Source organism: Medicago sativa, chromosome 1 (assembly GCF_051527215.1).
Source record: "Medicago sativa cultivar Bolivia chromosome 1, Bolivia_mono, whole genome shotgun sequence".
Classification (NCBI taxonomy): domain Eukaryota; kingdom Viridiplantae; phylum Streptophyta; class Magnoliopsida; order Fabales; family Fabaceae; genus Medicago; species Medicago sativa.
The window spans coordinates 86,947,664-87,019,752 of NC_140749.1; the positions used below are offsets into that span (position 1 = coordinate 86,947,664).

A 72,089-nucleotide genomic window follows, 5' to 3' on the forward strand; every position below is an offset into this window, starting at 1 on the left:
CGAAGAACAACATTCCCTTCCACAACAAGGTAATCCAAGTTGGTTTTTCTTTCAAGTTATAAATTACTCTTTTTGTTGATCTGCATAATACTTTTCATCCTTTGAATCTGATAATGAGAAGTTAGTAACTACAAGAATCCCAGAAGTTGAAAATAAAACTATTATTTCATATAAAGTCAAATCTTTAATATCACTTATGTATTGTCAAATAATGGCTATCTATAGCGGCTCTATAATCTAATAGAACTGAACAAATTGATATTGCTCCCCGATATGCTATTTAGTATACAATGTGGTCAAGTAGCGGTGGCGTAGCATAGCGAAATTTGAACAAATCTCTATATTTCACTATCCGTGATTGACAGTACTGAAATCAAGATTTTTTTATTTATTTTAATTATAGATGTTTCAAACATGGACACAACTCATTTTTATTAATTAAATTATTTTGTTGCAATACCACTTTAAAGAAACTCAGAAATTCATTGCATGAAGGAAACTAAAGAATGTTGAAGTTATGAAAGAAGCTAATCAATTCACATCCACAATGGAAAATCCTCATTTCATTATCAATTCGAGATCAAGTTATTGAGATGTTTAGAAACCGGTAAGGAATATACATAAAAATAATGTGTTGTCGAAAAAAGGCTATATACAGACGTTATTGCGTATCTTAATTTCAACAAATCACTATTGTTACGTGAGTGATACGTCGTTATTTAAGATAAAGTGTTGTCAAACAGCGGAGTTTGAACAAACAATTATTTTCCACAATGTGCTACCAACAACACTGACATTTATTGATATACTTTGATTAACTGTAAAAATAATAATCAATGCAGCGTATACAAAAGTCATTCTCGACTACTCGTGTCACACAAGGAAGATTGTGATATTACAGTTTGAGAAAAAGTTGTGGCCTGTAAAATTGGCGGGTTGTTCATCTGAAGCATCAAGCAGGTTGGAGCCTATTCCCGAAGAAAATAAACTGCAGGTTGGAGATGCATGTGTATTTGAGCTCATCAACAAGGATGATGGTGTGCTCCCTCAAAAAAAAAAAGGATGATGGTGTGCTGGATTTTCATAGTTTTAGAGGTTGCAACTAGGCATCCATTCATTCCGGAGGATGTCACTACTGTTGTTATGCAATGATTAATCCATCCTCGTGTAACGATGAATCATATTGAATTAAAATTTTGTTGCAGTTATTAGTCCTAAATTTAGAATGTAGTTATTAGGCTTGCAATACCCAAAACCTAAATTGAAATAAAGTAATTAATATTGTATTGAAAAGTGAAATATGTCAGTTATTTTAGGACAATATTTTATTGCAAATGACTCTTTTATTTATTTTGAAAAGTAGGGAGTATTAAACATAAGAGGCAAAATTGAAAAAACAAAACAAAAGTATGAAAGAGAAATGTGATATCCAAAAGAAATCTAAACTCAGGATTTACAAGATTTTGAACTCAGCAATTACGGCACTAGAGACTTCACCAGTTAAAAGATATAGAGACAATTGGCCATGGATGTGGGCAAAAATATCTCTAGCAACAATCTGAGTCAGAAACATTTTTGCCCCCACCTCAAGTCACCATCTCCATCTCCAAAACTGGCAATGTCTCCAAAGCCAGCAGCCGCCAGATAAGACAGCATACCAATTCAGACGGGTTAGAAGTGTAGAAAGTAGCTAGAATATGGCATGGTTAAAGGCAGTTATATAAACCATGTTGATGCATGCAATGTTTCTTTGGAACGATGTGGGACTACAAGGCATTATTTATTTCTACCATGTACTCTCCGGTTAAAGGCATTATTTAGTTGCAGTTCTACTATCGAACTGTACCGTGTGTCTGTCCTTTTAACCTTTTTGTTTAAGCATGACCAAAATCATCATTGATACAACAATTTTCCATTAAAAGTTCCACTGTTAACTTCCTTATTTTCAATTATTTTCTTCCTCAACCTCTACATATTGTTGTTTTCCCATAACAACGTATAAGACTTGACAATTTAAACTTATGCCATCTAAAGCTACTTTATTATAATGTTCCTAAAGAGAGATGAATGTTCTTAAATCATACTATCATTTTACTTGATAAATTGCTTCTGTTTGCAGCAAGAAAAAGGGGTATGAACGTTACAAGATTTGCTTTAATTCCTCCAGGTGCGTATGGTGTGTTTTCTGCTGTTTTGGTGTAAAAGTATAATTAAGCCTAAAAAAATTGAATGCTAAAAAACTTAAAAACATGAATGCCTTTTAATTCTTAAAATCATAAAGACCAGACAGTTTAGTTCTCCAAAATTTATATAACAAAAAATTATTCATTTAATTGAAAAATGTCAACCAATTTAGGTAGCTAATCTGTCATCGATAATGGAATCCAAAGAAAATTCACGACCTCTTTTTAGTTCATGTTTGTACTCTAACCCTGCTAATCTTGAAATTCAAAGAACAAAATTGACCAATATTTTTACAATGACTTTTCCATTTTGTAAATTTTGAGAATTAAACTGTTTGATCCTTCCCCTAAAAAAAACTGTTGGATCCTTACGATTTTGAGTATCAAAAGATTACTTCATTTGAGGAGGAAATTTGAGACTATAGGAGTAAAAGAAAAAAGGGGAAATATGAAGTTTTGTTGTGTAACAAAATTTGATAAGATTTATTTCCCTCAAAAAAAAAATTGATAATATTTATATAAATGCTTTTATACATTCATATTTAAAAAAAATATATAATCAACTGCTCTCTAGTCTACACTTGTCCAGCTGGCTACTTTTATTTTTTAATATAAAAAACCCGGCTCACAATTTTGAGACAAAGGACTTCTTTCAAAAAAAAAAAAATTTGAGACAAAGGACTGGGTGCTTGGTGTATGCGAATATTATTAATATACAATAATGGTCGTTAAACAACATAATAAGCACCTTTGGAGATAATGGTCGTTAAACAACATGACAAGCACCTTTGGAGGTGGTCTAAGAATTTGATTTATCTTTACTATTTTGGTCCCAACTATTCATAAAGTTGTTCAGATTTCATATCAGTAAAGGGGACATCTTCCTAGAGATTACAATCATTACATTTTCATCGTTTACTCATTGAGAAACTATGTCGTTCTCAGTATATAAACCAACCTACGAGTGGGAAATATAAGGTCAACTACATCCCAGCAAAGAAGTAGGATCTTCATCTTGTACATATGTTATTTATTGGGTACCCTTCAAAAATCGCTTTCTCCATAATCTTTTCCTGATGAAAACAAATAGCAATTTTGGCAGTATAATTGCAATGTTAGGAAATATGACTTGGTGCCTGTTTGTTTGGTGGTGGATGTGTACTGAACGTGCGTTTGGACAGATGCTACAATTTGTAGCTTCTGTATTTTCACTTTCCAAAGCGCTCTTAAAAGCACGTTCATGGTGGTCAAGCGCCAAAACAAACACATAATTAGAAACAAGAAAAATCTTGATTAAGTCAAAGCTTTGAAGATTTTTTTTTATCTCCATGAGTGTGATTAGTTTATTCAGAATAAAGTTTAAAGACCACAAACTTTGTAAATGGATACATATATAGTGGAAGATGAGTGTTATTTTTCTTTCCCTCCCCCAATCCCAATTCAAAATGTGAAAGTAATGCATAAATTTACCTGGATTAATGTTGTGATAATCCCAGGTCCACCCTGCATTTACTCAAATTGAGAAAATCTTAACATAAAATTAATATAAACGAAGGAACATTAAAAATTTACCACCTGAAATTGCTTTTTTGTCCATGATATATCCTTCCACGTTTTAGAATGGGCTGATTGCCATTCTGTTGGAACCTGAATACTATCAACATGTTGCAAAAGCCTCAAGCTACCTGGAATGACATTAGATCCCAAGTGAGTTTTAGAGAAAACCAAAAACGGAGGACTGAAATCTTGCAAGTTTGTGTAGAATAATAGTTTAAGATTGCAAAAAGGCTTGATATTTTGAACTCACAATACAATGTCATTGTAAATTAAATTACCAAACTCGTAGATAAGCTAGTAAATGCTAAGCAACTAGCATCTACAAGTCAGTACAAAATAGTTTTCTCGTGAGGAAAAGTAATTACAGCTTATTAATGTAGAATAATTACTTTTCTAGACCACAGTCTGGTGGTGACTTAATCAAAACCCTCAGCCATTGATTTAGATCTAGGAGTCATTTTAGTGTAAAGCTTTTATGAGGCTTCGTCAGCCAGTCACATTTTCAAAAGAACTTTTTTGCAAAGTTGGGCTCTATTCGATCCTCAATAACACTTGTGATGAATAAATGAAAAGACAAAAAAAATACTTGTGATGAATGCTTCCTCCCAAATTTCATGTTCTGACCATGATGGAGAAACTTCTCGAAATGGGATTCCTTCATCCCTGCATACCCTGCACAAGTGTAAATCATGTCCAGTCACATGAGAAAAACCTGTTTGTGCTTGCTATTTTCTATCCTATATAAATATGACATTGGTCTAATTTATTTCTATAATTTTTGGACTTACTCATTCCCATCTTCCTGACAAAGAAAAACATTACTAGTTTCATTTTGCTTTTGAAATGAACATTTCTACGGCCAAGACAAATTCCAAATATTAGTGAAAGCAAGGCTCTCTTATGGACCTACCCGGATTTGACAAATAGATTTATATCTATAACAGAATAGTTTTAAGAATTCCATCGTAGGAAACAAAATTTAAAACTTGTATTGATTGGGCAGAGGATTGAAAAAAATGAGTTCATCCACATTTACACAAACAAGACCATAAACAATCAGCAGACAATTCAAACACAACAAAAACAAAAGAGCATTGTTCTCAGTCTTATTGTTAGCAATATGAGATATTGAGATAAAGTCCTGGTTTTATAATATTTTTGCGCTATAGTTCACAGTAAGTAACATAAATTCTGCTAAAAATTTCAAGAAAGGGCATAGTTCCTTTGTGGTTGAAGAAAAACAAAGTAGTAAAAGAATTAGATTTATAAACAAACCATACTCAAGCACTAGTTGACGTATTATCCCTGGAAGAACACCATCACTTATAGGAGCTGTCTGCACTTCAAAAGAGTTTTTATTTCCATGATCACATGGAGCCTTCTCATCATCTGAATCCCAATCCTAATATGAAATAAAAAATGAACAATAAAATTTGTATGTGCATGTTTGCCACATGAAGAAATATAAAATAAAGTCCATAACACATAAGCTTATTTCATATAATGTCTCAACAAACAGACACATAAAAAGCAGGAGAATCAAAACCATTTTGCCTTGTGAAATCTTGAGAAAGTGAGCATCAAATGGTCAGGAAAGCAATAATATCTTAATATTTTAAACAGAATATAAAACCAATAAAGTCTAGAAATGGAATGAGAAGATAAATATTGATTTATTCATCAACGTGACAAACAAATAATAGGAATTCACTATGACATTTATCATAATCCAAAGCAAATCGAAGATAAAGGTTTTCAATAAAAAGGTATGGTTGTTAATCTCTACCAAAGTTCAGTGCATAAACTTTAGCATTAAAACAATTCAAAGTTCAGAAGTCCCGTTGCTTTTAGAAATTAAAGCATGGACAATCCAACCACGTTTAGGTGTTAGGCAACAGATTTTTGTTCAAATCTCAGGAGATAATACAAACATATAGTTACTAACAAAAAGGGCACAGAAAATTCTAGCATCAAATAAGCTTGTCAACGATAAGCTTATAAGTTGTGCTGAGAGATAAAATAATCTCACCTTGCGGCAAATAATGAAAAAGTTTGTCACACAACCTTCGAGTATTTGATCACCATTATAAGACAGCAACAGTTCTGTTACTGATGGAGGTCTAAGCTTTTCCAGAGTCTTCCTAATCCTGCATTGAAGAAAAAAGTTATACCTAGTAATCTGAATGAACATCAGCACTACAAGCAGCAGGAAAAATTATTACTGAAATTTTATATTGTCAAAGGCCATTACTAAAGTCAAGACAACTCATTAAATCACTCTAAGCAAATAATAATGGAGAAGAAAAACAGACTTTCTGATATTGTACCTTAACTCACCAATATCCTGTTTTTTCTTATATGGGATTTAAGGAAAAGCATAGAAGAGTTCAGTAATACTTGTATTCTAATTCAGACTCAGGTAGCATAATAAACTGACCTTACCCAATCCGAATATTTGGCAGCTGCAACGTTCCTCCCATAGCCCGCAACAGCCAAATGTGCACCATTTCCTCGAATACCAAACTGAGGAGGAACATAAGTCTCAATATGCACATGCACATCAAAAAATTTGCTCATATTTTCCTCACTCATAGTCTCATCATACATATTCAGTTCCTCCAGATTAACAAGAGTTGTAATGGCCAGCTCCTTGGAATCGACCCTCTCTTTCAATGCGATGGGCAAGACCTTCCCCACTGAATCATTAACAAGCATCTGCAATGCAGGTTGCGAAACTTGAAAATTTGGTGCCAGTGGCAGCACACTTGCAGCATTATTAGATTTAAACAAAAGTTGTGGAGCCAAATTTGATAGAATTTGTATAGATTCTGAAAGTCTTTTCACATGTCTTTCCCAGAATAACAAGCATGAGGCATTATTGTGAGTACGTGATGTCGTGTAAGCACCTGGACCAGAAACAAACCAGGAAAAGATTTGACAAAGTATTTTGTAGGAGTTATTTTACTAAATGTTTGAATGTATCTAAAGTACCTGGATTAGCTTCAAGAAAGAGTTTGACGGGAGGAACATCTACAGTTTGTGAAAGGATGCCATTACTGAAGAGAAACCTTGAACCTGACATTAGTTTTATCTTTGAGGATTTGAACCAATAGCTGTCCAAAGGATCAATGTTTTCTAGACCGACCGTTCCCCCCAAAAATTTGTCCTGGCTAACTCTCTTCAACGACAGGAAAATTCCATTTTGCACTGCAAAAATTTTGATATAAGCAAACTGTATCACATGAGGTTCTCATTCTCCCATTATTGGTTACCTACAAGCTTGATCCCCCCATTTAGGCTCTGTTTGGTAAAAATAGTGGATAACCGATAAGCTAGCTTACTGGTCTTGCCAAACAGACCCTTGATGACCCCATTCGAAGCATGTTCTTATGCACATGACAACATACAAAATCTGGCACTGTAACACACAATTTGGAATCCAAAATACTTGTCGAAATACGCATGAACGACATGAATTTATCCATCCCATGAACCACTTTGAAACCAGAAAATTATTCTCAAATGTAGAATTTTAGCATTTGACAGCAGCTATAAAATCCAGTTAATTTTGGGACATATCATAAACCAATTAAAGTTGGGGCAAAATAAAATTAAAACTAGTAATTTTGATGAATTCAAAAAAAAAAAAAAAAAAAAAGTAGATATAGCAGAAGCTAAGTAACCATAGAGAGAGTTTAAGTATGTCCAAAAAAGTTAAAAATAAACGCACAGACCTTTGTATAAGAAGCATGAAAACCAGTGAAGCAACTAAACCAGGTTTATAATTTATATTGTTTAGTAGCAAATATCATCTAAATAAACTAACAAGGTTTATAATTGGCTCTAATATGTTGTCAATCGCGGCGCTTTAGCACCCAATTGGGGAATATTGGTCCAGAGTGGCGTTTGAGATGCGAGATTGTGGAGCTTTAACGCTAAAGTGCCTCGGTCGTGCATCTTCATCGCCACTTTGGACTTTCTAAATAATTCGCGGTGGAAAAAGAAGAAAGGAAAACCTGGACGCGTTTCTAGCTGTGTTTCTGCCGGCCGACGAGAAACTCCGATCTCGTTTCCCGGGGAGCTTTAGCTGAGTTACTCCGATCTATCCAACTTGTTTCTGATTCAACTCCAAAGCCTGGAAGTGGATTCAGCTTTGGGTAGTTTATGTGTTTTGTGAGGGGTATTAAGTAAAATTCTTTTCAGCTTGATATTAGAATTCCAATGTTGTTGCTATTTCGTTTGAGATGAAAAGAAGCATGAAAAGCAATACAAGAATGATGAGCGATGACAAGAACAACGTCTTTGAGGACACTCACGCAGGAGTCACGAGTGACTGGGAAGAGATTACACTTCGCTCCTTTGAGAGCATTCAGTTTGGTAAATTGGGATTTGGGAACATTTGATAATCGAGATTCATTTTATTTTATTTAAAGTTTAATTAATATGCTTTGTATCCTAAAAAACATGAATATGCTTTGTTGGTCAAATAATAAAGTATGATAAATTTCTATGTTAAAATTATTAAATGATTTGACAATGTATCATTATATGAATATGTAAAAAAGTACGAAAAAAAATTATGGAATAACTAATGTAAATCAACTATATTATAAATTAAATATTAATTATTCAAAGAATCTTTTTTATTGAGAAAAATTAATCAATAAATCTATTAGCTATTCAATGAATTTTAAAAAAAAATTATTTATAATAATGATTAGGGGAAATATATAATTATAAACATGTGAATCAATGTACAATAGTGACGTCATGACTAACAAGACTAACATTTTAAAATAAAAATAATTTTTTTTTTAAGAATTAAAAGTTTAAATATCATTCTACGTTAAAATTTATTAATCATTTGAGTTAAACAAATTGCTTTCACTTAGGTCGACAAAATTTTATAATTTAAAAATTGATTGTTCAGTAAATTTTAAGAATCATAGGTAATTTTCTAGTCCTCGTGAGCTTAACTCAGTTGGTATGAACAATGCATAAAATATACAAGGTCCGAGTTCGAACCCCGACCACAAAAATAAAGAAGGTAATTTTCTAGATTATCATTGAAGTAATGAAGTGAAAGAAATTAATTAATTGATGTGAATAATTTTAATTGGTGGAAGGGAATATTACCCACCACCAACATTGTTTAAAAGGTAAAGTAGCTTAAAGATAGCGCCATATTCGTACACTATATATTTCAATTTTCAATTCCTAACTAACTTCCAATCTTTGTCTCTCTATTCATTCATTCCCTTCATCGAAAGGGTAATCCGCATTCAAGCAAAACGGAGGAAGGTAAGAATAACGGAGGAACGATCATGATCACAAACGATGATGGAATCGATGCACCTGGCCTCAGAGCTTTGGTTAAAGCTCTCCTTGACACCAATCTCTACAATCTCCAAATCTGCGCCCCTGATTCGTATGTAACATAATGTTCTCTCTCTCTTTCATTTTATTCTTCACTTTCATTTTCATCAACCGTACGTACATAATAAACGAGTGGTTAGTTACTCTCATCCATGCATTTCACTGAGTGGACCCTATTTTACGAGAATCAGTTAATTAAGTGTACGTTTGGTTCCGCTTTTAAATAGACCAAAATTGATTCCGGAGATGCACAATTATTCTGTTGTTTTTTAGTAGAATTGATTTTGCCTCCAGAATTGATTCTATTTGAAGATAGGATTTTCAACTTTTGATTCTAGAATTGAATTTTACACTCATTTATAGTTTAACTCACTTTTACATGAATGTATCCAAATTCCAAACACCATTCACTTTACCTCCAACTCACTATTAGTCAGAATCAATTTTACAGAATCAATTTACTCAAAATCAATGCTAGCAAGCAACACTTGTGATTTGTACTGTTACTTAACTATTTCAAAATTGGATAATTTCCAGTGAGAAATCAGCTGTGAGTCACAGTATTACATGGCTTCACCCTATAGCTGCCAAGAAAGTTCACATTGATGGAACTACAGCCTATGCAGTTTCTGGTTTGTTTTCTGTTTTTTCCCCTTCCTTGGTATAATTTATGTTTTTCTGCGTTTTTCCACATTCATGCTACTTCAGTGTTTTCTGATGAAGCTGTTGATACATTATTTGATATATCTTTGTAAAACTGTTTTTCATCGGATGAAGTTTTGGCAGATCCCTTTCATTAACTTGTATTAAAAACTGTTTAACTCTACTTTTTAATTTTTTTACAAGTTACTTTCAAATGCATTAGTACTACATATTTTCTTGTCTTACAGAATGTCCTTCCTTATGCAAATTCTTTACAGGAACTCCAGCTGATTGCACTTCTCTGGGAGTTTCCAAAGCACTCTTTCCTACAGTTGCTGATCTGGTATGATAGCCCTTCCCTTGCTCCTGCAGTTCGAGTTTTAGTTTTTCTTTGAGTAATTACATTGTTGGAATGGGCTCTTTTCTTTTCCTTACTCTATCCGCTTCTTGTCACCAAATGCAAACCATTTTATTTATTTATTTTGGTAGGCCTTGAAAGGTGTTCGTAAAATTCTTCAGCATTGAGATTTTGTCCCTTATTTGCACTACTTCTGGTTTTTCACTTTCATTATTTTGTTGAGATTTTATTTTTCTGAGAAATTTCTCACATCAAATCTTTTTGACTAAAGCTACGTGAAATGAATAATTTCGTCCAGCTGGTTTCTAATGTGCCATGCATATTTACAGGTAATAAGTGGCATAAACATGGGTAACAACTGTGGTTATCACATGTAAGTAGTGTCTCTTTTCCCTCATCTTTAGTCATCTTAATACTTTTCTACTCAGAACTGCAAATTATTCCTTTACAACTAAAAAAAGCATGTTTGTGAAGAGAGAAGGTAGGAGGAAATGGGATTTTAAGGCCTTTTTATTTAACCAAAAGAGTAGTGGTATAGCTCAAATTCTGTATCATTAATTCACAACATTTTTGTGCTCATAACTGTAATGGATTGAGCTAAGGGGTGATGAGTTGAAGTTCCCGAGTTAAAACCCGGACGAAGGAGAAAAATTATCTAACCACTAACATTTGCCATTAAAAAAAATATTTGTACTGATTAGGTTCCCTTTTATGCAGTGTTTACTCGGGCACAGTTGCTGGAGCTCGAGAGGCATTCTTCTATGATATACCTTCTATCTCAATTTCATATGACTGGTATATTTGAAATGCTTTTGTGGCTATATTGCTGGATTATCTTAAATGTCTGTTTTGAATTGAATATTTTAAGAGCTTTTATTAATATATATGGCTCATAGATTAATATCTGACCATTTGGGGATACTATCAATCCAGGGTCAAAGGAACGAGTAACCTAAATGACTTCACCCTTGCCGCGCAAGCATGCTTACCTATCATAAGTGCTTTACTGGTTGATATAAAGAACCAAAGATATCCTCAAAAGTGCTTTTTGAATATAGATGTTCCAAGCAACGTTGCAAATCAGAAGGTATGTTGGTTTTTTTTTTTTTTTTTTTTTGTTTAGTTTAATAAATGTATAACAAAAATGAAATAGCCAGATAGCACTTGTTTTATATTTGAAGAAGCAGATAGCACTTGTTAATTTGTTATGATTCAAAGGTTTATGATTAATTTGTTATTCTTCTGTGTCTCCCAAAAGGGGTACAAGCTAACTAAGCAGGGTAAGAGTTTAATCAAGATGGGATGGAAGCAAATCACCTCTGAGACGGAAGGACGAAAAATGTTATCAGATATGACCAATGCAGAAACAGCAGCACATGCAGATGTTAACGTGTCATCTACATCACCTGAAAGTCTTTTATTTGCAAGAGAAGTAGGTTGATTTTGCTTATTTCCACCATTTTTTGACAAATTCGTCTTGTTTTAAACAGTGATACACAGCTTAGACTTTTTCTTGAGTATGATGCAGTATACAATTTTAATTTTGTAGGTAAGAGGTTCCCAACTTGATCATGATGATAGCGGTGATCATAAATCTCTGCAGGAAGGATATGTGAGTATATATAAATAAAAATTATTGGACAGTAAACAGACATAATACAGAGTGTGGCTAACATGATCTCGCTTTTTGTTTAGATTACTGTCACCCCTCTTGCTGCTATCTCTCAGGCAGAGGTAGATTGTCAAAACTATTTTAAGGATTGGCTACAAAATGTCTCAGAATCTCCCTCTTCATCGGCTCTATAATACTGTAAGACATTTCATGTTTATAATTTGCAAAAATTCACCAACTGATGAAAAACACCTTGGAATCTGGCAAATTTACTTAATTCTAATTTCTAACACTCCTCAAGCTGGGGTCATATGCACCAAGCTTGTAAAAAATAGATTCAACCCGAGGTCCTCTAAGGGACTAAGCTAATATGTCAACCCATTGATCATTTGAACCATTGACCATTGGAACGCTTTGATTCACATTCTTAAGTATATAAAGAGTGCGCCGGGTAAAATATTACTTTATGAAAACAAGGGTATCACACAAGTTGTGGGCTATTCTAATACTGACTGGGCAGGTTCACCATCAGATAAACCAATACTATATTTCTATAAGAAATGTCATGAAAATTATAGCACCAAGTATCTAGAATGTGCTTTTCTATAAATAGGCAACCATGGCTCATTTGTAAACAAACTATATAGTAGGTTCACTTCGGAGCATTGTGTCTTCATTGAAGGATTTGATCTCATTTTGGAGTAAGAAATTGAACATAGTTGCAAGGTCTAGTTCAGAAGCAGAATATCGTATTATGGCAGCATCGACTTGTGAACTCACGTGATTAAGACAATTACTCCTACAGCTAAAATTAGGAGACGTCAAGGCATTGAAACTAATATGTGACAACCAAGCTACACTACATTTTGCATCCAACCTAGTCTTTCATGAAAGAACTAAATGATAGAGATGGACTGAGACTTTGTAAGGGATAAGTTTCTTTCAGGAGAAATCATAACTGATTTTGTCATTTCAAATTATCAATTGCTTGGGATATCCTAAGCCTCTTAGATGACATCGGGTTGAATCTATTTGTAACTTGCTGTGTATGACATGTACGCTCCAACTTGAGGAGGAGTGTTAAGAGTTACGTAAATCTATCCACACTCTTTTAATTGTACAACTTCCTATTATGCTTGTTAATATTCCTAGAGTTTACAACTTCCTAGGTTGGGCTATCAATTAGGAATTCAATGTATTTATTGTATTACCATTATTAAGTACAAGTTGCGTGATTTGAGAATACACACAGAATATACATTTATAGTACTATAAATTACATATGAAAACCTCAATTTCAAAATTTTGCTATATTTTTATATCCTGCTCAGTTAAGAAAAAAAATAGCACCTCTAAGATGACTAAAATTTGAACCAAGCCTGCACATAATTTTAAGGACATTACTAAAATTTTAATGATATCTTTGGTAGTTAGTACATTATCAAAAATGTCATTTACATTGTGCGCGAAGTATTTGGCTGATATCCTATGAAGTGTGAACCTTATATCTCAATCCATACACTGATGACATGCTTGAGAAGGTTTCATGTCATTCTTTACTGGTTGTAAATATTTATCAACAAAGACACATTGTTTATCCATGAAAAAAATTCAGTAATGAAATCTGAAGCGCATCATGAGCATCCATCTGTCATCTATGAACATGTTTTCATTGTTGGTAGTGTAACTCTCATGAGTTAATTTTTTACTTGTGTTACAAACATATCACAAATTGTGTCGCAGCAGGTGTCTACGGATGGAACCGAACTAGTAAAGTTTTAACCATGCAGAATGTGAGCACCCAGTTATTCTTTAGGATAAAATTATTAAGTAACAAGTATTCTTGCAATGAAAGTTTCAAAAGTATAAAATTTAGAAAATTGACATTTAAATTTTTTATGATAGGAACACCTAAAATAAGTGGATAAAATTGAAGCATAACTCTGTTTTGTCAGGGGGAGAGAGGTGTTGGTTCATGAGGCGAGTCAGAGAGATAATCACACTGGGCTATAAGAGCAACCACACAAGTGAGTTGTATACCACATCTTCACCCAAAACTTTAAGACTTTAGGTACATAGGTCTTCTCACTTATATGTTGTTGAATCTTCACTTTTTCATCTAATTTGGAACTTTCTAACTCACACTTGACATACCAACAAAAGAGTAGTGTGGGGCTTGGAACTCACTTTATGGCTTATCACAGTCATAGATATATCTGTCTTTTCTTAGGGAGCAGCTTTCTCCACCTACCACATTTCTAAACAACAACAAATGTTTTCGGAAGTTTACTTTCAGACAACATAAAATTCACGTCCCGAGTGATATTATGGGGGTGGAAAGTTCCCCTCTTCTCTTATCCCTTCTTCTTGGTGTGAATTGTACACGTAAATCCACACTATCACAAAATCAATAATATTAATATCAGTATTTAATAGTACTTGATTTGAGCTTCTAAAATAGATGCCCAAGTGAATAGGCTTATGAAACATCAAAAGTAGTTATTTTGGCCATCAATTAAATGAGGTTTAGTGTTCATTTTACTAAAATTGGACAAATATACTCTAATGTTATTCTCCCTTCTTTTTTTGCAGGAGTGTTGGGAATGGGGTGCTTCATATTTTTCATCAAGACTACATAGCTTCAAATTGGCAATAAGACTGGGTGGTAAAAAAAATTGCCCAAGTACCTAAAACACTTTGGCTAAGAATCATGAAGAGACGAGAGAGTGAACAATTTTAAACAGATAAATTTTTGAGTGACATTCTACATTTTTATTGAACTGAGAAAAAAGACATGACAGGAAAATCAGAATTATTCAATTAGAATTGAGAAGTTAGTTAAGCTTCCTGGCTGGCTTATGATAGTTTAGCTGCTTCCCATTTAGAGTCAAATGTCATATGAATAATACGATATCACATCAGCTCTTCCCTCTTCATTTTTATCCTCATGTAATGATTTATGAATGTCTATTCTCTTCAGATTACTCTAGTTTTGTTAAAAGTGATTTCTACTCAATCAGGTGCAAAATAAATTATTAAGATTTCTAGTGATTTTGCTAAGGTATGCATGTCAGTGTCGCTGTTCCACGAAAGACTTTTTCTATGAAACTTGCAATGTGATTGAATCATGGGGCTAAATATCTCAAATTTATGTAACTTGAATGATTATTGCTTTTCTGAAAACTAAACTCATTTTCCTTGAATTTAAGCACAAATTTCATTTGATTATAGATTAGTATGTCAAAATGTGCAACAGGTTGGACAAAAAAATACATAAAACTGATTGATGCAGTGTGTAATTCGAATGAATTACACATCATTGTAATTTGAATTGCACCATCCATAATCGCTTAGAATGCTGGAAAGGACTCATAGTTCGAATTAGGCAACCCAAATTTGAATTATGACACAATTGTTTTTATTGTCCTGAATTATGACAATTACTCCTACCCCGGTTTTTTTTTTAAGCCAGCGTTAGTTAACTACCGCTGGGTTTTTTGGGTCATTTTCATGTGTTTCTAAGAAACAATGAACGTGAGAACAACAACACTTGTTGTTCTCACATCCCTTATTTCTTAGAAACACATGAAAAATCTAACAAGACTTGTATGAATTTCAATCAATAAAAAATAATGTGTTGAGATGTGTGTTAAGGGTGTGTTTTAAGCATTATTCTTTTATTATTTTTTTAGATGTTTGAGAGTCAAAATCCATTTTAGTCTTGAAAAACTTGAGTCAATTTAGTCTATGAGAAAAACAAAAACTTATTTTAGTCATTACGAAAAATATATTGGGTTAACTTGTTCATCGATAAATTAGATCTTAAGAATTATTAAAAAGAGACTTTCAGGCCCCTTGACAATCAAGAACAAACGTGCTTTAGAGCTTGTGGGGTTACATGCCTTCACAAAGTTTTTTTTTTTTTTACCCAAAAACTTAAACAACTATGTCGCAAACGCATACCTGAAATGATATTGAACGAATAAAAGAAAATAGAAATTCAGCATCATTGGAAAAACAAGAAATTCACTTACCTATGTAATCATAAAAGATGTTGTGATTTCAATCTCTTATTAAAATTGGTTGCACGTTCACCACTGTTTGCACGTAAGAGGAGGTGAAGGCTCGGAGTGATAATAATGAAGAAAAAAAAGTTATATGGAAAGGGCAAAATTCGGTCTTATAGTAAAATTTTAATTAAATTTGGGTGTAACCAAAATTATTTCTTATTCTACAATTTTTGTTTCTTTACTAGTTGTATCAATTTTGTTTTATTAAAAATACGTCTAAGACAACGACCAGTACCAATTTTTAATATTAAAAAAACTGTATCACCTCTTTTAATAACAAACACATTATTTTTGTTAAATTAAAATTGATGATGGATAGAAGTAAAATGTCCAGATGAATTTTAAACTCAAAATTTAGAACTCAACATTGGATGGCACCAGCTAAAGAGATACAAAAACAAGCTACGCAGGAGGGGAGATATCTCAAGGCAAGATATCTCAAGCCAAAGATATCTCAACCTATCTTGCGCAGCTAGTTCCCCACCTTCAAAACTGGCACCATCTCCACTCCATAGCCAAGGGACACGGAACATTCCGCTAGAGAAGGGACTAGATCAGTTGTAGGCTGATTGATTGTGTCAAAAGCAGTTATATAAGATATCTTCAAGTATGCAATGTTTCTTTGGAACGATGTGGGACTATAAGGCCTTATTTCTACCATCAACTTTTCACTTCCACCCCAACTTGCAGTGGCACTTATAAATTGTAATAATATCACTTCTACTACGTAGAGCCATATATCATCGTATTTGTTTTTGTACTAAGTATTTTCCAATTCCTATTCCTAACTAACTCACAATCAGTATCTCTCTTTACAATTCTTCGGTGGGTAATTAGCATTCCATCAATTATTAATAGTTTCTTTCTTTTCAATTAAAAAAACACTAGCTCGGATTGTTTTCTGCTTTTCTTTCTTCCTCCGTATAATCTATCTTTATCACTGAATGCAGACCATTTTATTTATTTAGGTAGTCTTTAAAAAGTTTTTGTGAAACTTCTACATCTTTGGTCGTCTTAATAATATTTTACTACTTCAAAAAAAGAATGTTGGTTGAGAGACAAAGAAGGAGAGGAGACAAAATTTTAAGCCCTTTTCTTTAACTAAAAGAGTAGTAGTATACCTCAACTTCAGTAGTCCTTAATCCACATCATTCTCATAATTCTACTGATTAGGCTCCCTTTTATGCAATGTTCACTCGGGCATAGTTGCTGGAGCTTGAGAGGCATTCTATTATGATATACCTTCTATTTGAATTTCATATGACTGGTATCTTTGCAATAATTCTGCTCTATATTGCTGGATTATCTTGAATGTTTGTTTTGAATTGAATTTTTAAAGAGTTGTTATTAATATATGGCTCATAGGCATTGTATTGTATCGATCACATATCATCCGGTGCAGAAACTTCAACTATACTAGTATCCAATTTGACCATTTGGGCTACTATCAATTCAGGGTTAAAGGAATAAGTGACCTACACGACTTCACCCTTGCCGCGCAAGCATGTATACCTATCATTAGCGTTTTATCGGTTGATATAAAGAACCAAAGGTACCCCCAAAAGTGTTTTTTGAATATAGATGTGCCAAGCAATGTTGCTAATTATAAGGTATATATGTTGGCTATTCATTGGACGAAGTTTGATCTCAATGCGGAGCAAGAAAGTAAACATAGTATCAAGGTCTAGAGCAGAAACAACTTGTGCACTCACATGACTAAGACAATTTCTTCAATAGCTTAAATTATAACTAATCAGTGACAACTGTCACTTTTTAAGAGATAAGTTCCTTTAAGGAGAAATCATTACTGATTTTGTCGTTTAAAATGATCAATTAGCATATTTACCAATTTCTCGGGTTGAATCTATTTGTAAGAAAGGTGGAGCATATGACATGTATGCTCCAGCTTGAGGAGAAGAGTTGGAATTAAGTAAATTTGTCCATATTTCTTAAGTGTTCAACAGGGCCGTCCCTATGAAACTGGAGGCTAGACTCTCATAGTAAAAATAGACTCCTAATAAAAAAACACACAATTCTTTTAAAAGATTAATCTTCTATTTAAACTGAAAATAACACTCGTATAATTATTATTAGCCACCGAAATCAAAATTAGCAATTATTTTCACTAAAGACGTGTTTTTAACTTAGAAATAGAAACATGGAACGTGATTTTTCACTTTGGAAGGCCCAACTCAGTTGAGCTCTTTGCACTCCCCAAGGAACGGCCCTGGTGTTCAACTCTCTAGTATGCTTGTTAATATTCCTAGAGTTTACAACTTCCTAGGTTAGTGCTAATCAATAGTATCAATATCAGTATTCAATAGTACTTGATTTGAACTCCTTAATTAGATGTCCAAGTGAGTAGTCTTATGAACTCATTACTTATAACTATTACATAATTATGATCCTATAGATTAGTGCTTCATTTTTCCTTTATCACTTTTTGTTTGAAATTTGCGGGGGCCTATTACTCCCTCCATTTCAAAATGAGTGTCGCTTTAGTCAAAAAAATTGTTTTAAAATGAGTGTCGCTTTCAGTTTCCAATGCAATAATAACTTTTTCTTTTCAATTGTACCCTCCAATTAATACTCTGCACACTACTTCCAAAATATTACTTTTAAAACTAATCAGTAGTTAATAAGGATAATTTGGTAAAATAATCATTCTCTTTCTTTTAATCATTGCATTTCTTAATATGTGTGTAAACACTTAAAACGACACTCATTTTGAAACGGAGGGAGTATCTCATTAAACGTAACCTAGTAGTAATTTGAATGATTGATTATTGCTTTTCTGGAAACTTCTCATTTTCCGTCAATTTGAACATTTAATCCTTATTTCACTCCTTACATCTAATTAGAGCCGTCAATTCAGAGAACTTAATTTTCACTCCTTACACCTAAGAATCCTGCTCTTTACCCAAACTGTTTTACTCACTCCCAAAGTAAAATACAAATATACCCCTACGCATGTTAACATGCGTTACGTAAGTTAACTTACGCTAGTTGCAATGTTTACGCAACTTAAGTCACGCTATGTGACTTAAGTTGCGCTACATGATGTTATTAACCCAGACAGAACCTCATTCTGCCTCATTTTCATCAAACAACACACACACTTCTCAATTTTCTCTCAAATTTCCCAACTTCAAAATTCCTTCAACTTCAAATCAAACAACACTACAACAACAAGAACAAGTAAGCTTTCACTTAAATTATGTTGTTATGATAAAAAATTTCACTTAATCTAGAATTTTTTAGGTTTAGTGTTTTATTAAAATTTTAAATTTTTTTGCAAGAAATTATAGAATGCTACATGCAAATGACTTATAGTGTTTAATTCTTATGATGTTTAGATGTTTGCATGATTATGTTAGATTTTTTACACTTAGATTAGATTTTTTTAGATTTAGGGTTTGTTTAATTTTTGGTTATTTTGTTTTTTGCAATATATGATACAATGTTACATGCAAATGAGTAATATTGCTTAATTATTTTGATCTTTGCATGTTTATGTTGTAGTTATCATTTTTAGGGTTTATGTATAATTTGCACTCCAAGTGTTTGATGAAATGTTTGAATGAGTTTTTCATTGATTGTGTTTAATTTGTAATTGTGTATATTTGAAGCAATGGCCGGGTGGATCGACGTTCATGCAAAATTCAACGGCAGAGAAACTCAGAGGTTGAAGGTTCGGTGCCTTGATGTAACGTTAAGAGGTCTCAAGGATCAACTGAATGAATTCTACCAAGGAGTCAACCCCAGAGACACAAGGAGGTTGCAAAATATTCTGTATAAACGTCCAAAGCTCGACGAGGGGAGAGTATCATTCACTTGGGTGGAGTTAAAGAACGACGAAAACGTGACGAGCATGTTTTGGGAGCACACCAAGTTCCAGTGGATCGATATGCGGGTGACGTTGCTGAGATCAACTGAAGATATCATCAACAACTTGATTCCGCCAGAAGATCGTCGTTAGTTAGGGTAAGGTGCATTCCAACTACAACAATTGTCTTACCTCTGAAATGGGGTAATTCAAATTTGCCAAACGGCGAGGACTCAAGCATTTCGCTCGGCATTCATGTTTTTCCTTTGAAAAGATTAAATTCTTGTTAGGCTGGTTTAGATGAAGGTATTAGGTGTCAAGGAATGGACCTCATTTCAGTGGCACTTGAATACCTTAATCTAAATCAAGCCTAACAAAAATTTATTCTTTTCAAAGGAAAGCATGAATGTCGAGCGAAATGCTCGAGTCCATGTTGTTTGGCAAGTTTGAATTTACCCCATTTCAGAGGTAAGATGATTGTTGTAGTTGGATTGCACATTCCAACTGCAACAATTGTCTTACACTGGATGGAGCAATTCAAACTTGAATTCACGCTATCACAATTTTTATTCGAATTCACGCTATCGTACTTTTTATTTTATTCGAATTCACGCTATCGCAATATTTATTCGAATTCACGCTATCGCAATTTTTATTCGAATTCACGCTATCGTACTTTTTATTTTATTCGAATTCACGCTATCGTACTTTTTATTTTATTCGAATTCACGCTATCGCAATTTTTATTCGAATTCACGCTATCTTACTTTTTATTTTATTCGAATTCACGCTATCGCAATATTTATTCGAATTCACGCTATCGCAATTTTTATTCGAATTCACGCTATCGTACTTTTTATTTTATTCGAATTCACGCTATCGCAATTTTTATTCAAATTCACGCTGAATTTATTCTAATTCTTCAATACGCAATCGTAAAATAAATGCAACAATTAACAAAAATAAATAAACAAAAATAATGGATATAAAATATCATTTTATTAATATAATTCTTATTACATTTACAATGGGGTAAATCTAAAACTGCGAAAAAATAAAAACCACCAGAAAACCTATCTTCCTGTGGTAAAACTAAAAATAAACCACAAGAAAACCAACCTTCCTGGGGTAAAACTAAATCTGCACATTTAGTTTTACCCATTGTGGTTTTTTGCCCAAGAAAGCTGCTCACTACTTATATTTTCCCCAGCATACCCACTACTTATCATTCTTTCTCTTTTTACACCAAAATAAAGAAGGAAAAAAAGAAGGAAAGGAAGAAGATTCATAGGGGAGAGAGTGAGAATGAGAGATGGTGTGAGGAAATGGGGAAGTTTAGGAGTGTATTTATAGGGGGAGATTGTAACATAGGTTATATCTACCATAAATAGGGTCAAAAAACGTGTAAAAACTTAACAAAAAACGTGTAAAATCAATTAAATTCCATTGAACAAAGTCAAAAAAACGTGTTCTTGAGTCCAGGATTTACACTAGCGTGAGTTAACTCACGCACAGGTTAACACTAGCGTGAGTTAACCCACGCACAGGTTAACACAAGCGTGAGAACTCACGCTAGTTAGGCCGGTGGTCACAACTCAAGAACACGTTTGTTGGACTTTGGTCGGTTATTCAACCATGGTTTTATTGTGTTTTACACGTTTTTTTTTTTTACTGTTTTTGACTGAATTTAGTGCATATAAAACCTATGCACTAAACAATTTTCAATTAGGCCTTCATTTTTTTTTTGTTACATTTAAGGCCTATATTCTAAATTAATTTATTAACTTTATTCTAAAATATTTTGTTTACATTAATCTAAATTATTTTCTTAACTTTATACGAAATTATTTTATTAACATTATTCTGAAATATTTTCTTAACATTAATGTAAATTAGTTTGTGCACATTAATCTAAATTAATTTATTAACTTTATTCTAAATTATTTTGTTTACATTAATCTAAATTATTTTCTTAACTTTATTCTAAATTATTTTAATAACATTATTCCGAAATTATTTTGTTAACATTATTCTAAATTATTGATTCGATATTATTCTTTAAATAAATACAAATATAAATAAAAGTAAATGGACTAAATTAATAAAAGCAAATGGACTAAATATAAATAAAAGCAAATGGACTAAATATAAATAAAAGCAAATGGAATAACTATAAATAAAAGTAAATATAACAATATCTTATTTTATTAATAATTCGTACATTACAACAATTGTCATACAATAATGTTGAACTTATTCACTAAATCTACTTATTTTCTCCTTTTTGGGGGTAAAAAGTAATCAATCTTCGTGGGGTAAAATAGTGAGCAGCCTTCTTGGGGAAAATACATCATCAACCCTTGGGCTAAATTTAAATCTGGTTTTTTTTTACCACAAGAAGTTCTTTTTATCCACGGTAAAAAGTTTCTGCGGTTAAAAAAACAGATTTAAAATTATCCCAACGGTCGATCACTTCCCCAAGTCGGCTACTCACTATTTTTCCCGATGAATTTTGATCCCTTTTTACCCCAAAGAGAATATTGAAAAAAAAAAAAAACAAAGAAAGAAGAGAATTAGAGGGAGAGAGTGGGAGGAGATAATGTGAGGAATATGGGAAGTATGTGAGGGTATTTATAGGTAGAAATGTGAACCTAGGTTGTATCTAACATAAATGTGGTAAAAAAAAAACGTGTGAAAGTGGTAAAAAACGTGTAGATTGAATGTTGAAAAGCTGACCAAAGTTGGAAAAACGTTTGTTCTTCACCGGCCAACTAGCGTGAGTTAACTTGCGCTAGTGCTAAGTGGTACGTGACTTAAGTCACGTTCATATTACACTAACGTATGTTGAGTCACGTAGCGTGACTTAACATGCGTACAAAATACACTAGCGCAAGTTAAGTTGCGTAGGGGCATTTTGGACTTTTACTTTGGGAATGAGCAGAACCGTTTGGGTAAAGAGCAGGTTTCTACACCTAATAGTGAGCTCCTTTTTAATAAGCCCAAAATTGCAAGCCCCGCGTATGAAGGGGGTTTATAGTTGACCCCCATTTTTTTTTTTTATAGCTTTTTGTTTAAAATATATTTTTAACATAATTTCTTTTTGGCTATTACATTTTCTAACTTATGCTTTTTTCTGCGCACCCTTTTTATACAAAAATGCCAATGTCATTTTTGAATTGTATAATCCAAAAATTACAAGGACATTTTTTAAAGAAAAATAAAAGACACACAAGAAAGATGTAAGTTAAGAAAAGTAAAAGCTTTTTTTATTTCTTTTAGTGAATTTAGCCTAAATAAATCTTATTTATAAAATTCAATACTGTTTTTTTTTTCTATTTTTAATGGACTCGGTCCAAAGTCATTTTATTTTAAGACCCAACAATTTTTTTTAGCCCAATTAATAACATTCATAATTCTGATATATTAATAATTAAATAGTAATAAATGTGGTGGTGGCAGCGGTGATCAACAGCCGGCCACCGACATTGACCACGGTGGAGCTCCGGTAACTCTGCAACGACGAACAACGGAGTTCCAATCATTTTTCGACGACTCTGCAAAGAGATCCAACAACCCACAACGGCCGGTTGCAGCGCGGTGGCTCATCGATGGCTAGCTTTTTTTATTTATTCCTTTCTACAATTTATAAATTATTTATTTTTAATGATATTATGATAGCAAAAAATTATCTAAAAAATAATATTTTATAAAATTTAAAAATTTTAGTTGGGTCAAGAGTTAACCCTTAATTGGGTCCATCAATAAAACAACAAAAATGAGGTTTTAAAAAAAATCTAATAGTTTTGTCAAAAAAAAAAAATCTAATAGTGAGGCCTTTATAATTTGGTGATTTTGGACAGCTCTATTTTTTTTTCTTTCTATTTATTTATTTATTTTATATATATAGACCATTATTTACCTTTTGAACTCTATGTAGAAGACCTACCCCTAATTATGTTTTTCAATTTTCCAACCACTACCTATTTGTTTGTTAAAAAAAATAGGAAAAACTTAGGTACAATTCTCTACGTGCTTTTGGATATAACAAACTTAAAGAAAATTATGGATTTAAGAAAATTTTGGTGAATTTAATTAAGAATCATACAAAAAACACCTAAGGAATTGTACCTAAGTTTTTTCCAAAAAAAAAATACTCCAATAAGTGAAAGAAATTTAAACTCAGCATTTGACAACACCTATTGAAAATCAAAAGAAGACTAAAACAAAATCAGAGATTCTAAGCTAAAACATCTCTGGCCTTGTTTAAGTCCATCTCGACCTTCAAATATGTTGCTGCACTAGTATACCCCGTAACAGCGTCAAAGGCAGTTATATAAAGTATGTTGATGTATGGAATGTTTATTTGCAGCAATGTGGGACTACAAGGCGTTATTTCCAGTATCAACTCTCCAATTCCACTTACACACTCAACTTGGAACTTTTTTGTAATAATATCAGTTCTACTTAGAGCCATATATCATCATCGTATTCCTATTGTATTTTCCAATTCATAACAAACTCACAATCCGTATCTCTCTCTCTCTCTCTCTCTCTCTCTCTCTCTCTCTCTCTCTCTCTCTCTCTCTCTCTCTCTCTCTCTCTACAATTAGCATTCCATCAATTACTAATAGTTTCTCTCTTCTCAATAAAAAAAGCACTACCTCGGATTATATCGTATACAATGTCGGTTTCTTGTGTCAAAATAACAGCTATATTGGATACTTTCCGGTGAGAATAAGAAGTTAGTCACAGTATATCTTAGAACCACAGGCTTTGAAATTTCTGGTTTGTTATAATCTATGATTTTCAGTGCTCTTAATGTTGCATTCTGAGTAATTACATTGCTGGTTGGAATGGATTTTTTTTTTTTTTTTTCTGTTCCTAACTCTGCCTGCTTCTTGGCTATTTTCTTTATCACCAAATGTGAGCCATTTTATTTATCAATTTAGTTAGTCTTTGTCAAACTTCTACGATATGTTGCCCCTTCTTCGCCTACTTTCATCATTTTGTTTAGAGGTTTTCTTCTCCTGAGAAATTCCTCGCATATAAGATTTTTTGACTAAGCTACGCGATATAAATAAATTCGTCCAGCTGCTTTCTAATATTTGTCATGCATATTTATAAATAGTAAGTGGATTCAATATGGGTAAAATTGCTGTTATCACATGTAAGTACTCTGTTACTCTACATCTTTAGTTATCTAAATATTTTAATACTTCAAACTCCAAATTATTCCTTTAAGTTAAGACTTGAAAAAAAATGTTGGTCAAGAAACAGAAAAGGAGAGGAGACATAATTTTAAGCCCTTTTCTTTAACTAAAAGAGTAGTAGTGTAGCTCAACTTCAGTAGTCATTAATCCACATCATTTATATGCTCATAATTTTACTCAGACACAGTTACGTTGCAGGAACTCGAGAGGCATTCTTCTATGATATACTTTCTATCTCCATTTCATATGCCTGGCATCTTTGCAATTATTTTGTGCCTGTATTGAAAGGAACAGTAACTATCTTGAATATTTGTTTTGAATTGAATTTTTAAAGAGTGTTGTTGTTAATATTTGGCTCATAAGCATTGTATTATATCGATCATATATCATCTGGTACCGCGTAAGCATGCGTTCCTATCATATGTGCCTTGTTGGTTGATATAAAGAACCATAGTTAACCCCAAAAGTTATTTTTGAATATAGATGTGCCAATAAATGTTGCTAATCATAAGGTATATATATATGTTGGTTTTTTTTTTTTGTTTTATATATATATATATATATATATATATATATATATATATATATATATATATATATATATATATATATATATATATGGGGGCTGTTAACTTGCACCCACCTAAAAACACTAAGGTGCAAGTTAACAAGCTGCACCTACTGGTTATTTACCAAAACACCCATGTTTTTCTATTATAAACAAATATTATTTATGCTATTTACAAAAATGTCCTTTTAATTAAAATAAAGTTTAATAGAGACAAAATGGTGTTTTAGTAAAGTACAAGTAGGTGCAGCTTGTTAACTTGCACCTTAGTGTTTTTAGGTGGGTGCAAGTTAACAGCCCCCATTGTTAAACCTAAAAACACTAAGGTGCAAGTTAACAAGCTGCACCTACTAGTTATTTACCAAAACACCAATGTTTTTCTATTATAAACAAATATTATTTATGCTATTTACAAAAATGTCCTTTTAAATAAAATAAAGTTTAATAGAGACAAAATGGTGTTTTAGTAAAGTACAAGTAGGTGCAGCTTGTTAACTTGCACCTTAGTGTTTTTAGGTGGGTGCAAGTTAACAGCCCCCTATATATATATATATATATATATATATATATATATATATATATATATATATATATATATATATATATATATATAGGTGTAACTTCTAAATATATTACAAACCATGACATAGCCAAATTGCCTTCTTAATTTGTTGTGATGCAAAGACTCGGGATTACTTTGTCGTTATTCTGTGTCTCCCCAAAAGGGTTACAAACTAACTAAGCAGGGTAAAAGTTTAATCAAGATGTGATGGAGGGGCAGATATGATATGATGCATTGGTCTAGTGGTTAAAAGCATTCCATCAATTCTTAATAGTTTCTTTCTTCTCAATTAAAAAGCACACTAGCTCGGATTGTTTTCTGTTTTTCTTTCTTCCTCCGTATAATCTATGTTTATTTTCTTTTTAAAATTGTGTCACTCTTCTTCTTACTTGCTTTTTAAGTTACTTTCAAATATAATACTTGTACTTGTACATAAGCTTTTGTCTTACAAAATATCCTTATATGGGAATTCTTTGCAGGGACTCCAGCTGACTGCACTTCTCTGGGAATTTCCAAAGAACTCTCAGAGTAATTATATCGTTGGAATGGACTCTTTTCTTTTCCTTATTCTATATGCTTCTTGGCTATTTATCTTTATCCCTGAATGCAGACCATTTTATTTATTTAGGTAGTCTTTAAAAAGTTTTTGTAAACATATCAGTGCAGACATAGCAGCACATGCAGATTTTAACATGTCATCTATATCACCTGGAAGTCTTTTGTTTGCAAGAGAAGTAGGTTCATTTCTCTTTACTTGTAAGTCTCTCTATATTCAATATCTTTTAATTTGGTAAATTCGTCTTGTTTTAACCAGTGCCATCCAGCTTAGACTTTTTCTTGAGTATGATGTAATATACTATTTTATTTTTGTAGGTAAGAGGTGCCCAACTTGATCATGATGATAGTGGTGATCACAAATCTTTACAGGAAGGATATGTGAGTATACATAAATATAAATAAAAATTATTGAAAAGTGGTGAACATACTGAGTACAGATTGTGGCTAACATGATTTCTCTTTTTTAGATCATTAGCACCCCTCTTGCTGCTATCTCTCAGGAAGAGGTATCTTGTAAAAACTATTTGGGATAATTAAGTTTTTAGTCCCTATAAATATTGACAGTTTTGTTTTTAGTCCCTACAAAATAAAATCACACTTTTTAGTCCCTGTGACATTTTCTTTAAGCATTTTAGGGACCAAAAATGTTGATGAAAATTTTTTACAGGGACTAAAAATGCTGATGGAAAAATTTTATAGGGACTAAAAATGCTGATGGAAAATTTTATAGGGACTAAAAAGTATGATTTTATTTTATAAGGACTAAAAACAAAATTCTAAATATTTACAGGGACCATTTACTTAATTAACCCAAACTATTTTAAGGATTGGCTACAAAATGTCTCAGAATCTCCCTCTTCATCGGCTCCATAATTCTGTAAGACATTTCATATATTTATGATTTGTAAAAAATCACTAAATGAAAAGAAAAGAAAAAAACAGCTCAGAATGTGGCAGATTTCTAGAGTGTACATGTAATATGCTCCAAGCTTGTTACAAAAAGATTCAGCCTGAAATCTTCCAAAGGACTTGGTAAATATGTCAACCAATTGTTGAGTGGAGGGAGGGATTTAGAGACGAAATGAAGAGTGAACGAGGGAGGATACGACAAAATGAAGAGTGAATGACTTGTAATATTTATCATTGATATGCTTCAGATTTTATTGATTTGTCAGCATATAAATAAAATCGTACTTTTAGTCCCTACAAAATAAAATCGTACTTTTAGTTCATGTAATATTTTGAATGATTAATTAGAGGGTTAATTAAGTAAATGGTCCCTATAAATATTCACAATTTTGTTTTTGGTCCCTACAAAAGAAAATCACACTTTTTAGTCCATGTGACATTTTTCTTTAGTATTTTAGGGACCGAAAATGCTGACGTAAATTTTTTACAGGGACTAAAAATGTTGATGGAAAATTTTACAGGGACTAAAAATGCTGACAAATTTGTTTACAGGGACTAAAAGTACGATTTTATTTTGTAGGGACTAAAAATGAAATTCTGAATATTTATATGGACCATTTACTTAATTAACCCTTAATTAAAGGCTAAATTGCATTTTTGGTCCCTTAACTATTTATGTAGTATCGCTTTGGTCCCTTAACTAAAATTTGATTTATTTTGGTCCCTTAACTTCTCTCTGTTACACATTTTGTTAGTTTTAATTCAAAAACGTTAGGTTTTCTTCATTTTCTTCTGGAATTTTTCTGGGATTCTTGTTGTTGAAGGTTGATGGAGATGATATGAAGATGAAGAAGAGCAAAAGAAGATGAAGAAAACCTAACGTTTTTGAATTAAAACTAACCGAAAGGATCAAAATGTGTAACGGAGAGAAGTTAATGGACCAAAATAAATCAAATTTTAATTAAGGAACCAAAGCGATACTACCTAAATAGTTAAGGGACCAAAAATGCAATTTAGCCTTAATTAAATAATTTGTTCTTATAAATATCTAAAATTTTATTTTTCCGTTCCGAACAAATCGTACTTTAGATTCTCTTTAAAAAAATTGTTAGCATTTTTCTTTATCATTTTTTGGGACCAAAAATGCTTAACGGAAAATTTTATAGCAACTAAAAGGGCTGATGGAATTTTAAGGACAAAAAATGCTAACGGAAAATTTTATAGAAACTCAAAGTGTTGATGAACTATTTTAATTTATAAAGACTAAAAATATTGACGGAAAATTTTACAGAGATTGAAAAGTGCAATTTTTTTTTTTTTGACGTTGAAAAGTGCAATTCTTTATTGTAAGGACTAAGAACAAAATTCTTAATACTTATAAAAACTATTTACTTAATTAACCATATTTTAAAAGTGGTGTAGTCAAAGCATAATATTGTGAAAGTTGTATTGTTAACTTTTAAATGTCCCAATTTTTTTATATTAAAATAGATGATGGTGGATAAAAGTTGATGTGTAAAAGAAATTTGTACTCTTCTCCTGACTCCTCTCCTAAGTGTGAAGTTGTCTGTTAAAGACACTCCCACGTTAAATTCGGACGAGATGGTAGCGTACACACTTGGTATATAACGAGTACATGTGTGATAAAAGTCGAATGATGTGAAATGATCATGCCCGAGGGCAAGACCCCTAATTTATAGTGGTTGATATGATGATAGAGTCTTGTTGATTGCAATCTTTTCTCCCCAACTTTAGTCCGGTTTGTAATGACGTTAATCCATATATCAGAGTAGCTACCATCCAGTCTGTAATGACGTTAATCTGTATATCAGAGTAACCAACCACCAAAATAGGATGTATGGTTTAAGAGAGTCCCCTCCAAGTAGGGACAACTCATGTATATCTGAGTGTCAAAACCCCAAGACACATATGTCCGGTTCAAATTAGGTCTCAATATATACAAATGTTAGTTATGCTTTAAGGTGGCGGAGCGCATATATGCTATGTCGATGTAAAAGGTGGTTTCTATTATCTTACCGAGGCTGTTGACTATTGCGCATCTTTTAGACTAGAGTGCCATGATTCGCTCCCCAAGGTAGGGAACTGCAAATCCAATTCAGAGTCCTTAGACCATCCCCAATGGTGGTGTCTTTACCAATTAAGACACCGTACCTAATAGGTACCCCCATTGGGGAATTTTTTTTTGGGGGTCTCTTAAGACCCGGGGTCTTATTTAAGACCCCCAACTTTAAACGGGACCCGCACACTTTTAATATTAAAAAATTGAAATGTAGTGATATAAAGTTATTGATAGTTGATTAGTGGGTCCCATTTAAGAACTTTGTGTGAGATCTGGGTTGGAGGGATTGAGTGCTTATTAGGTACTACTATTAAAAAATGATAAAAGAGTGATGTGTACGTGTGAGACCCATTTAAGTACCCAAAAATGGGTGTCTCCATTGTGGATGTTCTTACATGTACTTTGGCGTATTTGGTGCTAATAAATTCGCATTGAATTCGCCTTAAATCGTGCACCAAATAGGCTCTCAACAAACTGGCATTAACACCACGTTTGACTATTAAAATTAAAAATTAAATAACTAACGGTACATTAAACCGTATTAATTGGACAAGAATATTGCGCATTTAAAACAATATATTGCTGCAAATTCTCAAATCCTATCCTATGAAGTATCCCATTGACATACGTTCCTTTTATTGATAATTTCTTCTCTAGCTCTCACAATTCTCCTGATGTTGGACTTTTAGTTTTGTAAACAACACCATTCTCTTTTGGGTACAACGTACCATGAACTGACGCGTACCGAAGCTCCATACTCCTATATGTACCGAATTCTTCTGATGTCGCGTACCGCGAACTAGTACCCGTACCGCGTACCAAAGCGAATTGTGAATTGTGTGATTATGGTTTAGACGTGTTTGTTCTGACGAAGTAGGTTCAGTACCTCGACGATCCTTAGCTTGACCAGTGACTCCCATATCGGTACACTATCATTCCGTTAGTGTTAGTGTAGACATTGAAAAAAACAATTGTAGTAAACATGGTGATATATAAAACCAGAAACTGTAAAGGCGAAGAGTGCGTGAGGCTAAGGGCGGAATTGAAAACGGAAAAAACAAGACAAAAGATAATGGAAACATGATGATATACCTCTAGGCAGATAGATAATGTGGATCAAAGTCAATGTCTGAAAGGTTTTGAACTCATCAAGCATTTACGGAAATTTTACTAAGCATTTGCGATGACAGCAACAGAAATAGATGAAGATGGTTCCTTATAGGGTGGAAGCCAAAAATAACTCTAGCATCACCTACCCTATAAGTTCCGCATCTTCTTCTATCTCCAGCGCTGCCGTCACTAAAGCAAGCATCCTCAACATGCAAACCTCTAGAGAAAGAAGGGAGTGTAGTCAGTGGTAACACATACTGTTGTTTTGTCAAAGGCAATTATATAAAATAACTTCATGTATGCAACGTTTCTTTGCAGCGATGTGGGACTACAATGCGTTATTTCTACCCCCAACTTGGCACTTGTAAATATTATCACTTGTAGTTAGCGCCATATATCATCATTGTATTGGTATTGTGTTAAGTGGTATTTTCAAATTCCTAACAAACTCACAAACCGTATCTCTCTCTACAATTCAAATTCAATGTTTCTTCACCCACCCAAAGGGTAATTAGCATTCTAACAATAATAAGATGGAGGAAGGTAACAACAGAGCCACATTCATGATCACAAACGATGATGCAATTGATGCACCTGGCCTCAGAGCCATGGTTAACGCTCTCCTCTCCACCAATCTTTACAATATTCAAGTTTGCGCCCGACTCCATTATTGTCGGGTGCCACAGAAGTCCTTTTCCGAGACTAGGCTTATTTTATTTCAATTTGAGCACCTAATCCTTACCCCTAGCTAACCTTACTTGCTTGTGTTTTCTATGAATTCATTTGAATATAATGAAGAGTATTATGTGAATGGATGAATGTAGGTGGATGGATGGGGGATAAATGGACTCAATTGTCACCTTAATCCCAATTCACTTTTTCTATTAGTTGAAAGTGTTTAAGAATGAAGATTCATTTTAGTGTTGAAAAAACTTGACTCAATGTAGCTTATGAGAAAAACAAAAGTTTATTTTACCCATTACGAAAAATAAACCAAGACAACTTGTCTGTACATAACATTTAAGTCCCTAACAATAGTTAGAAAGAGACAATTAGACCCCTGATTATCAAGGACGGATGAACCTTAGAGCTTCTGGGTGCACACGCCTTCACAAAATTTTGACCCAAAAAAATCTAGTGTGTACTAAGTATTGTATAGTGTATAGTGTAACACTTCTTAAAGTTTTGGAATCAGTAACCAAACAAAAAAGATTTGGAATCATGCTGACAATAATTTAAGGACAATTATATTCTTGATAATAATTAAAAAGAAATAATTTATCATGTGTCATAGATCTTTTTTTTACAAGCCTTCGATTCAAATCAAAATGTTTCTTGCTGATGTCATTGGAGTTTCTACTCCTCCGTGGGATTAGGCCCCTTGTTAATGCAAATAAAAATTATTGATAATTTAAGTATTTTAAATTATTAATAATATGAAGAATAAAAATTAAAACATTTGAGGCTTTGCTATTTTTAATCAATTTTCTCAACTTTCCAGCTCCCTAGTTGTTTCTTAAAAAAAAAAAATCCCTATTGTTTTTTTTTTTCTTTTGTTTTCTAAAAGCTTGTTATTGTCTTCATTTCCTTTCTCATGTGATACATCCGAGAGAATGGAAAATACTTAAGTGATTTTAAGTTGTGGTCATTTTAATGACTTTAGTGTATTTTAATAAGAAAATGATAAATAAATTATTTTGATAAAAAAAAAAAAATTGATTATGAGAGAGATTGAGACAAATGATGTTACGAAGCTGGCGGGATATATCCAATCAATTGGAGTCAGAGATATCCCGCCATCTTACACAGCACCATTTAAACCTCGAAATCAAGCGGTCTCAGCAGCCAAGGGCTGCAGAATGAAGAAGCATACCTTTAGGATGGGTCAATGGCCTTTATATAAAACATCTTTCATGTGAGTAATGTTTCTTTGCAGTGATGTGGGACTACAAGGCGTTATTTCCAGTATCCATTCTCCAATTCCACTTCCACCCCCGGCTTGGAACTTTTTGTAATAATATCAGTTCTACTTAGCGCCATATATCATCATCGTATTCGTCGTGACTTAAAAAAAAAAATGTTTGTCAAGAGACACAGAAGTAGGAGACATAATATTAAGCCCTTTTTCTTTTACTAGAAGAGTTTTAGTATAGCTCAACTTAGGTAGTGATTTATCCACCTGATTAGGTTCCCTTTTATGCAGTGTTTACTCAGGGACCGAGAGGCATTCTCCTATGATACACCTTCTATCTCCACTTCATATGACTGGTATCTTTCCAATACTTTTGTGACTATATCACTGGATTAACTTGAACATTTGTTTTGAACTGAATTTTTAAAGATTTTTTGATAATTTATGGCTCATAGGCATTATATTATATCATTCATATATCATCTGATACAAAAACTGCTAATCACCGTCCTATTTGATCATTTGAGGATACTATCAATCCAGTGTTAAAGGAATGAGTAACCTACACGACTTCACACTTGCCGCACAAGCATGCCTATCTATCATAAGTGCTTTACTGGTTGATATAAAGAACCAAAGATACCCTCAAAAGTGATTTTTGAATATAGATGTTCCAAGCAATGTTGCAAATCATAAGGTTATTGGTTTTTTTTTTTGTTTAACTTAATAAATATATAACTAACATGAAATATGGCTAAGAATTTTTAAGAGATAAGATTGTAAACAGTTTTAAACAGACAGATTTTTAGTGATATGCTAGATTTTTATTGAACAGGGGAAAAAAGACATGAAAAGAAAATCAGAATTATTCTATTCGAATTTAGAAGTTATTTAAGCACCTTGTCTTGCTTATAATAGTTAGCTGCTTCTCCTTTAGAGTGACTAATATGGTGAGAATCCCGCAACCATCATATGTGAGGATCATTGTTTGAAAAGAAACCATGAGATATTTAGCTCCAAATGCAAAAACCCATATAAACTCGCCTGAGGCACCGAACTTGATCATGGTTAGTATGAGTTCGGGTGGTTCGAATATTTTTGCTCACCACTAACATAGAGTATCTCCAATGATACGTTATTGGTCTATTATGTGGGGGTTCGCAATGCCACGTCACTCTAAAGCATCTCCTTCGACAAGGGCGGAGCCACCACCCGGCAAGCTCGGGCATTCGCCTGGGCTCAATCAATATTTTCTTTATATTTGGCCCAACCCAATAGCCCATTAACCCACTTAAAAAAACAAAAATTTGGGCAATCTCAACAATTTCACACACGCGCGCGCAAGAATTCCTGATTCTATAATTTTTGGCCAGGCTCTATAAAATTGTTGGCTCCGCCACTGTCCTTCGATTTGTATTTTACCAAGGCAACATTAAAAACTCGTTTTGGTGCCACAACTTTAACTCACATATATATATTTATAAGAATAAAACGATATTCATTCATCCAAATTGATACAATACATCAATCAACATCGCTAAAAACATAAAAGATAATCTACGAAAAGAAAAAAAAAACTCACTACATCTAAGTTAATAGCATAGAGCGGTTAAATGCTTACAAATAATATGATAAAGTTTAACTTACCTGAACACCCATGCATCCAGATATGCGTTATTGACGTTCAAACTATTGATTAAATACGTTCTTTCAACAAAACTGGAAACCAAACAACCGCACGATGTCGTACGCAAACAACGAAATCACAAAGAAAAAAATCTATATATATGTGAATATCACTCGTTTAGATTGAAATAGGGAGAAAAAGATGCAGAGGATGATTTCAGGTATAAAAAATGACGCAAAATCACTCCTTTATGAAGAAAATGAAAGAAAGAACCTAGAGAAAGAAAATTAGGGTTGGCTCAAATGAATTGAATTCAATCCATTAGGGTCGGCTTCAGCTTTTGTGCCCAAGCACAAAGTGCAGCATGTTGCCAAGCCTAATACATGAAGTTATGAAGTAGAAAAGGTTGATGAAGTTCTCACTCTTCATACATAATCAACTCCAAACAACACTGGAGGGTGTAGTAAAGTTGTTGAAGAGTATCCTCTGATTACTGATATAATTAGGTCTAAAGAGACTATGATTATTATGCCTATGAGAGATGTTGTCCTTCTTGAAGAACTGTGCGAGGAAGTGGTAGCAGACTCACTTCCTTTGAGAGATCTTGGTAAGTCCATAGTGGTGATGAACCCAATTTTTTTTCAAATTTTAATGCAAATGTTATTCACGGTATGCAAGTTTTAGGGATAATCGGTGTTCCTACTGTAGCCCAACAAGCTATGAGTTTCTTAAGTGATTCTTGGGCTAATATGTCTTAGAATGAAGAGATCGATGATTTGGTTGATCATCAAATTCAGTTGGTGGTTCCAAGGAAAAAGAAGAAGTCAAAAAAAGGTGACTGAGGCTGGCAAAGGGTTCAAGGTTGGTTCTTCCAACCGATCGCCTCGCTAGTTTTTAGGAGATAGCGGTCCCTCTTGCTTTTAGTTCGTTATATCTTTTTTGCTATTTCTTGGAGGGTTTCGGTTTATGTCCCCCCTGTTTTTTTTTTTTTTTTTTACTTTTATCTTTCTATTAATATGATTAGGGTGGTGCAGTAGAAGTCCCCTCCACTCCCTATAATTTTAGCTTAAAAATAAAATTACTTGATTTTTTGTTTAATAGATGATTGTATGAATTAACCAACGAATAAGTTGAATGAATGGTGTTTCTCTCCACACAAAAAAAAAATGAATGAATGGTGGATTGATGGATCAAATTGTCACCTAGATAACCATCATATCCCTCCTGTCCCTCCCTCAATCACTTTTCATCTTGTCTTTTGAATTCATCCCTCCGCACAATTTTTTATTTTTTTTTTGGTCAGTCCCTCCGCACAATTTAAGATTACCTCTTCGTGTATATATGGGCGTTTTCAAAAAAATAAAAAATAATCTACATTTCTTCAAAAAAAAAAATCTGCACTTTTTGTTTCTTTATTGGTTCTATAAAAATAAAAATACGTCAAAAAGGATCGATAATTTTTCACTTTTATAGCAAACTTATGGGTTTTCCAAGTGTGTACTAGTATCATAAAAATGTTGAGTATTTATAAAAATATTTTTTTTTAGGGAAATTTATAAAAATATTTGTATTTAACATATCAAAAACTAAATTATTTGACTTTAAAAAAAAAAAAAGGGATCCACAGAGACATAGGATTCGATTTGAATTGCTCATTTTCAAATGACATCCACAGTATTCACAAATATTCATTTTTGATTTAAAAAATTTCTTATAATTCATTCCATAACAATCTTCATTGTCGCAAACAACCCACAAATGCGAAAAATCTTTCCCTAAAAAAAACCAAAAAACAAAAAACTTAATTTCTAACATAATGAATTTGGAACTCAACCAACTTTGACAAAAGTTTGAATTGGAATAACCGAACCGGTAATAGACGTGATCAACATTAATTTTTAAAGAAATTTAAGATTTTAGGATTTGAGAGAAAAGAGGAAAAGGATACATTGATTATGTTTTTTTTAAATCAACGTTATCATCTTCCTCTGCCTCTCAACCTCTAAAATCCTGCATCATCTCCACAGCCAAGAACCGTTGGATATGACAGCATGTAACTAGGGACCGTAATATAACCAGTTTTATGCGTGTGAAAAGTATTTATATAAAACATGTTGATGTATGCAATGTTTCTTTGGAGCGATGTGGGACTACTAGGCACGTAGGCGTTGTTTCTACCATCTACTCTCCACTTCCACCCCCAACTTGGCACTTGTTGTACTAAGTAGTATTTTTCAATTCCTGGCAAACTCACAATCCGTATCTCTCTCTACAGTTCTTCATCCAAGTTAAGGTTGAGTAATTAGCATTCCAACAATAATAAGATGGAGGAAAGGTAACAACAGAGTTACAGAGGCACGATCATTATCGCATACACACCCTATTTTCCTCCCACTCTAGTCTCCTCTTCGTTTATTTTTCATCAATGGTTACATTGTTGTGCTTTTTTATGAGAAAATCTTCTCAAACAGTATACATTTTGATGCTAATGTATTGGTATTTTGTCATTTGAGTTTCATTCCCATCAATGGTACATAAAATCAGACCTATATATCGCATGAGACTGAATGTTGGCAATAAAGAAACAACTTTTATGTCGCAAAGATGAAATTTATTACAATCAATGAGTGGCTATGCTAAACAATTTTGGTTGGTTTAATTCATGATTTTTCTGGCACTTGCGGTTGGTATTCCTATTTGCTTTATTGTGTTAGTAAACTATTTCATAATTGGATCATCTCTAGTGAGAAATCAGCTGTTAGTCACAGTATTACATGGCTTCACCCTATATCTGCCAAGAAAGCTCACCTTGATGGAACCATAGCCTATGCAGTTTCTTTGCTTTTGCACATTCATACTACATCATTTGACACTGCACTTGATCAAGCACAAATATGCATGCTTATTTTCTTCTTTTATAGATTTATTGGGTTATTTTTTACCTCCTCTTACTGAATGTCCTTAACAAATTGTTTTCAGGGAATTTCTAAAGCACTCTTTCCTACCGTAGCTGATTTGGTATGCCACTCTCGATGTTTGAGTTTTTAGTTTTGCATTTTGAGTAACTACGTTGTTGGAATGAACTCTTTTCTTTTCCTTACTCTGCCTGGTTATTTTTCATTATCACCAAATGCAAGCCATTTTATTAATTTAGGTAGTCTTTGTAAAACTTCTACGACAATTTGCTTTTTATTTGCGCTACTTCTGTTTTTTACTTTCATTATTTTGTTTAGAGATTTTCTTTTATTGAGAAATTCCTCGCATACAAGATCTTTTTGACTAAGCTACTCGAGATAAATCAATTCGTCCAGCTGGTTTCTAATATTGTCATGAATATTGACAGGTAGAAAGTGGCATCAACATGGGTAACAACTGCAGTTATCACATGTAAGTACTGTCTTTTTCTCTACAGTAGTCATTTTCTTTAACTAAAAAGTAGTAGTATAGCTCAACTTCAGTAGTCATTGCTCCACATCATTCTCATAATTCTACTGATTAGGTTCCCTTTTCTGCAGAGTTTACTCAGGCACAGTTGTTGGAGCTTGAGAGGCATTCCTCTATGATATACCTTCTAATTTCTATCTCCATTTCATATGAATGGTATCGTGCAATACTTTTGCGGCTATATTGTTGGATTATCTTGAATATTTTGTTTGAATTGAATCTTTAAAGGATATTTTGTTAATATAAGGCTCATAGGCATTATATTATATCATTCATATATCATCTGGTACAGGGTTAAGGGAACGCGTAACCTGCACAATTTCACACTTGCCGCGCAAGCATTCATACCTATCATAAGTGCTTTACTAGTTGATATAGAGAACCAAAGTTATCCTCAAAAGTGCTTCTTGAATATAGATGTGCCAAGCAATGTTGCTAATCATTAGTTATGATGGCTTTTTTTATAATTAACTTAATAAATATACAACTAACATGAAATAGTCAGATAGTCTTGTTAGTTTGTTATGATGCAGAGACTTAGGATTAATTTGTGGTTCTTCTCTGTCTCCCAAAAAGGGGTACAAGCTATCTAGGCAGGGTAAAAGTGTAATCAAGAAAGGATGGAAGTAAATCACCTCTGAGATGGAAGGACGAAAAAAAGTTATCTGATACGACCAATGCAGAAACAGCAGTACGTACAGATTTTAACGTATCATCTGTATCACCTGGAAGTCTTTTATTTACAAGAGAAGTATGTTGATTTTGCTTACTGGAAAATATATATTCATTTAAATAAGCTTATTTCCAATATTTTTCGACGAATTCTTCTCAGTTTTAAATTTGTAGGTAAGAAGTGCCCAACTTGAACATGATGATAGTTGTGATCGCAAATCTTTGCAGGAAGGATACGAGAGTATATATAAATAAAAATTATTGGACAGTAAACACACATAATATAGACTGTGGCTAACTTGATATCGCTTTTTGTTTAGATTACTGTCACCCCCCGGTGCTATCTCTCAGGTAGAGGTAGATTGTCAAAACCATTTTAAGGGATTACATGTATTAACACCAAGCTTATAACAAATAGATTCATTCTAAAATCCTCTAAGGGACTTAGTAAATATATCATCCAATTGATCATTTGAACCATGTGATGACTGATGACCATTGGAAGAACACTCTTATTCACATTCTTAATTATATAAAGATTGTGCCGGGTAAAGGATTACTTCATGAAAAGAAGGGTAACACCCAATTTGTGGCCTATTCTGATGCTGGTTGGGCAGGTTCACCGATAGATAAACCAATACTGCATTTGCATTAGAAAATGTTATGAAAATTCTAGAACAAAGTATTTAGAATGTACTTTTCACACCTATAAATAGGCAACAATTTCCCATTTGTAAACCAACTAGATATTAGGTCCACGACAGCCTTCAAGGTATTGTCTCTTTATTAGAGGAAATTTGATTGCATTGCAGAGCAAGAAATAGAAGAAGTTCATCTCAAGAGAGACTGCACCAATGCTATTAGAGGGGCATAATTTGGATCTACAACATTATAGTCCATCTCGAGCCTTGTGTTTGAATGACTTGTAGATTATTTTGAAAGAAACGAAGTTTCATTACTTAAGACAAGACAAAAAAGACTTGTAATATTTCAACCTCAGTCGAGTTTGATCACCGACATGTTTAAATTTCCATAATCAAATTCGGCCATGTTTAATCGTTTTTAACCATATATCCAAAAACCCATATAAACTCGCCGAATGCACCATACTTGATCATGGCTCGAATGAGTTCGGCTCAAATATTTTTTCTCACCCCCTAAGTGAGAGTATCTCCAATTATGCAACCCATTGTGAGTGTATTATGTAGAGGTTCACAATGCCACATTACTCTGACACAACTCCTCCATTTTTTTTTTTTTGAAGGAAACTCCTTCATTTTTAGTTCCAACCGTGCAGCATTCAAAATAATATTTTATTTAAATATTTTTTTCTTCATATTATTATTAATTAAATTAAAACTACTTTTTTATGTCAAAAATTGCTTTTAATTAATAATAACATGTAGAAAGAAATAGATACTCGCAAGTCACACCCCAACAAATCCAAGTTACATCCTAGAATGACCAATATATCCTTTAAACTATGTAAACTCAGTTTACCTATTAATGTAAACTGAGTTTACATAAATTAAGTAAACTACGTTTACGTGTGTGTATGTATAAATATGTTTCACGCACACTCTAAAAAAGTTGTACATACGTAAACTTAATTTACACTAACCTCTCATAGTGACTAATGAGAATTGCTAGCAAAACACATTTTAACATACACTTTTCAACACATTCTCTTTGATTGGTTAAAATTCACATAAGACCTGCCAAATTTATATGGGACCCACATGATTTGGTGGAACTCATGTAAATTTTAACCAATCAAAGAGAGTGTGTGTTAAAATGTGTGTTGCTAGCGTTCTTCGGTGACTAATTGTACATACGTAAACTGGATTTACACCAAACTCTCATAGTGAGTAATTGTACATATAGTGAGTAATTGTACATACCTAAATTGAATTTATATTAACCTCTCATAACTAGTAATTGTACATAGCCTCCCAGTGTAATTGTACATAACTTAAACTGAATTTACACTAACCTCTTGTAGTGAGTAATCTCTAAATTCACATCTACCGAAATAATACCTACTTATACCTACTTAATCTAAATTCACTGTGAAAAGAGTACCGATCAATAAAAAAGATGTTGATTCAATCTTTGATCTTGGTTTCACATCTATGGTGATTCATGAGTGAAAGGGGTTAGAGGTTTAGAATTATCATTAAAAGGGGTTTTTTAAAATTTTATATGGAGAAGATAATTTCGGTATTATTATGAAATTTTAAATAAATTTAAATGTAACTAAAATTAGATGCATTTCAAACTCATAATAGTTTGACGGCACCGGCTAGGGAAATGGAGACAAAGCCATGTTGGAGAAGGCTAGAAATATTCGATCCAGTAAAACGGAACATCTCTGGCCATCTACACAGCACTATCTCCACATCCAAATCTGGCACCGTCTATACTCAAAAGGCTGCAGAGTGTAACGGCACACCACATGGGATGGAATTGTGAATAAACTATGTCAAAAGCATTTATATATAATACATATTGATGTATGGAATGTTTGTTTGCAGCGATGTGGGACAACTAGGCGTTATTTCTACCATCTACTCTCCACTCTCACCCCCAACTTGACACTTGTTGTACTAAGTAGTATTTTTCAATTCCTTGCAAACTCACAATCAGTATCTCTCTACAGTTCTTCAACCAAAGGTTGGGTAATTAGCATTCCAATAATAATAAGACGGAGGAAGGTAACAACAGAGGCACGATCACGATCACAAACGCACCCTCTTGTCCTCCCACTCTTGTCTCCTCTATTTTTCATCAATTGTTACAGTGCTGTGCTTTTTTATTAGAAAATCTTCTCAAACAATATACATTTTGATGCTAATGTATTGGTATTTTTTTATTTGAAGTTTATTCTGATCAATAGTACATAAAATCAGACCTATGTCATATGAGACTGAATGTTGGCAATAAAGAGACAACTTTTACGTCACAACGATGAAATTATTACAATCAATGAGTGGCTATGCTGAACAATTTTGGTTGGACTAATTCATGATTTTTCTGGCACTTGCGGTTGGTATTCCTATTTGTTTTATTGTGTTAGTAAACTATTTCATAATTGGATCATCTCTAGTGAGAAATCAGCTGTTAGTCATAGTATTACATGGCTTCACCCTATATCACTGCCAAGAAAGCTATGCAGTTTCTTTGCTTTTGCACATTCATACTACATCATTCTGACACTGTTTGCACATGCTCAAGCACAAATATGCATGTTTATTTTCTTCTTTTATAGATTTTTTGGGTTATTTTTTACCTCCTCTTACAGAATGTCCTTAACAAATTGTTTTCAGGGATTTTCCAAAGCACTCTTTCCTACCGTAGCTGATTTGGTAATTGGTATGCCACTCTCGATGTTTGAGTTTTTAGTTTTGCATTTTGAGTAACTACGTTGTTGGAATGAACTCTTTTCTTTTCCTTACTCTGCCTGATTCTTGGTTATTTTTCATTATCACCAAATGCAAGCCATTTTATTAATTTAGGTAGTCTTTGTAAAACTTCTACGACAATTTGCATTTTATTTGCGCTACTTCTGTTTTTTACTTTCATTATTTTGTTTAGAGATTTTCTTTTATCGAGAAATTCCTCGCATACAAGATCTCTTTGACTAAGCTACTCAAGATAAATAAATTCGTCCAGCTGGTTTCTAATATTGTCATGAATATTTACATGTAGTAAGTGGCATCAACATGGGTAACAACTGCGGTTATCACAAGTAAGTACTGTCTTTTTCTCCACATCTTTAGTCATCTTAATATTTTACTAAAAGAGTAGTAGTATAGCTCAACTTCAGTAGTCATTCCTTACTCAAAAGAATTCTCATAATTCTACTGATTAGGTTCCTTTTTATGTAGTGTTTACTCAGGCACAGTTGCTGGAGCTTGAGAGGCATTCTTCTATGATATACCTTCTATCTCCATTTCATACGACTGGTTTCTACGCAATGCTTTTTCGGCTATATTGCTGGATTATCTAGAATATTTGGTTTGAATTGAATCTTTAAAAGATATTTTGTTAGTATAAGGCTCATAGGCATTATATTATATCCTTCACATCTCATCTGGTACAAAAGTTGCCAATCACTGTCCTATTTGACCATTAGAGGATACTATCAATTCAGGGCTAAAGGAACGAGTAACCTGCACGATTTCACACTTGCTGTGCAAGCATGCATACTTATCATAAGTGGTTTACTGGTTAATATAAAGAACTAAAGATTACTCAAAAGTGCTTCTTGAATATAGATGTGCAAGTAATGTTGCTAATCAATAGGTATGTTGGCTTTGTTAATTTGTTATGATGCAAAGACTTAAGATTAATTTGTTGTTCTTCTGCGTCTCCTAAAAAGGGGTAAAAGTCTAATCAAGATGGGATGGAAGCAAATCGGCTCTGAGACGGAAGGACGAAAAAAGTTATCTGATACGACCAATGCAGAAACTGCAGCACATGCAGATTTTAACGTGTCATCTATATCACCTGGAAGTCTTTCATTTGCAAGAGAAGTATGTTGATTTTGCTTACTTGGAGATCTATATTCATTTAAATAAGCTTATTTCCAATTTTTTCGACGAATCCTTCTTGTTTTAACCAGGCTACTCAGCTTAAACTTTATTGGAGGAAATTTGATCTCATTGCGGAGTAAGAGATAGAACGTAGTTACAAGGTCTAGTGCAGAAGCAGAATATACAACTTGTGAACTTCTAAATTGTAATTAGAAGTTTACTATTTAATCATCCTGGCTTGATTAATTACAATTTAGCATCATCTCTTCCCCTTCCTCTTCATTTTTCTATCATGTTATGATTTATGAATGCCTATTCTCTTCATATTACTCTAGTTTTGTTAAAAGTGATTTCTTCTCAATCAGGTGTAAAAGAAATTATTTATATTTCTAGTGATTTTGCTAAGGTATGCATGTCAGTGTCACTGCTCCATTATTATCGGGTGCCATGGAAGACTTTTTTTTTATTTTTTTTATGAAAGTTGCTATGTGATTGAATGAGGGGACCTAATTTCTCAATTTTATGTAACCTAATAACTTGTAATTGACTAAGTTATAGCTTGTGCTTTCACAAGTCAACTTCAACAAGGAAGCCAATGTAAGAAACAACCTTTTGAACAACTTGAAACAGACAGCTTAACAAGAAAAACCCTTACCAAGAAAAACAAAATCAGAATTTTCCCTTTTCTTCCCCTACTCTGCCTTAAAATATCAAGAAATGCTTCTGTGATTACCCCACCTTGATGTATACAAGTTTTAGAGATGGCTGAAAATTGGTTCAGAAATCAAAAGCATTCAATAATAACAGAAAATGGAATTATAAATAAGAGCTTATGGTAGTCGCTTTAAAAACAAAATTTTAGAGTCATTATGCTTTGGTGCTACAAAAGTTAAAAGGAAAAAAAAACACTTTGTACTATGGACATTATAATTATTTTTATGTACATTATGAGATTCTTCTCAATCCTGCAATGTCCCCATGGCCTTCATTTTTTCAATGGCAAAGAAGGTGAATGTGATTCCACTAGTATGGACCAGAGGACGTGCACGTCTTCATAGGGGCAAGACTTGACATCTTCATATAGAATGTAAAGCCCTCTTCCTGAAATGTTAGGAAAATATTTGAAAAATTAAGTATGAGTAGGAGGAAAGAAAAGAATAAATTCAATGAATATAGAAAAGAAAAGTATTTGGCATATTTCTTTAATTGATTTCAAAAGAAACTGTGATATTGTTGGTTGATTTGATTGGTTCAAGAATAAAAGCTTTAAGCAAAGTGCACAAACATTGTAAAAAAGAGAACACAACTCAGAAGCATTGCATGATTAAAAGTTAAAACTAGCATATACATGTATGAGTGAAAACAATGAGAAATGAGAATGCAAACTATGGAGAGTGGAGAGTGTTATTGAACGTACTCTTCTTTTGAGTTGAATTTAACTTGAGCCATATTTTCTTCAGTGGAGAGAAAAGGGATTGCAGCCACCCCATTTGGTGAAGTGGTGTGGCTCATGAACATGAAGTAATGTGAAGGTAAATAACAAGAAGGATAAGAGAGATAAAGAAGAGAGTTTGCTTAGACAAGGGTGAAGATTTTGCAAATGTCACTTCATATTTTGTGACATTTTTATTGAAAATGATATTTTATGACATTTTAAATTCCATTGCATAATGATCATGTATTAAAATTTGTTGTTGGTACAGTGCCCTTTTCAAACCATTTATATCTTGTAGAAGAAGAAGCCATTCCACCAATCTAGTGTCCATTTCATACTTTTGTTCACCACAAAATAGAAGCATCTCTTGGTACCTATTTTATCTTTCCTATTGTCTTATTCTTCAAGATACAGTTCCCATGTTTTTCACCATCATTTTAGCACATAACTTAGTGGTAAAAGGCACACGTTGAGAAGGTTTCTTGTTGTGACATTTAGGTAGTCCTCTTGCATTTCAAGCAAGTATATGCCTCCTTTTTTTTAGGGTCTCTCACAAGGCTTTGTGTCATATAAGTCCACCTGTTTGGTAATAGGGTGCCTTGTAAGAGTGAATTTTTTTTGGATTATCTTGCTGACTCAGATTTGGCATGTCCGTCCCATTAACCACTTTTTTTTTTAGGAAAGTCACATTAACTACTTAACTTTGGCTTTTCAAAAAGAGGCATGCTATACATCGCGATGGAATTTCACGCGAAATTTTCCCGAATGTTGTTTTGTATATATTTCTTTCTTCTACATGATAACTTTTTTGATCAATTTTTCTTTATATAGCTACTAAGTAAAAAACAACACGTGCACAGGTGAAATATGTATCTCTATGCCTTACGTGGCTTCAAAAGCTTTGAAATATTATGTATTCTTTGTAAGTGATGACACATAGAGAATTTAGATTAACAAAATGGAAGTTAGTGCTTCAACATATAAGTTTACAAGGCACATCCTCTAAAAAAAAGTTTACAGCTCTATTAGCAAGCAAAATTAAAAGTTTACAATGTTCCGGAAATATTCGTGATGGATTTTGTCGCAATAGAAATTACTTGACTGAGTTTGTTGAATACTTGTGTTACTTCTTCATATATGTTTAATTAAGAAAAGAGTTGTTATTTTCATACTCCAATAAATTAGATGATTAAGATAATTTAAATATATGGTTAATTATATTTAGTAAAAGGTGAATAAAAGTAGCAATAATTTACCATACACGGAACATGATTTACCATAATTTTGAACTTTTTTTTTTGGTCTTATAATTTTGAACTTATTATTAACCATAATTCTCTCACAAGGTTTTATTTCATATAAGTCCACCTGTTTGGAATAGGGTGCCTTATAAGAGTGAAATTTTGAGATTGTCTTGCTGACTCAGATTTGACACGCCACTAACATTAATTACTTGACTAAGGCTTATAAAAACATATTACTTAACTGAGTAAAATAGAATAAAAAAATAAAATTAGGGCAAGAGAAAATTATTCTTAGCTAAAGTGATACTAGTTATTATTTTATGAGAAAATTCGAGCTCTATTCATTTAGATTATGAAGTCAAACTTTTATCATTAAATTTATTGGCGGTTTCGTCCGGCGACCCTGGGCACGCGTCCGGGTTCTGGCCCAAATTTTTTGTAATTTCTCATGTAAATTTCTCTGATTTTCTTATATAAACCTCTATAAATTGTTCAATTTCTTTAGATTTTTTGATTATTTGCTTGCAATTTCTTATGTAAACCCTTATAAATGTGTTGCAAATTCTTTTGCCTAAACTTTATAATAATTCTGGCTCCGCCACTGATTAATATGACATTCTATAGAGAAAATTAACCAAATTTGTTGAAAACTTGTATTACTTCTTTATGTACATAACTAAGAAAACTATAAAATCCCGTCAAAGAAAAAGAAAATAAACTATTAAATACGAGTAAATAGGCAATTACCCCTCTGAAATTGTAAGTTTCGTCAGTTACTCCCCTGAAATTAACAAAACGTCAATTACCCCCTGAAATTGCACAATGTTAATCAATTTACCACCTCCGTCAAATTTTTCTGTCAGTCAACATGAAATTTTGCAAATACCCCCCTGAAGTTTTGCACTTATGTGCAAAATGCCCCCCAACTTAAAAATTTATATGTTTTTTTTTCTTATCTTGACTCAAAAGATATTAAAAACAAACAATTAACGGTTAACTTTAATATTTAAGCTTACAATAATAATATATCCTCTAAAAATAATGCAGAATTAATAACTTCATATTACTTTAGCAAAATGCATGTTTAGTTCAATTTTTAAGATAGAATAATTTTATTCAAACTTATCTTAAGAAACTGCTAGAATTAATTATTCATGAGGAATGAGTGTCTCTAGCTTACTTTGTTGTGAATTGGCGTATCTCTATCTAAATAAGTCATAAGTTATGGAGAATTGAACAACCAAATGGCATAACAGAAACAAAATAAAATATCAGACCCCTTTAAGAATGAAAGAGCCATGTAAAGTATTAAAATTAAATGTTAATTGTTTGTCTTTAATATCTTTTGAGTTAAAGATAAGAAAAAAATATAAATTTTCAAGTTCGGGGGGCATTTTGCACATAAGTGCAAAACTTCAGGGGAGTATTTGCAAAACGTCATGTTTACTAACAGAAAAATTTGACGGAGGGGGTAAATTGATTAACGTTATGCAATTTCAGGGGGGTAATTGACGTTTTGTTAATTTCATGGGGGTAATTGACGAAACTTACAGTTTCAAGGGGATAATTGCTTATTTACTCTATTAAATACTTTAACATCAGAATGATGCCAGTGGCGATAACATTGTGCTCTTTATCTTTAGCAGAGTCCTCCTTTTAATAGTATATATGGAAACTAGAAATTAGTATATGAACAATGGAAAGTCTAGAGAGAAGAACGGTTGTTGTTCCCATTCCAAATTAAACTAAAACATGGTCCAAGCATCAATAGTTTCCATATGTACCAAGAAATGTCTATTAATAGGTTTTGGTTAGACCAATTCATTTACCAAATATTACTATGAAAATCGAAATTTATATCGATCCTTTACCTATTCAACACAAATCTCACCTAACACTATTTGTTACACAAATATTAAAAAATTCACTATAGAAAGCACTCTTCCTAAAATTGAAATACTATTTATTTATACTATTTTTTATGATAAAAAGTTTAGAAGTTGGGTTTAGAGGAGTCACAACAGACATTAAGATGCAATAAATGCTAATAATGTATCTCACGTTGGTAGTCAATATTGGGTAAAGATCCTCTACATTTATAAAAATAAATTGAATATGCAATTTGGAAATTGATAGACTCAAAAAATAGGTGATGGATCCTACCACTAAATGGATCCTACCATTATTAATTATTTTTTATTTTTTGTGTGTCTTTATCATTTTAAATAGGTGATGGGTCCTCGTGAGCAAATCTCAGTTCGTAAGGACAATGCATAAAATATGCAAGGTCCGGGGTTCAAACCTCGGCCATCACAAAAAAAAAAATGGAGTAAATGAAAAAAGTTATAAATGGAGAGGATCCTAAGGCATCAATATTACACTTACATTCTTTCAGGATATAAGTCAACTTCTTATCAAGTGAATTAACCTTTGCTGAAAAATAAAAATCACATTTCTTCAACTTTAACACACTTTCAAATAAAAATCACATTTCTTCAACTTTAACACACTTTCATATGATGCATTGTTTATTGTATTCACACGGGTCGCGTAACCAGGGTCGTATTTGAGGCAGGGCGAAGAGAGCGGCCGTCCTAGGCCCCAAAAAATAAGTAAGAAATTTGGGCCTCGATTTTTTTTAGGGGTCTATTAGGCCCTAAAAAATTTGCTTAGTTTCCATTTATTGTTTTGTATGAGCATTTGAATATTAAATAAAAAGTTCAAAGTTTTTTTTTATCAAGTTTGATGTATATATATATGGCCATGCGCGTAACATTTTGGTAATTATATAAAAAATAATTACATTAATAAGATTGTGAAATCTTTAAAGATATTAAATAAAAATTAAGGTTAAATAAGTAAATGGTCCCCCTAAATATACCAAAATTTGATTTTAGTCCCTCTAAAATATTTCTTAGGCTTTTGGTCTTTAAAAAAATTTCATCCATGAAACTAGTCCCTATTTTTTGGTCAACTCATGTCTAACCTTCACATTTTTTAATGAAATTTTCCAAAAAATGGATAGAAAATTGTGACAATCTCTAAAAAAAAATAGAATTTTTGAACAAAATATGAATTAAATATAAATTTTTATGTTTTTGATATTATAAAATTCATATTAAATTCATGTTTTGTTAAAAAACTCTGATTTTTTTTTTTGAAAAAATCTATTTTTTTTTGTGTGGAAAATACTCCTAAAATTTGGTTGAAGTAAGGAAATAAATTTGCAAGTCCAGTGGTGGAAATCACATAGTAGCTTGTGAAACATAATTTGAAAAAACGTCAAATAAAAAAAAAAAAAGAAACATAATTTGAAAGGATTTATCTTAAAAATTGATTTTTCTACATTACCTAATTTCCTAGAATTTTAACTACAATAAACATCAAATCGGAACAAATTTAGCTTTCACCCAGATTTTGAAAAAAGAATCTGTACTACAATATTGCAATATTGCTAATTGCTATAATGCTTCCATAGAATGGGATTAACTACATTGAAACCATACAATATATAGTGGAAAATGAATTGTGTTTCCCACTTAATGAAAACCACCTTAAAAACTACAGGGAAGATTCTGCACATCAATCTTGGCCTAAGAATTATGGTCAAATAATTCTCCACATTATTGCTGTAACTAAAAAGGAAAGAAATACCATCAAAGAAACACCATCAATCATAATTTTACTATTATCCAGAATTTTAACTACAACAAACATCAAAGTGGAACAAATTTTGGTTTTTAACCCATACTATGAAAAACCAAACAGCTATCTGGAACAAAATTCGATTTTTGTCACTATTAATCATGTAAGAAAAACCAACTAACAGTGAAAAAACAACTTGAATAGGATATGCGGAACTGGAATTGAGGTGATCTGACTGAGTAACTGTGAGAAAGGCATTAAGTTTGCGGTACAATTTCGAATCTTTACAAAAAGAATTTTCCACTAATGGTGATTTTAAGTTTGAGGTACACTATTCAATATGTGACCTTTGGTTGAAAAGGTTTAATGAGAAAAGGAACAAATTACCTCTAATCTATTTTTTTGTATCAGGGTTTAAGTCATTTGCAGATATTATTATTTAAAATTACCTCGTAGGTCTATGAATGTTGTGTGTACGATGATTGATTTTGTCATCCAAAAAGGTTTGACGACGTAGCTTGTTGCTCGCTTGCCTTCTATTTAAGTGTAAATATGGTTTATATATAATAAAAAAGGAATTGCAGGAACACAATTAAAAAAAAAATATTCAAGTTCTTTCAGGGAAATAAATACTCAAGTTGATAATTGAAATTGTAGGGGTTGTATTTTCTTTTTAAACAGTCAATATTAGTAAGTTAATTGTTAGTATTTGTTGGAGGTGGAAATCAAATCCAAAATCACCTTATCACTTTATTCTTCAACTTTGTCAACTCGGTCGCCAAATCAACCATATAACTCATGAAACTGTAGAGTTGCATTTGAGTGTATAACCAACTATATTAACAAAACAAAAACAAAAAAAAAATGTTATTGATAGCACGGTTTTCCCTTAAAAAAAAACATTGATAGCACGGTCTACTATGTTAGAAGTTATTTGATGTTAACATTGATAGCAATCTTCTAGCTTACACAATTAACAAAAAAAATTGAGACCCCCTAATTTTGAGGTCATGTGTTAAGGGTCTTTTTGTATTTGCAAAGAGTCGACCCTGCCAAACAATATTGTCAAAAGAGGAGTGCTATTTGAACAACCAATTTGGTGACAACTTATTTGACAACCTTATTTTACAAAGAAAAAAGTGGTATTGGCACGGAAATTATAGCAACAGAGAGATAAAGTAAAAAGTAATGTGAGTATGTGCAAAAATTATCACTAAATGAATGTTCAAATATCATTTCTCTTGTCAAAACTACAAGCAAATGCCAAAGGCGATGTCTTTTAATTAGAGTATGAGGTGTGTTTAATTACCTAAATTGGTTAAAATAAGGAGCTTTAATATTTTAATGATATTTTCGTGTTTTGCGATTTCAGATGGTTGCACCACTTGTTTGAAATTGACACTTGTGTAAGCGTTTGATTATTATTGAGATGAAATTGAAATGAACTTAGACACCATATCTTAGTCCAATTGGAGCTTATTAAGTATGTGTGTCTTCTAAGTCATATGCAGTTCAACATTTATTTTTTTATTAAATTTGAAACTTCTAATTCACAGTCAAATACATCAGTAGGCAGCAGTCCTTTTACAAAAACTAAATAGTAATACTCAGAAAGGAGAAAAAAAACTAATTTTCGAATATATTGTATATTTGTGTGTGGGTCATCAATTTTGGGTCATCAATCTCAAGTGTGTTGAATGTTGATTAAAAAAAACACAATATATTCAACCTAAAACAATGGGGTTTCAAGGTGGGTCAAAGTTTCTGGTGCAGTAGAAATGGCATGGAATGGGACCGGATTGGATATAAAATCCAGTCTACACTTGCTGTTTTGCTGCATCAAAGTGTCTCAGAATCATTCACTGGGTCATCAATTGAGCTCTGTGGACAAAATAATGGCCTGCTCCAAATGCATTACCACTAGTACTAAATTAAAATGCAATAATTAAAGTTGTTTTCAACCAGCATATGATAATGGTGGGTTCTCAATACTAATTACCTTACCTCTTTTGCTTTTACAACGGTTGGTTATCAAGTTTTTCTTATCATGCCTAATGAGAAAATGTTCATAAACTAAGAACCCTACTTAGAAAGTACTACCTTCATTCACAAATAATTGTTGTCCTACATTTTTTTTCCCAGTCAGATTTGAAAAATATAACTAAATCAAAGAATGTTGTGATTTTACAAAATTATTAACTAGAATAAACCATCAATTTAATCTTTAAACTATCAACTTAAATTTAATCTCTAAACTATGTAAATATAATTTGTCTTTAAAGTATATAAATTCGTCAATTTAGTCCATATTATTAAGATGTCTCAGAATAAGTTGACAAATTTTTATATACTTTTCAGGAACTAAATTGACGAATTTAAAAGTTTAAAGACTACTTGATGTATTTATATAATTTAAGAACTATATTAGAGAGAGACGGGTAGTTTATAGACTACATCGATAATTTATTTTACTAAATATTTGATTGGCAGTGATGGTCACAAATATATAAGGAAAAGCTAACAAAAATGAATTTATTGGTAATAAGTTGATTCATAACCTGCAAGGTTGTCGTGTGAATTTAACTTTAGATAACGTTAAAATTTTATTGATAGATAATTTGTAAGTATTTTTTTTTTAAGTGTGTTATGTTCTTTGAGACCTGCCATAAACATAACAAACTCATGTGACCCATCTCATCTACACTTTAATTTATAAAAATAAGTGTGTGTGTCTATATATATATATATATATATATATATATATATATATATATATATATATATATATATATATATATATGTGTGTGTGTGTGTGTGATATAATGCAATATAATAATTTAAAATAGTGCCTGCATTATTAATTTAAGGATGGACTGTTAAAAAAAAAATTAAGGATAGACTTGAAAAATAAGTAATGTCACTTTTTTTTTGTCAGATATAATTAATGTCACATTAGAAAGGTAAAATAGCTTTTGAAAACCAGTTATTGACCGTATAGTGGACCGCCTGTCGTCGTGGAAGAATAAGTTTCTCTCATTTGGTGGTCGATTGGTTCTTCTGAAGTCTGTCCCGTCCTCTCTTCTGGTTTACTTTCTTTCCTTTTTCAAAGCCCCTACAGGTATAATTTCTTCTATCGAATCTATTTATAAAAGATTTTTTTGGGGGTGGTGAGGATAATAGGAAAATTGTCTGGATTAAATGGGATTTGATTTGTTCTCCTAAGGATGAAGAGGGGTTGGGGTGTTTAGGAGGGTGGGAGCTTTTAATTTATTATTGCTAGGAAAGTGGTGTTGGCGTATGTTGGTGGATAAAGAGGGGTTGTGGTGTCGTGTGTTAAAGGCTCGATACATGGAGGTGGGGTGGGGGGGGGGGGGGGGGGGGGGGGGGGGTGTGTGAGGGTGGTAGACATTCTTCAGCGTGGTGGAACACAATTTGTAAGGTTCGTGAAGGTGTCAGTGAGGGGGTGGGGAATTGGTTTGACGAAAACATCCGTAGGGTAGTAGGAGATGGGTGAAATACCTTTTTTTGGTATTATACTTGGATAGGAGACGTTCCTTTGTGGTTAAAATTTCCTTGCTTGTTTGATTTGGCGATGGATAAGGAGTGTAAGGTGGCGGATATGGGGAGGTTGGGGTGGGCGGTTGATGGTAGAGCGTGGGAGTGGAGACACCGTCTGTTTGCGTGGGAGAAGTAGTGCGTGAGGGAGTGTTCTGTTCTTGTACATAACATTGTTTTGCAGGATACCATTACTGACTATTGGAGATGGCTATTAGACCCTGTTAATGGTTATTCGGTGAAAGTCTTTTATCGTTATATTACTACCACATGTCATATTTCAAACAGAGGGTGTTCTTCTTTCAACAGATGTGGCGTGTGTAGGCGAGTGTGATCACATCGAATCTGCTACACACCTCTTTTACATTGCAACATATTTGGTTTACTTTGGTCTCATGTGTGGAATTGGCTTGGCATTTCATCAGTGCCTTCTGGTGAGTTTCGACAACATTTTCTTCAGTTTACCACTGACGGGTATGCCAAAAGCTTCTCATTTATACTTCAGGATAATTTGGTTTGTAACTATTTGGGTGATTTGGAAAGAAAGGAACAACAGTCTATTTCAACGTACGGTGTCCACTCCTTTTATTCTCATTGATAAAATTAAGCTTCATTCATTCTTATGATTGAAATCTAAACAGGTGAATTTTGTCTATAGTTACATAGATTGGTGGAGACATCTGTTACATTGTATGAGTGTTCTTATTTAACTATTTTATTCCTTGGATGGTGCACTTTATGTCACATGTTTTTGTAATTTTGTAAATATTTGTGGTGTTTCTTTCTTTTGCGCGCTTTGCGCGAGTGGAAACACATCTTGGTAATATATCTTATTTTGATTTCTTAAAAAAAAACTTTTATTTCGAAATTCCTTCAAAAAAAACTTTTATTTTGAAATATTTTTTATAACCTTTATTGTGTACTGATTTGTTTTATTACAATTTTATAAAACGATAGTTTTTTGAGAATGGAGTAAATTTGATGATGATGATGTCAAGTTCTCAGTTTTCCCATTAGACATGCCACAAAAGTATAATATCCACGTCAGATTCACTGTTTCGCTTTATACAACGATATCACTTATCAGCATATATTTAGCTCACACCATATCCTACTTTAATCAAATGTGTTTCCTTTATTAGTAGTAGTATTAAACTAGTTGTATAAAGGTTGACAAATCAATTTAGTTAAACTTAAGTTAGTCAAAGTGCTTTTCATTTTGGAAAAATAAAATGTACGAAGGGATATGGTGTGGTTTATGTTCAAAACGGAAACAAATAATTGGTCGAAGAAGTCTTTAAGATCACAAAAGTTTAACTAGACATACTTTTTTTTGGTTACCAACTAGACATATACTTGGGCATGGACAACCTTTTTAAGTTCTAATAATAGTGTAGTTACCGTTGATTAATTATTCCGTGCCTTTGCGGTCGTCGCTTTTAGATTAGATTTAAACTTTCAAGTTTTAAACTTCCCTTTTTGAGCTTACAACTAGTTCATATATTTTCCTTCAAAAAAAGAAAAAAAACTAGTTCATATATTTGCTTAAAAGAAAACTAGCTCATAGATTTGCTGATACAGATGGTCACAATATTTAATGAGAGAGAAATGTGTTTATATTTTAGGGTGTTTGTTAGGAAACATACATAAGTAATTAAGTTTTGAATTTCTCAAATTACACCCGTAAAATATCCGTTTACAATCTCTAATTATACCCGTGAAATATATGTTTACAATTTTATTAATATTTTATCATTAAACTGAAATAATCATTCGTTCCATATTAACTCTACAAATCCTACTTGTTCAAAAAAACTCTACAAATCCTATATTTTCTACAAATCCTATATTTGCTACATTTTTTTTTGGGAGGGTTTTGGTACAGGCTTTATCACGGTTGTTTATATGAAATATATATAACTTATGAATCTGAAGAAAAAAAATATATAACTTATAAAATGACACATTTCAATGGATAAATACTAGATAAGACCGTAGAGTTTGTTTTTCCGAAAAAGAAAAATTGTATGATTTGATTGAACGTTTATTTAAAATGAGTGTACAAAGACGGGACTGGATCCTCTCCAGTGACGGAGAGGTCCAGTGAGATCTTGGTCATTTAAAATAAAAGGTTTATTGATAAACATATAAGAGAGAAAACATTAAAAGGTGTAGATTTTTACATGAGAAAACTGCAGAGAAATTTACTGGAGGGAATCCGTTCCCTACAAAGACAATATATTATCATGTCATGAAAACCAATGAAATTCCGTCAATTACTTGTTCATATTAGGTAGCGAGCTTGTTAGTATTATCATAGCTGCTTTGACCTATTTCCATGTGATTTGTAGTTCGAAAGATAAAGGAACGCATGAATGATTAAAGAACAAAAAATTTAAGGATTGAGTTATTCACTAAGTGAGCCTATCAATGGCTTAGAGAAGCAATCAGAGAAGTTGGAAGGAAAACATGTCGAAATGCATCGCAAAGCGGACCATTGAATCAATTAGCAAATCTAGTTAAACATTGAAGTTGATTTGGAAAAGAAAATTCGCTAAGCGAGCAACCACTTCGCTTAGCCAATTAAGGCGGTTTTAGTGATCTCAGGGATAAGTTGAAACTTACTTCACTTAAGAAAGGTCAATTCTCTTAGCGAGTCTTCACTTTCTTGTAAAATATAAAAGGCAAATAAGAAATCAATTGGAGCGTTCATACACTTTTTAGAAGAGAGAAACTCAGAATAGATATTGGAGCATGGAGATAACAAGGTGGAGGACCATTCTCATTTAGATCATCAAGATTGGATGTAATTTTATCTCATAATCATATTTTTGCAAAGCTTCTACGTAAACGTGTGCATTCAATGCATCGGAAATTAAAACATTAAACTTTTTCAATGAATAGTTTCTTAATTTAGAATCCTTAAAGGGTAAGGACACTCGTTAGCAAGACCCTTCAAATTTTTGTTTAGATTCTAAATAGTTATAATTAAAGGTAAATATGAATTACAATAATATATCACAATAATTTATTAAAGAATTTATCTAAAATATCACCACTTTGAGAATAGAAAATGAAAATGAAAAGATGAAACAAATATATTTCCAAAATTTGAAATTTTGAAAATGAAAAATAGTTTTGAGAAAATAAAAATAGGAAATGGAAACAAAAAATGTTTACGCAAACCAAACGGCCTCTAATTTATTTTTTGTTACAATCATGGGCAGCTAATTATGTTAATCTACCACCATAGTTTATTCACTATCTATTTTCGTAAGAAAGAGCATCCCTTTTCTTTAAAATCTTTATAATCGTGCTATTGTTTCGTGTCTATTCTTGACACTTTTTGCTATAGAATAGTGTTTTTGATCTATTTGACGTTTTTTCTAAAAAAATAAATAAAGTAATTCGATGATCATGCTAAATTTAGGTGTATAAAATTGACGAAAGGAGAAAATACAGACCAACTTTTAATTAAAACCATATAAGCAAATTATATAATTCATTCTCCACAATTTTATTTGAATTACTTTGCTCATTTTTCCTTCAATTATTATTGTTGGACTATAAATGATAAATACATTTTGTGGTTCCACCATAATTCAGATTCTTCTCTTTATGATGAATACTTTTTTCTAAGAGGCTATGATGATATATACTTATAAGTAACATACGTTCTTTTAATGAAAAACAACTGTTTTTTTTTTAGGGATAAAAAAAAACGACTGTTGTTCCTTTCAAATAATCAAAGTATATATAATTTCACGGATTTTATTAGTTCGAATAAACATTTTAATTTGCAAGTTTAATCCATGTCAACCCACATGATTTGAGTATTTTTAAACATTGTAATTTATAAGTTCAACACATGCCAGCCCGATTTGAGTATTTGCTTATTTGGGTCAATTTTGAATCAAATTGACATGATGATATAAATCAACATGATTTGGGTGATGAGTTTTAGATTTCTTATCCATGAACTCATTACTCAACATGTTGATGTATATATATTTAAAAAATTCTACGACTTTACACTAATAAGATCAAGTTTGAAAATTAGAGTGTTTGACATATGAAAATGAATTACACTAGGTTCCTTGCTAGAAATTTCAAGGCTTTAGACAAGTTAAATGCAATGAATATCGTTCATCAAACTTAATTATTTCCACTAGATGACATATGTTGGGCCTATATCGATTAAATGATTTTGTTTTATCAAGTAAGTGGACCTATATTATTATAATACAAAAAAATACTAATAGTCAGTGGCGAAAATTGTGTGACCTAACGGTCATAAAGTTACTTTAGTTGCCTACTCACTTTCATAATCACACACAACTCAAATTCAAATTAATTTCTAGGGTTCCACCGCCGCTCCCCCAATCACATCCAAAAACCTTTCATCATGCTGGAATTGGTCATCTCCCACATCACCCTCTCTTAGACATCCATCTCGTCGCAAGTCATATAGTTACTTTAGTTGCCTACTCACTTCAATAATCACACATAACTCAAATTCAAATTACTTCCTAGGGTTCTACCGCCGCTCCCCCAATCACATCCAAAAACCTTTCATCGTATTGGAATCGGTCAACTCCCACATCACCCTCTGTTAGGCATCCATCTCGACAATCTCTTCTATTGTCCAATTTTCGACTCTCCTTTTTGTCATCAAAGGTAACATTGTAACATTTTTTCCTAATGGAGTTCTTTTCCTTTAAGCTTCATTATACCTTCAATCGTTTGCGTTTATAGGATTTATTTTCACTCTTTTTCTTACCTTAACGATTTTTATATTATTGTTTTCTACATGTTGTTCTTTATGCGATGATCTTCTATGTCTACTTCTTTGCTCACTTTTCCATCTTAATGGACATCAACCTGATGAAACATAACTAATACTAAAGCTAAGATTCTTATCTGGAATCCTAACTCACCTTATCAACGTTTCACAAGTTTGCATATTTGTGTGATATACAAAATTACTTTTGATAAACCTTACGATTAAGAAAGAAAAAATTCAAAATTAAGAAATAATCAATATCATTAAGGGTCAAATCCTCAACGGAAAAAAAAACTATAAAACAATTAAACAATAAGTAATATCTTCCAACGTATTAGAAATAAACAACTAATCTAACTGAACATGAGGAGACTCTGAAATCACTAAAAGAGTTTCTAATTTACCCCTAAAAGTAATTAGCCAAATTGTCGTACATTTTCACCTCCGAACCATAACAAATAATTTTAAGGAAAACGTTAACAAAGTATTCTAGCTCAACCTTTCAAAAATTGCTTATAAACTCATGTTACAGCTCCACACTCAAGACTAGACATTTAGAGCGTGACTCAAATGACCTAATAGCAGTGAATTACATAAACAATACTTTGAGCATCCGTTAGCATGTACCATCCTTTTGATTCACCCTTGCATTAGCTGTTTTCACAGTCCTCCACTCTTCCATCTTAACAACGGACTGAAACACGTCCACACTATTCTAGTAATTGCACACTTCTATAGAAGCAACAATCCAAAGTTTATATAAGCAACTTTCATCAACTTTGATCATCCACCAAATCACAAATTTTAGTTTGGCTAACTTCTTGAAGTAGCTAACATCCGAAAGTTTAGTCTGGTACTGTTGTATTTTTTAAATAACAATTAATTAATTTTTTTTTTATTATAAAACACAAATGATTACCCCGATAATAATTATATAAAAAGCAAATCTCTTAAATTTATAACTAAATGGTCTGTCGCTGGGGCACTCTTTAAGTATTCAAAATTAGAAAACTATTATTTAAAAAAGTCAAATACTTCAATTTCCGATGCATTGAATATACATGTTTTTATAAAAAAAAATTACCATCCAAAACCCTTAAATAGTGCCCAAGAGATACTACTAGTTAACAATTCTCATAATTAAAATGTAAATTTCAAAATTTCCTGTTTAAAATATACAGAACCTATTGACCAAATATATACACACACACAAAATGCACATCTCTTAACTTTTCACTAGTTTTACAAGATGTGGGGACTGGGGAGCACATCATTTATGAGCCTTGTAGTATCCTTGTGTCGCAGAATGAATCCTTTCATACTTTCCTTATTTATTCCATTATAATTCTCTCAAGATAGTAATGGGAAACCTCATAATCTCTGTCTCACTTCATAAAAGTAGACATCTTGGCCCTACCATCTTATTTTGGTCAAAATTACACGGTCACTTCTATTATTTTAGCAAAATCACTGTTACCAAAATCTTCAACACAAGGGATCAAAAACTACTGTACATCCTCCGGTCACTATTATAAGCAAAAATCCATTTTCTAGGTTCATTCATTAAATGTTGTATGTGGTCTATATTTAGGTTACATACAACATTTAATGAATGAACCTAAAAAATAGATTTTTGCTTATAATAGTGACCGGAGGGTGTACTATAGAGGAGAGAAATAATAGAAATGTGCACTTTGAATTTTAAGGATGTAATGATTCAATCATTATGTGGTTTCTAGTTAAAAAAAGTAGTGTGTGCGCTGTGAAATATGCATCGGTCATTATGTTCACAAGGGCTACAGAGAGGGAGAAAAGTAGTGATTCAAATTTTGAAATAAGAGAAAGTGATCAAAAGATTTTCTTGCTACATTGGTTATGGGTAGGTGTGGATGAGAACAAGAGAACCCACTTTAGTAAAATTTGGTCACGTGGATGGGAGATATTTCAACCAAGTAGAATCATATATGAATATAGCAAATAAATATATAAATTCTTCTCCAAGAGTCTTACTAGTTAGCTCAACTAATTAGCTAACTTAAGTCCACATGCATATAATATTATATCAAAAATTATACTTGGCCAAAACTTTAATTATTAAAAAATTTAGTACAATATAATTCAAATACTATTAGTTTTTTACTTCTAGAATCCAAGTGTCAATTTTTGTTAAAATAACAAATGTTTATAAAAGAAAGAGAGGGAACAGAATCTATGGGATATTTGAATGAGGACAAATGAAACAAATGTCACACTAAATTCCACCTTTACTAGTATTAATATAAGTAGAAAGGGAAGCCAAACTTACAACTTTATCTTTGGAAAACCCAACTTAGCAGCCTAAATGACGCTTTAGCTTGGTTAATTGCTTTCCATCATCCCCACAAAATGCACTGTATTCTTTCAGTAAGCAGACGAGTATATGCTTTTAATTCTTTGTTTTATTTTATCCCTCTTTGATTCTGCAATCTTATTTCAATATATATTGACTTTGGCTTTCGAAATTGGGCTACATACTCCTAGACACCCAATTAATTAAACAATACTATAAGGGTTGATAGCTACCTAAAAAAATAGAAATAAAAAAATTGGTAATGGTAAATGTAATAATGTATGTATGCATTTTAAAAATTTGACATGTAGAGAATGTCTTGGGCATCAATTTCTCTCTCATTATTTTCTTTGAATTAACTTGTTGGTGGGTCACCGCCGTAAGGACAACGGAGGTTGAACTTCTATGAACATGGGATTTTTTTTAGTGTTTCACTTATTATGTGCAATTGTGTTTTTCAAATACTCATGTTTGGACAAGTATCAAGGTTTTGACTTATGGAACTAAGTTAATTTTGTGTGTTTTGAACTATGTTATCCGTGTGTGTCTGCCAACACTGTTTTCACTAGCATTAATTTGTCGTCCAAACCCCTGAGTTTGCAGTAGATCCAGTGAATTATTATCATGCTTATTTGTTTCATGCATTTTGTATGCATATATGTACAGGAATTCTCTTACTACGTGGTTTAATTTATTAGTAATTTATTGGTTATTTGTATTGATTTATTTGAGTTATTTACTAACATAAGAGTTTATGAAAATTGGAAACAAGTTATGAAATGTCTAAATTTGTTTTCAGCTTATTTTCATAATCTCTCTTGGATAACTTATGAAAACAACTTATATTTTATATGAAAATAATTTGACTTTATTTTAAGTAGAATTATGTTTAAATTAGTTAACATCTTGTTGTTTCTAATTTGTTAAAAAAAATTATGTTTAAATTAAAATCACCTTTAAAGCAAAAAAATATGCATGCAAGACAGATTAAGTTATGTATCATGAAGATTGAAGACATGGTATTTTAAGTAAAATAGGAAAAATCTAGATTTGGTATCCACACCCACAGTGCATTGCTGATGCATGCATGATGCATCAATCATAACGAATTGAATGAAAGAAACTAAAAGATTCTTATTCATTCAACAAAAATGAATAAACAAACATATATATACACATAATATAGCATTCAAATGATTTCATACAACTATACACAGAGGAAAAAAGGGGATATGGGAAAAGAAAAGAATTTACCAACATAGTACGAACGTAGATGTTAAAAAGAAGAGAAGAAGAATCTCCCATCAAATCTAAAACAGCAAACGGTGATGGCAAATGAATATTCCATATAACCCTCATTGCAATAACAACAATGTCACACTAGAAAAGGCGTATTCACCATTTTCTACTTTCTAAGGGAACAACAAGCTAAGTTACAGAAACACTACACACACACGCAAAGTGTAATGTAATCACTACTACAAATTTGGGAAAATATAGCGCCTCGCAAATAGCGCTTTTAACACTAAAGCGCTATAAATTAAAACACGGAGGTCTTAGCTAGCGCTTTTTCGAAAAAGCGCTATCTATTCTTTTAAGTCTATATAGCGCTTTGTATTGAAAGCGTCAGTATAGGTTAAATAAAAATAATAAATATTTAAAAAAAAACAGGATTAATTGTATATGGCGCTTTTGATGGAAAGCGCTATAAATAAAGCAACCTTAAATAGCGCTTAATAAGCGCTACTGTATGCTTGAGAATGATAGCGCTTATAGTGTAAAAAAAGCACTATTTATGCGAACATAAGCATTAACACTACAACCTTCAAATCCCTTGTTTGATTCCCTGTGCTGATATTTTGTTGTTTTTTCTTTTTAATAAAAAACGCTTTGAGCTAATGGTCCCTTGTTCGATCCCTGCATAACACATATTTCAGATTTTTTTTTTCAACTTTTATGAAAAATCAATTGCTGTATCAAAACACACATTTTTTTAATATTTTCTTTCATATATATCAATTAAAATATTATTTTCTCCAAACTTTTCTAAAAAAGATATCTCTCCCTCCAAAAATTTGGTTTCCTTCTCTCTAAATCCCTAAATCCATTATACCCTAAAAAATTAGTTTTCCAAATCAATTGACTCTATCCCCATCACTCTCTCTGCGATTCACAAATCCAACAGCTCCACCGACCCAGACTCTATCCCCAAATCTCACTCTCTCTGCGATTCACAAATCCAACATCGAAGACTCCGCCAAAGGCAATCGCTGAATTCGCTACTTCCTCTAGCTTCCAACCACACACAAAAACCTCCTCGTCGGAAGCTCTTGACAGAATCGAAGAATTCGCTACTTCCTCTAGCTTCCAATCGCTGAATTCAAGACTCCGACAGAATCGACATCATCTTCGACATCGTGAGCTCTTGACCACTAGGTTATTCGTCGTCCGCCGGAAACCGTAACTTCCGTCCAGGTATCCTCTCTCTCTCTCTCTCTAGATTTTCCTTCCCTTCTTCTTTCTCGTGAGATGATTCCAGCTTGATTTGTGTTATTGTAGTGAATTCTCGTCGTAATATTTTTCTTTATACCAATTTAATTTGACTGTTGCTGTTGAGCACAAGGTGTTTGATAAATGTTCTGACCCAGAGAACCATAATAAGATGACACAATAATTAACAACCCTTGTATGTGAAAAAGTTTTCTGCTAGGTTTGAAACAAAATCATGAGACATTGTAGAATATCAATTTGAGGTTTGATTAGGATTACATGATCATCATTGATGCACCAAAGTATTCATGCTTGGAAAAATGACACGGCCCAAAAACCAGATTACTAAGCTGACTATAAATAAGAGAAAACTCTAAGAAGGATAAACTAAACAAGTACTTGGATTTAATGACTATTCATAAATTAGAGAATCACATGATATTCTATCTCAAAGGTTTCGTACATTAAACTTCTATTCAATATATGGATTGAAGTATGAAATCATTGCTTAAAAGTTAATCTTTGAATAAATCATCTGTACAAGTTTATTTTTGAGTGTATAAATTCTTAATAATTCTTCTTTATGTCTTTTTAGTTCTTGTGAAGTATTAATTTGATCTAAGCTTTGAAAGTAAAAAATAATTCATGCACATACTGAAATTTAAGACGAAACTAAAATTAGTAGAAGTAGAAACCAAAGTTTGCCTAATATTTCTCCACGAAATAGCTCCATCAGCCATCATAAGAATGATGTTGATCTGGGAGAATCAACACAGCCAGCAAAGTCAGAATCTGAGTAGCAAATTACATCCAAATTGTCCTTGCGAAAACACTGTGTGTGTTACATCAACACTTTCTTTGTAGCATTCCAATTGCCAATACCTTGATTAATATATCTGCCAAATATTTCATCAGCAAATGAAATCGAAGCCGAGTTAAAAGTTATAACTTTAGCAGAGCTAGATGCAACAATTCGAGTTAACTGAAAATAATTATTCAAAACTCAGTGATGCCAAAAGCAGGAAATAAATAGTACAAAAAGAATCGTTAAAGCTGTTTCAGGGCAACTATTTCTTGTTACATTTTGAAATACAATAAGGCATTAGTCACAAGTCACAACCGCTATCAAGTAGTAACTTGGTCAATATCTCCAAAATAATCATTTCACTTAATCCCTATTAAAAATACTGAATAGCTTGGTTTATGTAAACTAATATTTGATAACTTGTTCATAATACTACTGTATATATTAGAATTCATTAAAATTACAAATTGAACAGAAAATAGATCATGTTGAATATACATATACACCTCCAAGTAGTCACTATTCCCATGGTTGGTCTTTGAACTAACAAAAATGAGAATAAAATGAGGAACGTGCTATTTTGAGTCAAAAGGAAACATAGAGATAAGAGAATATAAATATGACCATATAAATAGTAATATAATATAGTCAAACTTGAAAGTTGAATACATTTTTTATCCCATTATTTTTATTAATTCAAGATTTGAGTTGTTATATTTTGAAATTATAAAAGTATCTAGTTGAAATTGTTGGCATTAAAACTTTGAAAAAGTAAAAGAGAGAGGTTGATCATCCTTACTTGTTGCCTAACATGTAGTGAAGGGTCATGACTTTTTCTTCCTCATGTTTGCTGAGCATACCTCTCTTTAATCCTTGGGTAAGGTAGTCCACCTTAATCAGCAACTCTTTCCATTCCTTTGCAGAACTGGATAATCAGTTTGCATAGTATATAATTAGCACCTCAGCATATGTTAAGTCTTAAATTGAATGAAATATGATCTGAATGAAGAAAGGATTCTAGGAGAATTTATAGGAGAAATAATGCATTATGAAGTGTCACTTAGTATAGTTTTATGAGAGAGAAAACTTCTCTACTCCTATTAAAAGCCTTATACGATATTAGAAAGAACAAGAAACATATGATTTCTCAAAGTTACATTATAGTCCGACGAAGTTTTTGCATATTATCATCAATTGTGTATTTCTTTATTTGGATCTATAGCTATGTGTATGTATTCTGTTCTATTTTCAGAATGATTAAAAACTAAAATTAACAAGTTTGAATTGTATATGGTTTTAGTGTTGTGCTTTGATTATTTTAGTTAATTAATTACATGAACTGTGACAACAAGTAGAATATATTCATGTGCTGTTATATATGGCAGAAGATGTTAATATTGTAAGCGTAATAGTTTTGTAACCCATTTGTAGATAGAAAAATCAATTGTTTCTTATATTAACTTTAAGAAACAATGGATAAAAAATGGATGTTTGCCGACCGATTTTCAAAGGAATATGAAAATGGAGTAGAAGAGTTTGTTAAGTTTGCTGTGAAGGTGGGTTTCATGTTTCTAAATATATTTGCTAGATGTGGTAGTTGTTTTAATTTATAATCTTGCTTTAATTTGTACTCATGATCAGTAGTACTTTGAATTTATCTTTAATATAATATAGTGTTATTGCTTAATGGTGTTTTCTGGTATATATTCAGGTGGAGGAGAGTGAACGAAATTTGGTAATGAATGATGATTTTCCTACTTGTATTGGATAAAAATGTTGAGAAGACCAACAAGATAGATGAAGACTGCATGATACCATAGAAGATTTTGATCTTTTTATATGTTAACTAATTAGTTGTAACTCCTAGAAATATCAATGTTACCGTATTAGTTAGAGGCTATACATTCCTGACTTTTATGCTATATATACATACATTTTTTATGATATGGTAATTAAGTTTTATTTGATAAATAATAGTCCCAATTATAATCTGCCAAAATTATATATATTTCCCTTTAAATTTTTGACTTTATACATATTTTACTTTAAATTAATAAAAACTGCTATCTGCAAAGGAAATTTTTTTTTTTGACAAAATAAAAATAAAAATAAATGCTTCTCCTAGCGCTTTTTTTCCTTTATAAAGTGTTATCAAAACATATTGTTACATAGCGCTTTTAAAACCAAAACGCTGTCTTTAAACCTGTCTTAGATGACGTTTTTTTTTTAAAAAGCGCTATCTAAGGAGAACCTTTGCTAGCGCTTTTTGACATAAAGCGCTATATAAACCATGCTTTAGCTAGCGCTTTATACTGGAAAAAAAGCGCTATATTACTTTTACCAGCGCCATTTACAGTAGCGCTTCAAAAGCGCTATCTAAAGCAAAAAAAAAGCGCTATATAAGCCCAATTTTGTAGTAGTGAATGTAACCACAGTTCACAAAATTACAAGTGGTGAATAATATAGGTAAATTGGAAAAATATGTGACTAGCTTGGTCTATTATTTTTCCAATTGAGTAACAAATTTACTACAAGCAAAATCCTTCACTATTTTTTTCTGTAAGACATAGACATTAATCATAGGCTTATCCCGCAATATCCGTTCACGTGGCTGAGTATTGTTTGGACTCTTACTAAGTTACATACACTTAAATTCTTATGATCGCATTTTCCAAAAAATGTGATAATAATGTACTTGTTGATGTAATACTCTCCTCTACAGTCCTTCTCCTATTCAGCTTAATATATCCTTCACTGCAGCCTTTACATTTCTCTTCCCCTATCTGAGCTGCTGCTGCTGCTGCACACAGCACTCTCAAAGTCTTCCACATCATTATTGAACTGTCGCTATGAAAATTCAATGCCCAATACTGCTCCAGGAGAGAAATATATTTGAGCCCTTTGTGATAATGATTTCCTCAACCCTGTTCAAACAAAAGGATTAAAACTGAGGGGTAAAATGGGTAGCAAAATTATATTAATAGTTCTGTTTTTGGATTAAGGGTTAAGACTGGCTGTGCATTTCTAAGTGTTTATTTAGTATTTACCACTAATGTGGGGTTATATGTGAGCTTTACCTTATATTAACCCTCCCCTCCGGTTCCTAGAGCTTACCTTATACTAATGTGAGCCCTTTTTATGTTCTAAACGTAGCTGATCGTACACGTCTAGATTACTAAAATAGATTATGAGGGATATGAGATGGAAATGGTGTTTAGAGTAGTTAATTATGATAAGAAAAACTCTGAATTACCGTACGACCGAACTCTAGATTACTGGGTACTATTTTTTCTGAAAACTGGAGGGTTAACAGAAAAAACTCCAAAAATAAACCAAATTTTGGGAATGAAAAGATAGATTTATGAATTTAGAGAATTCATTTCCTTAGAGTCAAATCTATAGATAATTTTAAGAGTTTGGAATAACTTCAAAAAAAAACAAGTCATGAATATGGAGGTTTAGTGTTGGAGCCCAACATTTTGATAGTGTTCAATGACGTTGTTTGTCTTATGATATTTGAATAAATACCTAACTTTAAGACTATTATTACTAGTACTTGTTTATATGGATGGAGGTAGTAAAGGGAAAATAGGTGCAACATCTAGCCCATATCCCTTTCAAATATAAATCCTAAGACAGGTAATTATATACGAGTACTTAGCTATAGTTAACTTAAATTAAATAGCAGAATGAGAATAATAATATAGCAGAAAGTCGGCGTTTTCCGTTACGTGGGGACCACCCATTTTAAGACATTGACCTAAAGTAAGAGCACTGTTAAGTAAAGTCTCTCAACTCACTCAAATGGTAACAAAACAAGTGTTGACGTTTTCAAATAAACACTTTATATGTAACGGCGTTATAATCCGTCGTTTCACTATAAATAAAGTCTCCACAACTTCTTCCTTCATCACATTACATTACATACAGTACACATTATTCATTGCAATCAACGTTCTCTCTCTCTCTCTCTCTCTCTCTCTCTCTCTCTCTCTCTCTCTGCTGAGTTATTGGCAGAAAAACCTTATTCATTCATATGATATTTAAGGTTGCGTGAAACAGAAGCTTGGAATAATAGTTCTCTTGTTGGTAACTACTAATTATTACAAACTCATCAGCATTTTTTCTCGAAATGGGGAAGAAACTTGAACTCCTCAAAGACAAGGAAACTGCTAAGGTTGAAGCTGTTCTTGAACTCATCAGAAAACAAACACCTCTCACTGTCAAACAGGTACACATATTTCTTTATCACTCTTAAGTGCTTAAACCACTTCTTCAACTCAAACTTCATTCTTGTTTTTTTGTGTGTATAGGAAAAGTTTTGTAACTATGCTTGTGTGAAACGGTTTCTGAAAGTGAAAGGAGATAATGTGAAAAAAACTGCTAAACAACTAAGAGCTTGTCTTTCATGGAGAGAAAGCATTGTTACTGGTATATTATCATAAATTCTTCTTCATCTTCTTCTTCTTCTTCTGCAAGTTGTTCTTTGTTGTTCCTTTAACTAGAAAAGTTTTTTACCCGTTGTGAAAACCACGCCGACTTCTCTTTTTGTGTTTTCTCTCTCTCACTCACCAAAGAATCTTGCTTTTTCTTCTTCCTTTGAATTAAGCTTTAAAAGTAACAATATACACCCCACTCCCTATACTATAGCAGTAGTTGTAATCATTATTCCACTCTCTTCAATGTCTTCATACCTCTGAAACCCCACAAAGAATAATATCTTTTCTTTTTCTTTTTTTATTGAAATAATGTTAGTATGTTACTATGTAGTAATGAAAATAATCATTTTTAATGATGGGTTTTTTGTTTTTTGAAAAATAAACAGATCAATTGATAGCAGATGATTTCTCAGCTGAATTATCTGAAGGGTTGGCTTATGTGGCTGGTCATGATGATGAATCCAGACCTGTTTTGGTAAGTTTTATTATCCTTTATTTTGAAAATTTATGTTTGTTTGATTTGAAGGTTTTGTTTTTTTGTGTTTAAAAGTGTGTGATTTGAATGTTTTGTATTTTTCTGAGTTCAAAGTGTGTGATTTGAATTTGGTTAATTGGTTTTGTTAACAGATTTTCCGCATGAAACAAGACTATCAGAAGTTGCATTCTCAGAAACTGTAAGTCACTAAGCACAAAGACAAGAATGTTTTCATTATTTTCTGTTACTATCATTATCATATCCATGAAACTAAACCATGTTTTTTGTTTTTTTCCTTTTGTAATATTAAAGGTTCTTCACTCGTTTATTGGCTTTCACAATGGAAGTGGCCATTTCAAGCATGCCAAAAAATGTTGAACAATTTGTCATGCTTTTCGATGCAAGTAAGTCCACTCCACTCCACACCTATTCATTACCAAATTTTCCATAATGCCATTTGAAACAAGAGAGTTAGGAAAATGACAAATAAGTTAAAATGAGGAAGTGAATTGAATTACTAGTAAAATTTGAAAGAAACAGAAAAGATTGAGGGATCAGAAACAATAAATGAGAGAGTGGAGCAGGCATTTGGAAAACTCTGTTTGTTAGGATTCACCGGCAGGACCTGAGGGAGCACACAGAATGTGTCCGGAGTGCCCCTGTAGTGTCACAAACTCAACCTTCAATTAATGTATACTTACAGTACATGTTAGAAAGGGTATTATTGGGAATTGTACTCATTATTGATACATTCCCTATCACAATTGGTCTATTTCAATCTTTAATGCTTCCTTAAATTATGCTATTGTAGCTGTAGCTTCAGAACAACAAACAACCCATGATTCTAACTTTTTTTACCTTTTTCCCACTACTCTTTATTTACCTCTTTTGTAAATTAGTAGTACCATCACCCTTTATTAATTACTACATTTAACTAACCATGTTTAATTCAACTGATTACATTACAGGCTTTTACAGATCAGCATCTGGATTTATGAACTTGTTGTTGGGAGCATTGAAAATTGTGGGTGAGTACTATCCAGGACGGTTAAGCAAAGCATTTGTGATAGACCCTCCATCACTTTTTGCATACTTGTGGAAGGTAAATAAACACAATTCAAAACCTATATCTAGTACTGTTTAGCCACTGCCAGTTAAACTCCAATAACAACACTATTTGCTGTCTTGTTTGTAGTTGTGTTGGGTGTGCACTATCACTATACAATGTTGCATTCTTTCTAGTATTGTCAATTTATCATGTGCATGTTTTACTTTTGTTTGACTATGAACAACAACTACGCATGTAAGTATGTAACTGGACCACTCTCGATCTCTGTTTTTTTTAAGGTGGTCCAATCCAATCCATCCAAGGATATACTACTTGCTCTTGTTACATTACATCCATACATTACTAGGTCCTTGTGATTCTAATTAAATATGTATGTATGTACTCATGCAACAAAAGCACCAATTCTTAACAATTTTCTTTCGGATTTTTGTTTAATTAAATTATTGACTTGTTGTGTAAGATTAGGTAGAACTAGTTCGGTAGATTATCTTAAGTTCAAACTCAACCAACCATATAATTACCTAGCTATGTGACTCACGTGCTTGTGTATGTATTGTATATTGAAATTGAAAACCTATTTCAGAGTTACATTTATAGGGTATGGGAGTACACTATTGTTTTGCCTTCGCAACATTTTAATCTCAAGAAAGGGAATTGAAAAAGACCTATATCTATCAATTCAATTATTGTTTGCTAATAAATTCAACACATGTACAATGAATGAGTGCTTATGTATAAACAATTTTTACAATAAAAGATAAAATAATTTAACTTGTTTTCATATAAATTACATGCTACTTCATAAATTATAGACCTTGTAGATTTTGATCCACCTAATGTACTAAACTACTACTAATTGTATGTTCATTATTATTTGTAGTTTATGACTGATGGTGATAGTTATTAAATATATTTATGAAAGAAAGGAAATAATAATAGTGTGTTGTCATGTGCAGGGTGTTCGTCCATTCGTTGAGCTATCAACATGTACAACAATAGTATCATCCCTAGATTTCGAACCATCAATGGACTACAACGACTTCTCAACCTACCCAAGAGCCTCATCCCTCAGATTCGACCCATCAACCCTAAAATCAACGGCCAAGATTGGTTCATGCTCATCCTCACGCTTCTCCTTCACAGTCTCACACCAACTCGACTCACTCAAACCATGGTACCTAAGCCTAGGAGGAGACAACACGTCATCCTCCAAAGTAGGACCCACTAGCCCCTCCCCAGCAGCAGCATCCCTTACACCACTCAACGCTCGCTCACTCTCCTTCGCTTCACCAATAGCACGTAACCCACTGGGCCCACCAGCCAGCAGGAAGGGGTTGTTCCCTTCAACACCACTGCCGCAGAGAGTGACAGCTCCTCACCGGAGTACAACGGCGTCGTTTCTTCAATCTCCGGCGACGTTTTTCCGGCGGGATAGGGATAATGTGAAGGTGGAAAGAGGTAGAGAATCATTTTTGGCGTATGTGAAATTCTATAGAAGGGCGTATGATGAAATGGTTTATAGGTCAAAGATGAGGCCCCCACTTGGTGGATTAGTCTCTATTGTTTCACCTCATATTAGACGCCGTCACACTCACCTTTCCGTTTCTCAGCGTTTCTAATCAAAATAATAACTCAAATACACCACACCACACCGCAATCAACTCAACTTCATCAAACATTATTAATATTTTTTGTTTTTCTCTTATATTTCCCAGTACATATATTATTATTATTATTATTGTTATAATATAATTGAATGTACTAGATATCATATCATATCATGAATTGGTTAAATTGTTTAGTCATTCTCAAATATTCCAATTTTCAAGTACACTCGTGTGTGTATGCTTGGTAATTTGGTTGAATTAAATTCAATGTCAACACTCGATCTTAGAGTTTAGAGAATTTAGACTTTATATATATATGGAGTGTGTGTATTAATAAAATGACGACGTGCGAGAAGGGGTGTGAAAGAATGTGCCTTGTGTAGTTTATTTTTGGCAATGGTATTGAAAGAAGGTAGCGTGGTCGAAACGGTGGTGATTGAAAATTACTATTGCACATTGGAAATAATTACTGTGTTTGTGTAATGGAGAATAGTAGTACTGTACTGGATTATTTATTAGAATCATTTAAAAGCGTTGAAAATGAAAATAATCAAACGACAGCGTTGATCTCTGTAACTTTGTTGTTTATTTTATTTACCTTGTGTTTATTGTTTTAAGGACGAAAGGAATCTTTTTGTACAAACTTATATTACACTTGTTTATATGATAGTAGTACTAATAAGGAAATTAAAACAAGGAACGAATTTGAATTGGAAATTTGGATACCCTTGAGATTAAAATAAGGAAATTAATAATACTAGTTTATGTTTGAATTGGGCTGTACGATGTAAGAGTTGGTAGGAATATGTGTCGGGTTTGGTTGTCTTGGCAATGAGAAGTCAAAGCTAGGTAGCTAAGTTGGAATAGTGAGGGAACTTGTTAGTTGGTAAATGAGAAGTGGAAGGAAAATGAATGAATATTGTATAGAATAAGAATAGATACGGTGTTGTATGTTGGAGATTGGGGTTCCTTGTCCTATATTATGTGTCGTTTAGGAATCAAGGTTTCTGTTGCTCAAATTGAGATGATGTTAGCTAAATTGGTTGGGTTTGGGTTGGTTTCATATGAACTTTCACATCTCCCTAATCTGGGCTTTGTAATTTAGCCCGGGATTCTGCTGCTGCTGCATCAATAACTCTGCCTGTATTTGGATTATGTTCTTTGTTTGGTTGTGTGTTTCTCATTGTCCTTTCCTTTCGTGGTTCTTTGGAGCCCTCCAATCCAATTACATTAACGACACAGAAGAAAATACATCTACTTCTCTGATCTCACCTTATAACATTATCAACCCGTGTGTATTGGATTGGATATTGGATATAGCCAGCCACTTCAATTGAGAGTATAGCAGCCTCGATTTTGAGTTTGGGGGTCAGACTTCAGAGGCATACCATTAATTCAATAA

General features: G+C 32.6%; 3 protein-coding genes and 2 long non-coding RNA genes across 9 annotated transcripts; 4 read left to right on the forward strand and 1 right to left on the reverse strand.

The window, feature by feature from the left end:
- Positions 1–2,949: 2,949 nt before the first annotated feature.
- On the reverse strand, positions 2,950–8,071 carry LOC146958646 (D-aminoacid aminotransferase-like PLP-dependent enzymes superfamily protein). Of its 3 annotated transcripts, none has more exons than XR_015024693.1 (9): positions 7,757–8,071; positions 6,732–6,947; positions 6,178–6,646; positions 5,770–5,887; positions 5,016–5,142; positions 4,327–4,412; positions 3,759–3,868; positions 3,654–3,686; positions 2,950–3,256 (listed from the first exon to the last, which is right to left on the reverse strand). XR_015024693.1 is itself a non-coding variant. In XM_085740183.1 (9 exons), exons 2-9 carry the CDS (start codon positions 6,820–6,822, stop codon positions 3,194–3,196), a joined length of 1,092 nt encoding a protein of 363 aa, XP_085596309.1. In that variant the 5' UTR covers positions 6,823–6,947; positions 7,757–8,071; the 3' UTR covers positions 2,950–3,193. The 3 variants fall into 3 exon arrangements, 2 of the variants coding, with proteins under 2 accessions (XP_085596309.1, XP_085596310.1); XM_085740183.1 differs by having other exon boundaries at positions 5,021–5,142; XM_085740184.1 differs by having other exon boundaries at positions 5,021–5,142; positions 6,732–7,289.
- An 857-nt stretch (positions 8,072–8,928) lies between these two features.
- LOC146958647 (uncharacterized) lies at positions 8,929–14,744 on the forward strand. 3 transcript variants are annotated; one of them, XR_015024694.1, is made up of 11 exons: positions 8,929–9,168; positions 9,654–9,748; positions 10,037–10,101; positions 10,446–10,489; positions 10,834–10,911; positions 11,050–11,203; positions 11,375–11,548; positions 11,666–11,728; positions 11,812–11,926; positions 13,684–13,755; positions 14,321–14,744. XR_015024694.1 is itself a non-coding variant. In XM_085740185.1 (10 exons), the coding sequence occupies exons 1-9, from the start codon at positions 9,065–9,067 to the stop codon at positions 11,920–11,922; spliced, it is 888 nt and encodes a 295-aa protein (XP_085596311.1). In that variant the 5' UTR covers positions 8,929–9,064; the 3' UTR covers positions 11,923–11,926; positions 14,321–14,744. The 3 variants fall into 3 exon arrangements, 2 of the variants coding, with proteins under 2 accessions (XP_085596311.1, XP_085596312.1); XM_085740185.1 differs by lacking the exon at positions 13,684–13,755; XM_085740186.1 differs by lacking the exons at positions 13,684–13,755; positions 14,321–14,744 and adding an exon at positions 12,376–12,973.
- Positions 14,745–36,388: 21,644 nt separating this feature from the next.
- Positions 36,389–38,426, forward strand: LOC146958648 (uncharacterized). The gene is made up of 4 exons (XR_015024695.1): positions 36,389–36,495; positions 37,140–37,178; positions 37,504–37,547; positions 37,676–38,426. It is a non-coding gene; the product is annotated as an uncharacterized LOC146958648 (long non-coding RNA).
- A 2,760-nt stretch (positions 38,427–41,186) lies between these two features.
- Positions 41,187–42,298, forward strand: LOC146958649 (uncharacterized). The gene is made up of 4 exons (XR_015024696.1): positions 41,187–41,321; positions 41,603–41,641; positions 41,985–42,024; positions 42,164–42,298. It is a non-coding gene; the product is annotated as an uncharacterized LOC146958649 (long non-coding RNA).
- A 24,708-nt stretch (positions 42,299–67,006) lies between these two features.
- On the forward strand, positions 67,007–70,985 carry LOC146958650 (Sec14p-like phosphatidylinositol transfer family protein). Its single transcript, XM_085740187.1, has 7 exons — positions 67,007–67,328; positions 67,411–67,528; positions 67,923–68,011; positions 68,164–68,210; positions 68,324–68,415; positions 68,980–69,113; positions 70,037–70,985. The coding sequence occupies exons 1-7, from the start codon at positions 67,230–67,232 to the stop codon at positions 70,697–70,699; spliced, it is 1,242 nt and encodes a 413-aa protein (XP_085596313.1). The 5' UTR covers positions 67,007–67,229; the 3' UTR covers positions 70,700–70,985.
- The last annotated feature ends 1,104 nt before the right edge of the window (positions 70,986–72,089 follow it).

What these genes read in the sequence shown, in the direction of transcription:
- LOC146958647 (XM_085740185.1), top strand. Translation starts at nt 9,065, where the DNA reads ATGATCACAAACGATGATGGAATCGATGCACCTGGCCTCAGAGCTTTG. An exon ending in TACAGCCTATGCAGTTTCTG is followed by an intron (nt 9,749 to 10,036) that starts GTTTGTTTTCTG and finishes AATTCTTTACAG; the next exon opens with GAACTCCAGCTGATTGCACT. An exon ending in GCAACGTTGCAAATCAGAAG is followed by an intron (nt 11,204 to 11,374) that starts GTATGTTGGTTT and finishes GTCTCCCAAAAG; the next exon opens with GGGTACAAGCTAACTAAGCA.
- LOC146958646 (XM_085740183.1), bottom strand. Translation starts at nt 6,822, where the DNA reads ATGTCAGGTTCAAGGTTTCTCTTCAGTAATGGCATCCTTTCACAAACT. An exon ending in CTTTCTTGAAGCTAATCCAG is followed by an intron (nt 6,647 to 6,731) that starts GTACTTTAGATA and finishes TTTCTGGTCCAG; the next exon opens with GTGCTTACACGACATCACGT. An exon ending in GGAGGAAGCATTCATCACAA is followed by an intron (nt 3,869 to 4,326) that starts GTATTTTTTTTG and finishes ATGTCATTCCAG; the next exon opens with GTAGCTTGAGGCTTTTGCAA.
- LOC146958650 (XM_085740187.1), top strand. Translation starts at nt 67,230, where the DNA reads ATGGGGAAGAAACTTGAACTCCTCAAAGACAAGGAAACTGCTAAGGTT. An exon ending in AAGTTGCATTCTCAGAAACT is followed by an intron (nt 68,211 to 68,323) that starts GTAAGTCACTAA and finishes GTAATATTAAAG; the next exon opens with GTTCTTCACTCGTTTATTGG. An exon ending in TTTTTGCATACTTGTGGAAG is followed by an intron (nt 69,114 to 70,036) that starts GTAAATAAACAC and finishes TGTCATGTGCAG; the next exon opens with GGTGTTCGTCCATTCGTTGA.